The 72,089-nt window shown below is 36.7% G+C and overlaps 4 protein-coding genes across 7 annotated transcripts; 2 read left to right on the top strand and 2 right to left on the bottom strand.

Moving 5' to 3' along the window:
* The first annotated feature begins 19,609 nt into the window (after nt 1–19,609).
* On the top strand, nt 19,610–22,715 carry LOC111921594 (protein IQ-DOMAIN 31). Of its 4 annotated transcripts, none has more exons than XM_052768540.1 (9): nt 19,629–19,718; nt 19,795–19,843; nt 19,931–20,334; nt 20,434–20,543; nt 20,617–20,886; nt 20,980–21,171; nt 21,257–21,331; nt 21,427–22,390; nt 22,487–22,715. In XM_052768540.1, the coding sequence occupies exons 4-9, from the start codon at nt 20,469–20,471 to the stop codon at nt 22,516–22,518; spliced, it is 1,608 nt and encodes a 535-aa protein (XP_052624500.1). In that variant the 5' UTR covers nt 19,629–19,718; nt 19,795–19,843; nt 19,931–20,334; nt 20,434–20,468; the 3' UTR covers nt 22,519–22,715. The 4 variants fall into 4 exon arrangements, with proteins under 4 accessions (XP_023772944.1, XP_052624500.1, XP_042755248.1 ...); XM_042899314.2 differs by having other exon boundaries at nt 19,637–19,718; nt 19,966–20,334; XM_023917176.3 differs by lacking the exon at nt 19,931–20,334 and having other exon boundaries at nt 19,610–19,718.
* A 2,432-nt stretch (nt 22,716–25,147) lies between these two features.
* LOC111921595 (protein ARV 2) lies at nt 25,148–27,678 on the bottom strand. The gene is made up of 10 exons (XM_023917180.3): nt 27,200–27,678; nt 26,624–26,723; nt 26,478–26,525; nt 26,308–26,397; nt 26,170–26,215; nt 25,999–26,072; nt 25,813–25,907; nt 25,648–25,714; nt 25,509–25,584; nt 25,148–25,421 (listed from the first exon to the last, which is right to left on the bottom strand). The coding sequence occupies exons 2-10, from the start codon at nt 26,708–26,710 to the stop codon at nt 25,294–25,296; spliced, it is 711 nt and encodes a 236-aa protein (XP_023772948.1). The 5' UTR covers nt 26,711–26,723; nt 27,200–27,678; the 3' UTR covers nt 25,148–25,293.
* Nucleotides 27,679–29,799: 2,121 nt separating this feature from the next.
* LOC111921596 (vacuolar protein sorting-associated protein 29) lies at nt 29,800–31,260 on the bottom strand. The gene is made up of 4 exons (XM_023917181.3): nt 31,103–31,260; nt 30,720–30,929; nt 30,413–30,550; nt 29,800–30,318 (listed from the first exon to the last, which is right to left on the bottom strand). The coding sequence occupies exons 2-4, from the start codon at nt 30,849–30,851 to the stop codon at nt 30,022–30,024; spliced, it is 567 nt and encodes a 188-aa protein (XP_023772949.1). The 5' UTR covers nt 30,852–30,929; nt 31,103–31,260; the 3' UTR covers nt 29,800–30,021.
* Nucleotides 31,261–50,406: 19,146 nt separating this feature from the next.
* LOC111921597 (uncharacterized protein At5g39865) lies at nt 50,407–52,641 on the top strand. The gene has a single exon (XM_023917182.3). The coding sequence runs from the start codon at nt 51,037–51,039 to the stop codon at nt 52,414–52,416; it is 1,380 nt and encodes a 459-aa protein (XP_023772950.1). The 5' UTR covers nt 50,407–51,036; the 3' UTR covers nt 52,417–52,641.
* The last annotated feature ends 19,448 nt before the right edge of the window (nt 52,642–72,089 follow it).

The raw sequence follows: 72,089 nt of genomic DNA, 5'->3' as shown, positions 1-72,089 counted from the left end.
TGACTTAACGTATTCATCTAATGACTAACTCCCATCACTCAGAATCCCACAAGGCATAGAGCAAGCAACATTCAGACAAAGGAAAAATCTAACCATAACATAATCCAATCAAACTGTTATATCCTCTACACAGGAATCTATACTAGCATGCAATATAAGCTCACATAATCAGGCATAACCTAAACAGGCTATCCTACCACTGTCTAACCAATGCTAGCATATAGCTCAATAAGCACATATAACAGGCACATAAGGCATCCTCCTAGATCCTTATCCCTAATCTAGCATGCTTATCACGTAATCATATCATAACATAAACTTGTATGGGTAATTTGGGAGAACTTACTTGAGCTCGACTGATTGCATGCACCACACCCTTTTCTCTTTTCAAAGTTCTTTTTCTTTTTCTAAAACCCTTATCTTTCCTCAAAATCCTTTTACAAATATGGTTTTTCTTCTGAAAAATTTTATACCACTTCCTCAGTTTGAGTTCAGACACACCGAGAGTGTGCCCGAATCCCTCAAACCAAGGCTCTGATACCAACTAGTAAGATCCCATATTTTGTCCAAAAATTTCTTTTATAAACATTACTAATTCATAGCGTTAAGTCATTCAAACATACAAAAAGGGTTTATATGACAAATCATAGTTTCATTTCCAAAACATTTGTTTAATTATTAGAGTAAACATCACAGGCTAACTTGCCATGGTGTGTGCACTGCAACCCTCCCAAGCTCTTCTTCTGAAAACTGGATACCTGAAACCAAAACTGAAAACCGTAAATACGAAGCTTAGTGAGTTCCCCAACCTACCGTATACCATACATATCTATTGATCCATACATGTCATACATAACACTGAACGCATAACCACATACTGGGCTCCCGGCCGCTATCAGACCCCGTCCGTCACCAGGCCCCGCCTGGCTTTGAGCCCCGCTTGGCGTACATATATGTTTTCCTTAGGCCTCGCCCGCTAACATATACTAGCATACAATCATATCACAACACATAACTAACATACTCTACTAGATTATTGTACTAAGGCCTCGCCTATCTTAGGCCTCACCCCTGTTCTACTACTGATGAATCATGGAACCTCGTCCAGGCTCCTATTGACAGCGAGATACAGACCCAACCCACATTCACTCTTTTCCTTACTTGGGCCTCGCCCCTGCTCTACTGCTAATGAGGTATGGAACACCGTCCACACTCTGCTATTGGTGAGATACGGGACCTCATTCGCACTTACCTCCCTACCAGGCACATACATGTATCACACAGACAACAAGTATAACTATCATACAAACCATTCTTTGGGCACCCGACTGCTAACAGTGGACCTTAGTCCCGAATGTCATACTAGCGTACTATGCCTAGGGCTAACCCCGGGTCTTTCTACTCATAACTATATGGGCCGACATTGTAGTCGTAGACCCATTCATACAAAGGAAAACTCACCTGTACTGCTGAACTTTGCTGATAACCCTCTGGCTGCTGTCCGACAACTCTCTGAACCGTTGCTCCACTAGCTCCCCGAGCTACTAATATCAAAATAACACTTAGTTCCAAACTGAACTCTTGAAGTCAAACTAAGTCAACTCTGGCCAACGTATCCTGGTCCAAGTCAACCTTCCGAGTCACGACTCAACTCACCGAGTCACCTCAAGACTCATCGAGTTCAATGATCTCTGAGTCCCATCCTGTCCAACTCACTGAATCACCACTCAACTTACTGATCTGCGTCTTAACCATAAAAGGTTGAGGTTCTGCGACCAGACTCGCCGAGTCAAAGGCAATCTTCAACAAACTCGCCGAGTTGTTCTTCCAACTCGGCGAGTCCATGCCCATGTTCATAAAACTCGCCGAGTACACCCATGTGACTCGCTGAGTCTCTTCATCTCTCAATCCATACAGTGGCTTTTCGAGTCATGCAGGGGCTCCAATCCATAGATCCACTCATCTACAGTCTATCCCTCACGTAAAGTGACAAACTTTACGTGAAACCAAGGAGCTATAGGCCCAAAACACTCTAGGGCTAGGGTTAATGACAAAGGGGCTTCACCAACAATTTATTGACATAAACTTTATGACCTTCTGGACCATCACAAGTCTAGATCTGAGGTAGCAACCTCAGATCTAGGCCTCTAACTTGACATGGATCTTAATCATGCCCAAAATCCCCCAAATCTCAAACATAAGATAGATCTAATTGCAATAAAGCCAAAGCAACAGCTTATTACCTCCAATATATGCTCCAACTAAAGTAGACCCTGGATCTACACCACTCCTTTGCAGCAAGCCTCTTGATCTTCAAGCCCATTTCCACCAAAATCACTTATCTAGGCTCCAAATTGCTTCCAAGGACTCTCACTCACGATTTAGGGTTTCTAGATCTCAAAAGGGGAGTAAAGAGGCTGGGGAAAGGGTGTAATGTTCTTTAAATAGGGCACAACCACCGGGCTTAGGGTTTTTCTCGTCCAGACCAGACTCGCCGAGTCCACTAGCCGACTCGCCGAGTCGGTCACTTACTCTATACCCCGGATCCCGCTCCGACTCGTCGAGTTCCTCCCTGTACTCGACGAGTTGACTCATGAGTTAGAGCTTTTCTTTTCTTTTCTTGGTCTTTCAGATTATTGGTGTTACACTAGTGCTCTGCCTTTGACCTTCCTGCAGGCTAGACATCTCTTAACATACCAAGCTACGTCCCGCTTAATGCAGGGCCACCAGTAATCGGGTCGAAAATCTTTGTACATCTTCTTCTCCTCTGGGTGAATGGAGAACCGAGACTTGTGGGCTTCATCCATCAATACATGTCGTACTCTGCCCCAGTCTAACCACTGACGCTGCCTCATATTCAAAATCGACTGATCCATGAGTTACCTCAAACTCTTGTGGTCCGTGTAAATAGTACACCAGACCCCATAGAGGTAATGCCGCCAAACCTTGAGGGCGAACACTACAACCCCCAACTCCAAATCATGCGTCGAGTAGTTAGCCTCGTGAGGCTTCAACTGTCTCGAGGCATAAGCTATCACATGCCCCCGCTGCATCAACACTCTCCCAAACCTGTGATCGAAGCGTCACAGTAGACTACCAAGTCATCTACTCCCTCTGGCAGGGTAAGAATCGATGCCTCGCACAACAGCTGCCTGAGCGTCTCAAAGGCTGTATGCTGCTCAGGACTCCAGCGAAACACCACCGGCTTCTTGGTCAGTCGGGTCAAGGGTACTGCTATCTTGGAGAAATCCTGGATGAATCTCCTGTAGTACCATGCCAATCCCAGGAAACTCCGAATCTCTGATGGAGTCCTCGGAACCTCCCACTGCATCACGACATCTATATTGGCCGGGTAAACTAATATACCCTTCTGGTTGACGAGGTGACCCAAAAACTGCACCTCGCGCAACCAGAACTCGCACTTGGAGAACTTTGCGAAAAGTCTCTCCCTCCTCAAGGTATCAAGCACCTCTCTCAGATGTTCCTCATGCTGCTCCTCAGTCTTGGAATAAACCAAGATATCTTCAATGAATACTATCACATACCGATCCAGCATCGGCCTGCACACGCGATTCATGAGGTCCTTGAACACGACTGGAGCATTGGTGAGCCCAAACGGCATCACCACAAACTCATAGTGACCATAGCGGGTCCTAAAAGCAGTCTTCTGCACATCATCATCTCTGACCCACATCTAGTGGTATTCGGACCGTATATCAATCTTGGAGAAGCAAGATGCTCCCTGAAGCTAGTCGAACAAATCATCTATCCTCGGGAGTAGGTAACGGTTCTTCACCATCACCTTGTTCAACTCTCGATAGTCTATGCACATACAGTGCGACCCGTCCTTTTTCTTCACAAATAGGATCGGGGCTCCCCATGGTTAATTGCTTGGCCTGATCCTGATAAAACCCTTGTCTAACAGCTCTTGCAACTGCGTAGATAACTCCTGCATCTCGGGAGGAACAAACCGATATGGTGCCTTGGCTATCGGAGCCGCACCGGGGACCAGGTCAATCCAAAACTCAACCTGTCTCTCAGGAGGTATCCTAGGCAAATCCCCTGGAAATACGTACGGGTACTCTCATACTTAGGGGTGTGTGCGGTGCGGTTTCGAGTCAAAACCGCAAACCGGACCGCATATGCGGTTTGAATATTTTAGAAACCGCACCACAGATGTTCAAAACCGCGTGATGCGGTGCGGTTTGATGCGGGCGGTTTGTGTGGTTTAGTTGTGGTTTGATGAGTTGTTCAACATTAAATCTATCAAAAAACCAAAAACCTGACCGGGTTAAAAAAATTGATTGCTTTCATTTTATGAAAACAAATACAATTTTCGAGTTAAATTGTTTTTAATAAATTGTAATTCATGCTACTATAGTTTTGTAAGTATCACTGTTATTGCTTTATATTGCCGTTATAGTTGCTATATACTTGTAAACCATGAGATCTTTATCTAATAGTAATTTAATGTTACGTTATAGATATTTGGTTATTGTAAGAAATATATTTATATATATCGTTTCTAAATCGTGATTTGAAGTTATATCAAAGTAAAGAATATATATATATATATATATATATATATATATATATATATATATATATATATATATATATATATATATATATAACATGCGGTGCGGTGTGGTTTGAACCACATTTTTATAAATACAAACCGCAAACCACACCACATAGTGCGGTTTGATAAAATGATGAACCGCAAACCGCACCCGAAATTTTAAACCGTATTATACGGTGCGGTTTGGTACGGTGCGAGTGGTTTGTGCGTTTTTTTTGCACAACCCTACTCATACTACTGGCACAACGTCAACCGTCGTCTTACCCTTATCCCGGGTATCCATGACATATGCAACATACCCCGCACAACCTTGCTGAAAATAACGTCTCGCCCTTGCTGCTGAACAAAAAACCGGTCTGCACTGTGGCCTCTCGCCCTGAATCACTAACTTTCCCTCACTAGGAGCGCAAACCCTCACCAGCTGTAGCTCACAATCAATCACTGCTCCATTGGAACTTAGCCAATCCGTACCCACTATAACCTTATTCCCACGTAGGGGAATAGGAACCAAGTTTACTAGGAACTGCTCATTAAATAACCGCAGTGTACATCCTCTATGAACTCTCGCAGCCCTGACCGTCCTATCATCTGCTATCTCAATGTCGAGTGGACAATCCAGCTCCCCCGGAGCTCTGCTAAATCGCTTGCTAAGTGCAAGCGACACAAATGATCGGCTAGCCCCCGAATCAAACAATACCATGGCTGAAATGTTGTTCACAAGGAACGACCCTATAAACAACACGTAAACATGAGTAATAATCAAGAGTAATAGAGAGAAAAAAATGGAGAAAAGACGTACCGGCAACCACATCAGGAGTCGCTCGCGCCTCCTCTGCTGTAAACTGGAAAGCTCTACTCTTCGCCACCGGCGCCTCAGCACGACCCTGTCGGTCGTCTGTAATCCTTAATGTGGTAGGAGCGGGTACCACCACCTCTCCTGCAGGTGCTAAACTTGCACACTAGGACTTCTTGTGTCCCCTCTGATTGCAATGGAATCAAATCAGATCAGATGATGTGGTGGTAGTGGTAGTAGCTGTACAATCCCTACTCATATGCCCAATCTGATCGCACTTGAAGCAGTAGGAACTCCCCGCCTTGCACGCCCCATCATGCAACCTGCTACACTTGCCACACTGACTGTGGCTCTACTGTCCTCTCGACATATGATCAGACACCTTGGGCTTTTTGCCCAAACCTGTCGCCAGACGTCACCTCTGGCTTTCTTTTCCTCTCAATCTCTAGATCAATCTCCCTCTCACGAGCCCTCGCAATCATGTCCTCCAGCATCTTGCAACTGGAGCGGCTCACAAACTGGCGGATATCACTCCGTAACATCTCATGATATCGGGCCTTCTTCATCTCCTCATCCGCCACATACTGCGGAACGAGAAGCGCCCTCTCCCTGAACTTAGCGGTAATCTCTGCTACAGTCTCTTCGTCTGCTGGAGGTCCTGAAACTCCCTAGCAAGCTGCTGCACCTCAATAATAGGTGCGAACCTGGCTCTGAACCTGGTCGTGAAATCACTCCAGGTCATAACATCCAACACAATATCATCTCCAATAGCTCTCCCGACCTCCTCCCACTAATCTCGAGCCCTGTCCTTCAGAAGAAAGGATGCTAATCTGACCTTGTCCCCCTCGGGACATCTGCTGGTGCGGAACGCGTTGGCGACATCCGCCAATCACCTGCTACTCGGAATGGGGTCCCGAGCCCCATGGTAGTCGGGAGCTCTACAAGCTTTGAACTCCCTGAACGTCAATGTGTGCAATCCCATCATGGCCGCTAACTCAGTACGGAATGCGCCCAACTTCTCATCCAGAAGCTCTAGGATACCCTCCTTGACCGATCCAAAAATCACAAGAGTCTGCTCAAGTATGATACGCGTGACCTCTGAAGAGATGAACTCTCCGGTATGCTCATCCAAATGCTTGGATCTCAAGCCTGAACCTGATCCCTCTTCGGCACCTGAACTGTCGATTGCTGATCTAGGGCGTAAAACCACCATTCTGAAACACACAATGACAATCGTCAGAAACACTGATATAACTAGAGGGATCACGTCTACCACAAGTTTCCTGGTCTTGTCTCAACCTTCCTCGATTCGAGTACGAATCCTCTGCTTTTAGTAGTACGGGCCCATACTACCTTCCACATCTATCCGTACTTTCCTGAAGAACTACCTTGACTCCACCAAGTCCTTTCTACTGCTACTGATCTTTGCTACGCTCTTCCTAGGCTTGCCCTAGGGTAATCACCAACCCACTATCCGCCATCAGCTGCGTAAGAATTCCCTGCTTTCTTCCCCTAACTAGCTTGAAAATACTATTACATATCACTCAGACTAGATAATTCTTCGAATGAGAGATCCTACCCTACAACGGTTGGACTCAAACAAGAGCTGTGAAATAGGGCTAGACCTAACCTTTTGGAATTATTTAGTCCTTGCAATATGTAACTTAACATATTTGTTTACTAGCTAGTGAAAGACAACTAGAACTCCTAAAAGCACAAAGCAAGCAGCATTCAGACATCGAGCGCACATAATCAAGCATATACTACTTAAGCTATCCTCCTGGCTAATCTGTACTAGCATGTAGTTCTCATAAAGCTTAAATACATATAGCAGGCACATAAGGCATCCTCCTAGATCCTTAGCCCTAATCTAGCATGCTGTTCTACTAAAACTAATAATCATACATAAACTGGTATGGGTAGATTGGGAGTACTTACTTGAGCTCGGATGATTGCATGCACCACATCCTTTTCTCTTTTTCAAACTCTTTCCTATTTTTAAGTTTCTTTTTCAAAAATTCTTTTCGAAAATGATTTCCTTTTTGAAATCCTTATACCATTTCCTTAGTTTGAGTGCAGACACACCCGAAAGCATGCCCGAATCCCTCAAACCAAGGCTCTGATACCAACTTCAAACATCCCAAAAATATAACCCAAAAATTTCGTTTTTAAAACATTAATAAAACCATCAACCATCCAAAATCATAAGTAAAATCATAAACATGTATCTTAAAACATCATAGTATTAGTCTCAAATCAAAATCTCATATCAAATCATCAGAGTGAACTCCTAGGCGGTGACTGTGGTGTGTGCCATGCGATCAACTCGAGCCCTTCCCTTTGCTAGTGGAAGTACCTATAACCAAAACTGAAAACTGTAAGCACGAGGCTTAGTGATCTCCCACAAACTACCACATACCATACAATAACACAATTAACACATATTGGGCCTTGCCCACTGCATCGGGCCCCGCAAGGCATCGGAGCAAAGTCCGACATAATCAGGGCCCCGCCCACCACATCGGACCCCGCTCGACATCGGACCAAATTCTAGAATAACTTGGGCCCCGCCCGGCATCAGACCGAAGTCCAAAATAACTGAACATAACATAACATGAACATATAGCATAATCACATACTGCATCGGGCTTGCCTGACATCGGACCGAAGCCCGGATGATATAACACATATTACAGACATGCATGAATCATGAAGACATCAAGCATACATACTACTGCATCGGGCCCCGCCCGACATCAGACCGAAGCCCGGAACTACTATCATCTAAACGGGCCGACATTGTTGCCGTAGACTCGTTCCTACTGGAAGGAAACTCACCTTGTAAGGCTGACTGCTGGAATGCTGAGCGGGAAATGTCTGACTGCTGCTCCGGTAACTCCCCGGCTATAATTCCTATGAAGACACTTAGTCAAACACTGATACTAATCTTAGGGTAACGTGACTATTTTAGCCCTGGCAAAAGTCCTCATCCTGGTCAAAGTCAACTTCCAGTTGACCTGACTAGCCGAGTTGGGCCGCCAACTCGTCGATTCTCTATCCTTTCTTCTATTCCCCAACCCGACTATACTCGTCAATCTTAGCAAAGACTCGACAAGTTCTCCTTCCATAACACAACGAGTCAACCTTCATCTGACTCGCCGAGTTGTATGAACAACTCGTCGAGTCTGATCTGGCGGGTAAGAAGATTGCCTTGGACTCGCCGAGTGTGTTCTTTCACTCGTCGAGTCCCATGATTTCCAGATTATGGCTATGACTTAATACGTCGAAACACTCTTTGGGACCTTTCTAAACCTATGCTAACACTCAACTGGGCTTCTTTGAACCACAACATGTTGGGGACTCAAGCCTCGGACTCACCGAGTTACAAGAATAACTCATCGAGTCGCCCATTGTCCAAGTTTATAACTCGATTTCTGATGTACAACTCTCGTCCAAAAGGTATATATGGGCTTCTAAGGTCGATCTAACACGTAAAGTTATGAACTTTACGTGCATGAATGGAAGTATAAGCTTTAAGGACCCAAAAAGAGGTCCAAGGAGGTGCATGGGCTAATATGGTCATAAGGCTTGCATCTTTATGCCATGAACTCGGTTCTAGAGTCTAGATCTAAAAGTGAATCGACTCGGGACGTCCAAATCTTAAGGATCAAGATTATTTACCCCCAAAACTCCATAAAGGGGCAAAGGAGAAAATCTATAAAATCACAAGTCAAGTTTTGAGCTTGGTTACCTGAAAGTGAGAAGAAACTGATGTTGCTTCTAGATCTAGTCCTTCTCCCTTGATCCTTCTTCCTTCCAACTCTTATACTAGATACACGATGCACCAAAAACCCTCCAAGTCACTAAGAAAGCTCAAGTTTGCAAAAAGAGAATTAGGGTTTCGAAAGCAACGCTCTGGAGGTGATGGAGGGTGGACCTGAAGCTCATAATGTTGTTTAAATTGGGCACAAACCCTTTAATTAGGGTTTCATCTAGACTGGCCTACTCGTCGAGTAGATTACTTAAACCCGCGTCCCAACCTCGTATATACTCGACGAGTTAGGGCTGCCACTCATCGAGTCAATAATACAAAGGTATAAATGAAGATCAAATACGTACCAGAAATGGGACATTACATTAAATTAGAAGAATATGTATTGGAGAAACACTATTTTACCATAGTAAAAGGAAGGGTATCTAGATCCTATCGCCTCCTAATCTATTGCCAAATGGTCGATGATATTACCATATTCAATCACATATTTTAGGGTAATTATCTTGATATTTGGAGCTTAAATGATATAACTAAAGATAAAAGACACTTAAAATGTGTAAATTGGATGACTACAGATAAATTTGTGGCCAAAACAAAAAGAAAAGACATTACGCAAGGCCCAAGAAGTGTGATCGCCAAACTAGAGGGAGCGAGACAGTTGGGACGAGTTCCGGTTAAGCCCAGGTGGCATGAGGACTTTGTGATGAGCAAGTAATAAGTTAGGATATTCTGCTATTTGAATGTTAGTAGGCTAAGACTTAGTTATTTGAATTTGGTTTTGGATTGTGTTTGTTAGCTTTTGGTATTTAATGGATGGCACGTACATAGTTGGATTGACTTAGTTATCCTTTTCTTCTTTTTGTTTCTATTGGAGTTAGCACTCACTCAAAGAGTGCAAGTATACCTAGCTTGGCTGTATCAGTTGGTGCTTTCATTACCGTCGGTTTATAAAGGGGTATGTGACTATAGCCTCGTCGTTGACTTATTTATTGCAAAAGACGAGTTCAAGTGGAGTTACGGTGAGAATCAAGCATTTGAACACTTGAAGCAACAATTGGCGAGTGCACCCCTGTTATGCTTGCCATATTTTGAAGAGCAATTTTTAATCAAGGCTGATGCGTCAGGAGAAGGAATTGGAGTTGTATTGTTGCATAGGGGAGGCTGATAAGTTTTTTTAGTCGAAAATTAGGGTCACTCATGAAGGTAGCATCCACCTACAAAAAGGAGTTGTATGTTATTTTTGAAGCCGTCTACAAATGGTGACAATACTTGATTGTAAAACGATTCTTAATTCGCACCAACCATAAAAGTATCAAGCAGTTTATGCAAAAAGTAATTCAAACACAGAAACAACAACAATATGTTTGTAAGCTCATGGGTTTTGATTTTGAGATTGAATATAAACCCAGAGTCAGCAACAAGGTTGCACATGCGTTGTCTCGGGTGCACGAGGAAGACGAAATGATGGATACGCCATTCATGGCAATCAGCTGAACCATTATCAGGTTCTTATAATAGCTAAAAAGAGAAAATGATGCATTGCAAGAATTGCGTGATATTAATGATCACTTAGTTCGAGATAAGACAATGATGTGTGCAAATAGTTACCTACTAGTTTTAAAATTATAATCTAACTAATTTAACTAACTAAAATGCACCTAGGCAGTGTACCTAGTCAAATTATAGAATAGTTTGGGTAAGTCCGGTGTCGATCACAGAGAACGGTTTTAATTAATTAATTTACCTAGTATTAAATTAACCTAAAGTTCTAGAAAAGTAATGGGTTTTATCTAATTTTGCAAGTTTAGATAAACTTAAATTCTTAAACACAGTTCAATCAAGTAATTAGAACACTTCTGTTAGTTTGAATCCACTTTCCCTCAATGTTTTAGCTATTAATTATGACAATTCTTGTTGGTTACCAATTAATGTATAATTAGCAATTCAATTCCAAATTAACTAATGTTGAATTAATTCATGTAGATATATGCATAGTCACACATAATCTAACATATAATCAATTATTAGATAGGATTGGAGCTATGTAAGATTGAGTTGACAAACACAATTATGTTCATAATACGAGTTCTCCAGCACAGCCAAATTCAATACTTCAATTACTTATCTAAGATTGGTTTAATCTGAGCTCTAATAATCTAATGTTCACAAAATTACTAGGTAATCAAATTCATGCAAATTAATGGTCACTAACTACACAGAATAAGATTTTAAAGCAATCTAGTATCAAATTAAGCATGCTAGGTGTAATCAATCAAACACAAGACATTAACTGTCACAACTAGCATTTTGGCTAGGAAATTTTTTCTACACGTAATCAACTCTTATATAATTTGTAACTTTAAGTTGATGTTATGCACTATGCTCATTCAAAAACAACTATTTGAATCAAAACTCACTCGTGAAGTTCAAAACTTAATTCAATACATCTCATATACTCAATTGTGGGTTTGAAACCCTAAGGTCTCGATTCAAACTCGATTTGGATATGGATCCTTTTGTTTGGCCTAATGGGCCAGTAAACTCTCAATTTGGTTATTTAGGCCAAGGAAACCCATTTGGGCTTTATTTGGACCCACATACATTAAACCATAGCATTTTGGGCCATAATGGGCCTAAAATAAATCACTCCATTTTCGTGGGCCTTTATGGGCCGAAAACAACCTTCTTGAACTTAAATGGGCCGAAAACCCATTATGTTCACCCTTTTGGGTCGTAAACCATAGGAGGTCCCAATGGACCTAAAACTTTCATATTGGGCCTTATAATTTCGAGTATTATCAAAACTAGCCCAAACACTTCTTTTCTTTTATTTATTTCGTTCTCATTCTTGACATATATATATATATATATATATATATATATATATATATATATATATATATATAATTTATTTCAACTAAAAACCTTGACACCTCATAATTGTATGGTGGTTATCCATACAATTAACATCACATACATCTAGGTTAAATCCCCAAATCCTCCATGTAATATCCAAGATTAACTCTCTCTCCCCTCTTCTTCTAGTCTCGACCGAGAAACCCCAACACCACCCACACTTCTCTCATTTCTCAAACACAATTTTCCTCCAAGAACTTCAAGAGAATCCTTCCCTTCCATCTTCAAAATTCGTGTGTGCTAAAGAGTGTGTCCAAGAACACTTCATCCAAAAATCACTATTCTTGGTAAGCTACTTTCTAACAAGGGTATTTAATTTCATTTTATCATGTATCCTTCACTCAAAAACACTCTATTTCACGATCCATGCTCATAAAATCTCCTAGAATTCGAAGATCTCTTCCAAGAGGTGAGCTAAGCCGAAAACTCCTCCAAACTCTTCACCAAAAACCGAATACAACACACCAAAGTGAGTTCATAACCCATGTTTTTGGTTTTTACTTTGTTTTGGGGGGAGAATACAAGTTGCTTTGTGTATATCTATGTGTTTAAGCGTGATTATGTGTGTTTTTACCATGTTAAATGTTGTGTTTATGTGTTGGAATTCCATAGATTTCGATAGATCTACAAAAATATGGTGATATTGGTAAACAAAAAACACTCCATGCAACTTAGTATGAAGATGAAAGGATTAAAACATTCTAAGGATGTTTGAAACTAAGAAAAATCGTGTAAAGGGGCCAAAAATGGACAAAATAAACAAAAAGTGATGATCTTTTTTTAACTCACAGTTTTTAAGAGGACTAAAAGAGTCAATTTTAAATAAAAATGGGTCTTTATGATATTCATGGTTTTAAAAGGGCCAAAAGTGTAAGTTTTCACAAAATGGGCCTCAAATTGGGCCTTCACGGTTTTTATGGGCTAAACTTGTAAATTTTTGGCTTTTATGATTTAAATTATCATTTTAGACAAATTTGAACCAAAAATGTAAATTTTCGGTTAAAGGGGTTGAAAATGTAAATTTATTTAAACTTGGGCCAAAAGGATAAATTTATACACAATTGGGCCGAGAATGTGACTTTTCATAAAATTGAGGCCAAAAGTGTTATTTCTAACAAAAAGGGGCTAGAAAAGCTATTTCGTTTAAAACAAGCCCAAAAATGTAAAATTTCGGTCTTAAAGGACCTAAAGCGTCATTGTTACCAAAAATGTGCCTTAATTTTAAATTTCGGTTTTAAGGACCAAAAATGTCTTTTTACAAAAAGTGGGCCTTTTATGTCATTTTGGTAAACAATTAAGCTTAAACAACCAACGTAACAACAAACAGATTAATTACGTCATCTACACTTTTAATTTGGCCTAGAATACACATTACATGTTTATTGGGCCTTAGTGGTCCATCGACATGCTTGGTGGGTCTGGAATATCCATTTACATGCTTATTGGGCCTGGAATATACATTACACGTTTATTGGGCCTTAGTGGTCCATTTACATGCTTGTTGGGCCTAGAATATCCATTTACATGCTTATTGGGCCTAGAATATACATTACATGTTTATTGGGCCTTTGTAACCCATATACATGCTTGTAGGGTCTGGAACACACCTTACATGTTTATTGGGCCTTCATGGTCCATCTACATGCTTGTTGACTTCACACATTCACGTACATACTCGTTGGGCCTTGAAAACTAAATACATACATGGAAACAATATATACCGTGCAATTCAATATTCGCGTAAATTCAGTTAAGGCTTTTGTGAGACATTTCGTTTGACACCTATATAGTGTACAACCGTAGCCTGTAGCTATAATCAAAGTCTCCTGGAGGGAGAGCGAGAGTGTGTGAATAGATTTATACGGGGTTGACACCCTACACCTGTGCTGTTCGCTGCAGTTAGACTAGGCCAGTCTATGGTGACAAACCTTACCTTAAACAAGTCGGCGTCTGAAAAACGTCATGACAGGCGGATCAGTCATTATCAAGTACATTATCAAGTATTGTTATAGCGACTCACAAAGAAATTAACTCCACTGTAAATTTACGGAATGCATAAACAATTCTACAATTACGATATTAAACAAACACCAACTTACGGTCTTGGGTATTAATACTACAACACTTTTGCAAGCAGAAAATATCGGATTTTCTGGGAAAACTTGTACTATACATCACCTTTTACTTACACAGAAAACATGAGATTTTCTGGAATACTTCCCTTATACATCTTAGACATACACATGCTTTAATACAAGATTTGATACAAAGCATTCAAACCATTTACTTCTTTTACATAAAATATCGAATTTTCTGGTGTTTACAAAGTGATACAAACTTTTCATACAAATACACTTATGAACTCACCAACATTATATGTTGACCGTTTTCAAAATAACTTGTATTATCAGGAAACCGTTAAGCAGGTGGAGATCAAAGTTATGTAGAAATTTGTTGCATTTTGTTGCTATTATAAACATTGATATTTTGGGATGTAACTCATGTAAACAATTACAATGATGTAAACTTTGTATTGTTGTATTATTTCTCGTGTGATGATGATACATGCTTTGTTTCAATTATATTTACTGTGATGATATTACAAGATGAAGTCACACAAGCCCCCGGACGTTTCCGTTGTTTTCTCCGGTTCGGGGGGGTGTGACATTAACCAACAAGAAAGTCTAAGTTATTATAAACAAACCATGAGTTCCAGCTTCATCTAGCTAACATAAGTAGCTAGATTTAGCTACTCATACTAACAATTGAACTAAAACAAGTCATAATCAAAAGCATAGTAAAGTAGAGGTGGCAAAAATTGACACGACACGAAACCCGACACGAAATAAACGGGTTTGGGTAAGATATTTCAACCCGTTTAAATAAACGGGTTGACACAACACGACACAAAAATTAAATGGGTAAGGTTAGGGTTGAGAATTTCAACTCGAATATGACTCGAAAATGACCCGTTTATTTATATGCAAGTTTTCTGAATTATTTAAATAAATTAGAAAGATACAAAACCAAAAGCATAAGTAAAAGAAAACCTTCGAATTGAATTGTTTTGTAATGTTGAAATGACTTAGCCGTCTAGATCAAGATTTCATTTCAGTTTTTCCATTCTCTCCCAAACTACCCAATCTCTTTCACCACTCTCACATCCTCACGACCTTGTCATCCGCCTCCTCAACTCCCACTCTTTTAATTTTGTCATCAAAACTTGCTATGACTTCATCTATTCTGCCTCAAAACAATTAGTTTTTCATTTCCGCCTACCAAACTCTAACTCTTTCAACATGCTCAATCTTTTAACCTCACATGACACGACATATTTCAAGGTATAGCCCTAACCCGAAACCCGACGCGAAAATAAACGGGTTAACACGATACTACACGTTAATTAAATGGGCCGGGTTAGGGTCAAACACTTTCAACCCGTTTAGTGTTTCGACACAACATAACACGATTGCCACCTCTATAGTAAAGTACCAATCTAGAGAGTTAATTACGTTATTCTCCTTCTTCCTTGGTATTAAAACCAAATTCTTAGCCTTCTCCACCTCTGAAAACAATTTCTGAACTTTTCTCCAGCCAGCCAACCTCCCAAATTCGTAGGGATCAAGGATATATATAATTTTCGAAATAACCCTACTCACATCGTGAGCATAGGAGTCTCACGTCGTGAGTCCAATAATTATCCGTTTCCAACACAGACTTTTGCTTCATGATGTCTTCCTTAACACTTTCAGTCATTTTTCTTCAAAATGTCTTCTTTTGGCTGCAAAACATGTTTTAACCTTATAAGTACTATTTATTTATGCAAATATCCAAAATATTAATCAAAATGTAAATAAATATTGTCTAAAAATATGTATAAATATGACAATATCAAATACCCCACAATTATTCTTTGCTTTCGCTCAAGCAAATCTAATTAGTTTTAAATTCAAACCTTCATTACAAGCATCACGTAGAACAATCCATTTTGAACTCAGCCATTATACCAAGACCTCGACATATTTATGTCTAAAATCCCCTAATAACTTCCCAATCCTAAATACTCACATTCCTTATGAAACTTCACCCCTTAGCGTATATGATACTCATTTTTGCAACCCTCTGAATCAATCATCATAACTCTTTCTTAACCTCAAGGTGTTTTTGGTTAAGCTACCCAAGCATACATAATCTAGAAATTACAACTTTAGATACCAAAATGGAGCGTTTTTTAATTCTTCACTTCTTTGATAATTGATCTTTGATTTCTTTGAATTCAACACATTTTTGTTTGTTTTTTGGTATCTTCAACTTTTTGATTGTTTGGAATTTTGATCTTTTGATCTTCATACTTGATATCCAAAATTCTTCAACTTAGCGGTAATTTCTCTCTCTTTTTTTCACATGTACCTCACTTATTTTTTCACTCAAATCCTACATGCTTAAGCAAGGGAGCTTAACTTCAACCTTTATTGGCTAAAGGTATTAGTCTATGTGCAATGACTACATAAGCTTTCCAGAATAGATTTCAGGTACATGCTGCAAAACATATTATTCCATATAAACTACCAGATTACCTTTTCATAACTAATGAGTTTTCACTAGAAATGGAAAGCCACAAATGTTTTTTAGTCTGAAGTCTTTTAAAAAACAAACACATGCGAGATGGAAAATATTGCGCGTGTACTGCGTAGTGAAATAAAAAGTGGTCGAAGAGGTTTTTTACAAAAAACAAACAACCTCTAAGTCTAATAAATAACAATAAATTATTTATTAATATATTACAAGATTAATATATTAAATATAAATATTATTATTTAACTAATAATTAATTAGAAATTAATTGGAATTAATTTTGGGATTAATTGGATTAATTAAAAATGCAAGGACTTAAGCTGTAATTGTTCAATAGTTGACCAATAGAAGGATTCTCGATCATTCCTAGGGTGACGGAATTTAGGAGCCTCCTAAGGTTTCTAGAATGTCCCATGTGCATAATAAGGAAACTAGATAAAGCCATATTTGAAATAATATTATTTTATTTCAAATTAGGATTTCTAGGGCTCCTTGGACTCCTTATTTTGACCCCATGCATACGAAGAGTTAGAAGAGTTGGTATGCTTCCATCTCCTCTCTCCTCTCAAACTTCCATTGCTAGGGTTTGGGTACAAACCATCAGAAACATCAAAATTTTGGTGTTGGCTTTCCAAGCAAATCGAAGAAAAGGATTCTTGATTATTTACAATAATAATCAAAGAGGTATGTAAACCATAATCCTTTATTTTGATTATAGTAGGCTTGCCTTAGAGTTTATGATGTTCAATTGTTTATTGCTTTCAATAAAGAAAACTTAGATCCAAAGTAGGTTGTATGTGAAATTAATGGTTAAGTTGTTTTCGCCACATGTATTAATTATAACCTATAAAACCTATCGAAGTTATCTAAAACAACATACAAACCTGGAGTTTTCCTAACTTTAAGAATATCAAAACAAAATGGACCAAACATTTTCAAAACACTAGATATACAAGCTAAAAGCCATAAAAATGAAACTTTATTACTTATTGAGCAATATGAGATGACAAGTAGACTTATACCCTCTAGATGTAGCTTCCTTTTCACCAAAACTATCTGCTTCTTCCTCAAGTTTTACTCCAAAGGCACCAAGAACACTTGAATAGATGAAAGGAAGCTATGGTTATCTACGACAGGGTTTTTGGGTGTCGGTGGTTGATAAGCGAGAAACGCATGGATTTAGTGCCTTTAAATAGTGTTGAAAACCTTAGACCTAGGTTTTTGGGTTGTTGGCGGCGAAGCATCGCAACCAACATAAGGTCGTGCGACTTAACGCGTAACCACACGCCGCGACCAACACCTGCACATGTCTTGAATTCGCTTCCCTCCAAAGCCATATTTCTTATTTCAATAAAATTAATAAATAAACATACCCAGAAAATAGGCGTTACAAAGCTCAACAAAACCATCTTACTTAAAATTAGGGGAATAAAATTTGACAAGTCAGTATACATCGTTGATATCATAACAACATTTAATAAAACTTCATAAAGTCAAATGATATATATTAACTAAATATATAAAATGGGCCAAAATGCCCAATACTAAATCATCTCAATCCTCAATGTTCAAACAATTTACAAAATCAAATGAAAACAATCCAAGTAGTAGGTACACAACCTAAGTAAAGATACATAATCCAAGTAATAAGCACTGAACCTATATAATATGTACACACCCAAAGTAATGACACACAATCCAAGTAATAAGCACTCAAGCCATATAATAGGTATACAGCCTGAGTATTAGGTAATATGTACTCAACCTAACTAATAAGTACTCAACTCATGTAATAGGTACATGACCTAAATAAGGATATGCAATCCAAATAATAGGTATTGAACCCATATAATATGTACACAATGTAAATAAATGGTACTCAACATAAGTCAAAAATGTCTGGATCACATTATCTTTCAAAGCTCATTCAAAGTAATGAATTCACAAAAAAATGATTTAAAATCCATAAACATCTTAAAACGTCTAAATTTATCCAAAAGAAACCAAAATTGAAAACTCACTCTAAAAATATACTTAAACCAATTTAAAGGACTTCCTATAATCATCGAAACATTTGAATAAAAGATGACTATACATTGTACTTATAATATCCAAGAAAGGTATATGTACAATATTGCAAGCAAGAAGGAAAAAATATTAATCAAGTTTTTAGAGGGTGTTTAAGATTTCATTTAAAAACAATTTATTAGCTTATTGACTTTTTGAAAAGTCAATAAGTTAAAAAAATGTTCATTAATGTCCATGTTTGAGCAAAAATGATCAATAAAAACTTGTTGTAAGGGAAAATGGAAATAGTTTGAGCAAAAATGATCAATAAAGAAAAAAGCTACATTTTTCACTTGTTGTAAGGGATTACATTGGCCATGTAATTAACCCATGCTCCGTTACGCGGTCACGTAATGCCGAATACATATGATTTCATGCTTTTTGTCCAATTAAGGTATTATACTTTGATTCTATGGACCCAAATTCTTCATTAAGCACTTCCAATCCTACCAACTATATTGTGTAATGTCACAACTAGTTAATTAGTAATTAAACTCAAAAAATATGATAAACTATTATAGTTTTTCTATAACACCTAAAGGAACTCATAATTTCGATCAATATTATATAAAATAATATGTCATAATCTTTCTAACTTTATCTGTCATCATATAACTATACATAAGCCCAAATAAACCCATAATTAATATCCTTATCCCCAATTATGAAACCATTTGTTTTAAGTTTAATATAAAAGTTGACACAATGACATGCAAATCAATTAAAAATGTAATAAAAGGTCACATTTGTTTTAACCACATCCAACCCTAAAATAGAAGTAGTAAAAGTGAAAAAAAGAAAAAGAAAAAGGATAAGATAGTATTAAAATAAAACCCGGTCCGGTTTATTCGTGTCACCTTTAGTAAAAAAGACTGTGACTCTGAGAGTGAAGCTGAATAAAGATTATAGATATACAAATACAACATTATACCCACTACTCTATAGTGAGAGAAAGTGATGGAAAAAGCAGATGGGTCCATGTTCCTCAACCGCATGACATCCAATTGAAGGTACCCTCTACATTTCAATCTCCTTCAAAGTTATTCAATTCTGATTACTCGATCTCTTTCTCTCCTTCTGTTACAGTTGCTTTGCAGGAGTGGCAACCTAGGGTTCCAACTCGATTGCTTTTCAGGTGCATTTCCAGATCTGAACAACCTTCTTTTCAAACCCTAGCTCGTACTGTACTTCTTTTGCTGATTAACTTATGGTTTTGATTCAGATCTCGGAATTGGTTGACATTTCTTGAATTTGTAGTTGATTGATGGTTCTGTCGTTTATGTTCTTCGCGATTGGTTTTTACCGTCTGTGTCTAAATTGGTGAACTTGGTCTGCATGTTACCTTACCATTGAATGAAAATTGAGTAACCTTTTAAGCCTGTTTTCTTTTTCATAGCTCAGACTTGTTTAGTTGCTCTTTTTGCTAGATCTAATTGACCGATTGTAACTGGAAATGCGTAGATTTTTTTTTTCTTTTTTCTTTTTCGGCAGTGTGATATGTATAGGAGAAGCAACTAGTTAAATTTCATCTTGTTGACGTGACGATATTGTGTTATTTCAAACACTAATGAAATTGGATTCAAACAGTGGCCCTTTGGGATGATTAAATTCAAATTTCAAGTCAATGTATGTAGGAATGATGTTATTCACATTTCACAGTTTTGGTTGTGTTTTATGTTTCATTTCCTGAAGCTTCATTGAGAATTTGTTTTCGGGATAATGCAGAGAATTTAGAGCTGTAACATTTCCATTAGTCAACAATGGGGAAGTCTCCTGGAAAGTGGATCAAGACTGTGTTTTTTGGGAAAAAGTCGTCTAAATCTAATCTCTCAAAAGTAAGAAAAATGTTATTTTTAATTCATCACTTGTCTCTTATTATTTGATCCTGATGTCATCTAATTCTTGCAGGATGCTACTTCAGAAATAAAAGTATCCATCACTGGTAAAACACCATCAAACAATTTTGGTGGTGATTCAATGATCATCTCAAGTCCAGTGCGCCCTGTAATTGATTCAAGTGATCATACAGAACTTGAAAAGAGCTCAAGTGCTAACTTAATAACTGATACACCTGAAAATCTAACAAGTCATATGGACTTAACTGCTATAACTGGTGAGGAGTTGATCAAACTAGAACAAGCTGCCACAAAGGCACAAGCTGCTTTCAGGGGCTATTTGGTAATATTCTTGAGATATTTCTGCTACACATCTTGTCTCATTACTATCATACATTCATACCTACATTGAGATATGAATTAACAATATGTGAAGGCTCGAAGGGCATTTTGGGCACTCAAGGGTATCATAAGGCTTCAAGCCCTAGTTCGTGGTCATTTAGTTAGAAGACAAGCTGTTGCTACTTTGAAATGTATGCGTGCAATTGTTGAGTTCCAAGCATTGGCTCGTGGTCGAAAAGTCAGACTTGGTCAACCCCTTCAAAAACACCCTTCAAGAGAATTTCTGGTAAAATTATCTTTATCCTTTATTATTTCTATCTACAATTTTGTCTTCCTATTCTTAATTTCTTTTCTCATTTTTCTTTCATCAGAATAAGAAACCATCCGAGTTGCTTCAAACATCCATCAAACAAGAAAAACTGTCAACAAATGTGTTTGCCACTAAGGTATACTCAAATATATATATACATTATCTTATAATTCAGGAGTAAAATGACTTTTTTCAAATATTTGTCTTTGTTTTGACTTTTAATTTTTTTAGCTTGTTGCTTCATCGAACACTACAATGCCATTAAGCTTCCAGTATGAACCAAGTGAACCAAATTCAGTCAAAAACTGGCTTGAAAGATGGTCAAAATCCCACTTTTGGGACCCACTGCCACAACCGAAAAAGTCAACCGAATCAAAACCTAAAAGAAAGCAGACTAAATTGCAAAGTGAAGAAACGGAAACAGGGAAGCCAAAAAGAAGTGTCCGGAAAGTTCCTGATAACAATTTATCAAATTCATCTGAAAATGAAAAATCCAGAAGAACAGTGAGAAAATTCTCAAACCACCAATCAGAAGCAGTTCAAGAACAATCTATTAATGAACTTGAAAAAGTCAAACGCAATTTAAGAAAAATATCCTTATCCACTTCTGAAAAATCAGAAACCGAGACTGAAAAGACAGAAATACCCCTACAATCCCCAATTCATGAAACAAAGTCAAAAACAAACGGTTCATATGTGGAAAGTGTTGTTAAAGATCCTGAAGCGGTTATGGTTATAGAAAATAAAGCGGTTGATGATGTGGAAGTGATACAAATTGAACAGCCACCTCCTCCCATTCCCATGGAGCCATTGTCATCCATGGAAGCTAATAATGAAGAACCTGCAAATGTGGAGGTGGTAAATGGGAAAGAAGAGAATAATGGTGTGAGTGTGAATGGGAAGGAAAGTCAGAAAACAAGGAGGAGAAAATCTTTACCTGCAAAACAAGAATATAATCATGAGAGTGTATCACAGACCACACCTACCTTACCCAGTTACATGGCGGCTACTGAGTCAGCAAAGGCCAAGCTTAGAGCACAAGCGGCGGCAGAGGCGGCTGAGAATGGCGGTAGGCGGCAGTCTTTACCCTCCTCCGGTGGGAAACCGAGTCTGCCTTCACCACGTATTCAGAAGCCTGTAGTGAATGGGAAAGGAGGGAGTAAACCTAGCAAATCACAGATATCACCTAGAGATGGTGAGAATACTTTTTATTTATTAATTAATTATATTTGAGTATTTGTTTTGGTGATTTAATTAGTTTATGGTATTTGTTTTTTTTTTTTTTTTTTAGAGAAAGTCATGCAGGCGGGGTGGAAGAGATGAGACAATGTGATGGTTTGGTTGGTTGGTTGGTTGGTTCTTATTGTGCGAACTTTTGTGTTGTGCTAAATTGTTATATTAGGAGGGCATTAAGAGAATAACTGATGTTTGTTTTTGGGGGTGTTAATGTTATTGTTATTGTTATTGTTATAGTTGATGTTTGAATGTATAGTTATGAACTAAAAGATGATTTGGAGGTGTGTTTTACTGTCTGGGATTGTTTGAGAATATATATATATATATATATATATATATATATATATATATATATATATATATATATATATATATATATATATATATATATATATATAACTTCCTTTCACATTTCAGAACATATCTCTGGTTTTTCTCTTGCTAAAGCCTTTGTCAACATATCAGAACCATTATCAGCAACACAGACATTTATCTTCAACAGCATTTCTAATTTCTAGTCCATTGATGCATTTCGATATGATTTGTTCTTTTATGAAATGCACAATCCTTAGCAAGGTGAATCACACCTTGATTATCATAAAGAACCATGTGGTGTTGTGGCTTTTAGCAAAGTTCTCGCAATTTTTTTTTCAAAAATTATTGTGCATAATGTCATAACTAAACGAATGGCTATAGAATACATAGTGCATAGGTATTAGGTAATCCAATTAAACCAATGTATTATCTATAATAATGCTCATGAAACACCTTATGCCTTAAGCCTTTAATTAATGAGTATGCCAGCATTTATCGTATCTATATATTCCATAGAAAATTTTCCATCTCGAACCATCTTGTTAAAATAAAAACTAGAAACTTATCATCGATAAGAAATCTCCATGCGAAATCTTCAACGACTTGTCAATGCCATCTACTACTCATAACTTAGAGACTAACTTTCACAACCATATTTCATAAGTTGATACCTCAAAACAAGCTATGAACTCAACTACCATGTTTGAAGAAGTTTATCATACTTCCATGATATAGCTTCTCTAACCAACATGTATGATGTGGAGTGTCTGTTGTCTTGGTATCCAAGAAAGCTTGATTCTGAGAAACCAAGTACATTCAAAATATCTTATTTGCTGCTTTCTAGTGTTGCATACATAAATTATTATATAATTGCAATTTTGGGATAATAGATGCTTGAGTATATACATAACTCCCTATTATTGAAGCATGTGAGATCTTTTATATCTAATTTTTTAAAGATCCATGTGGGGAATTGTTTTAGATTGAATATGTCTCCTTTAGCGGCGATTGTCTACCTCCTCATCTACTATGTTTCATGTTATATCTACTCATATCTTTATCGACGTAGCTTTTGTAACTGTTAAAAGATAACTTACGAGCATTATCTTATTATCTTTATTCCTAATACAAAAGAGGTGTCCCCAAGATCATTCTTTTCAAAATTCTTTGTAATAAACTTACTGGTTCAGTCCATTTAGCCTATATTGTTACTCACGAATGACACAATACACCAAAAAAATGTATGTACTCCCACTTAACTTATGATATACACAATCATCAACAACATTTACCTCAAAATGATACGAGGTGATAATCATATGAAACTTGCGATACCATTCATGGGAAGCTTGTTTGAGACTATAAGTCGATTTGTTTAACATGACAACCATAGACTCTGGATCTCATAAGGCAAAGTCTTATGGTTTAACCATGTAAATTGTTTTGTCAATATATACTTTATATATTTGAACTTTCTAAGTGTGTTAGGGGTGTTTGAGATTTGTTATTTAAGATGCTTATTAGTTTTTGCCATTTAGTATTGGTAATAAACATTTTTTTAGTGTTTGGATTGCAAAAAATAAAGTTTAATTATTGCGGTTTGATAACACTTTTGAATAAGTTGATTTGTTTTAAACTAGAGGTATAAACCGAATAACATTTTGAGCCTTGATGGACAACAGAAGATATAAATGGGAGAATTTAACTTGAAAGATCTTTAATTGGAATATCAAGCGATGGGTAATTATTTATAGAAATCGGATCTACACCTAAACGTAATGGGAAAATAGAGAATGATGTGATGAGGAATTTAAATTGGAAATGCTTAACCTAATCTGCCAAGGAAAAACACAGGATCAAGAAGGATAAATGAAATATGAGGGTACTTGTTTTATTGCCACCGTAGTTCTTTTATTGGTACCCGTATTAATATATACTTGTATAAAATTACTATTATAAATAATGAAAAATATTGTTGTAGCTTATAATTCCCTTAAAATTATGCGCTCATATATTGGTAGTGTATGTAATTTATAAAAAGGTTAAAAGTTAAAACCCATAAAGATTCGATCTTGGTTCAGCTTCATGTTTATGCGTTTCATACCAAGAGAAACACCATGATGATGGTTGCGCTTTAATTTTCTGACCATATTCTCGACTAATAATTTTGTGTGCTTAAACTTTCTCACCAATTAATAGAAACATCGTTTTCCTAAAAATCCCTTTCTAATAATTTTGATTGCTATTATTCCATTTTCTGTTTATTTTCATGAGTGATAGATAGATACATTGACAAAGTGAAGTAAGCTCCGGATGTCTTTTCCTTCGGTTTATTGTTACTTTGTCATGTAAAGCTTAAGACCATAACAACACCACCAACAAACTCACAAACACAGATAGATAAACTCCCAATAGGCAAAAACTACTTCCAAGATTAGATTAATTTTTCTCTACAAAGTCATGTCCTCATAAAATACCAATTGTCTAAAACACCCCTTAGTAAACAAAATAAATATCAGAATCACTTATGGAAAGCATGTTACAGTTTTAGAGTGAGATGAGTCTTGTGATTAGGTCAGGAAGGTGAATGTTGAGTGCTAAACTCACCAAAAACTTGACAAAATGTGCACAGAAGCAAACACCAAAGCATTTAGCCTTTGTCGATTCACTCATCACTGCAGTTTTGCATAAAATTACTTCTTTTTATAATAAGGTGATGCATAAAAAGCTTTTTTAACACCAATTAATGCAACACTTGTTACCTTTTAAAGCCAACGTGTTGGAAGACATGACAAATATATCAATTATGATGATCACTAAAGAAGGAAACTCCCACACCTAAACAAAGTCAAAGTCAAAGTCAAAATCAGTGATTTGTATAAATTTGTCAAGAAAACATACCATCATTGCTATAAGGAAGAACTTTAAGTAGCTTGAGGCAAGGATTGCAACCCATGTGTTTTTGTATCTGTGTAAGATAAAAGTTTAAATGAATCTTAAATTTGAATAAAGAATATATAATAAAACACAGAAAAAAGAAATACTAAAATGGCAAAATCTACTTACCCAGAGACTTCAGTGGACATAGTTAATAAAAATCTTGTTCCAAAGAGTAATATACTGATAAACAAAAGATTTCCAACAAGGACATCTAGCAAGATCTATAAATCACAATGCAAATGTTTTTTTTAGTTTGAATATTTGATATAATATAGAAATTTAAGCATGAACATATTATATAGATGTATATACCTTTCCACATTCCCAGACCAATGAAGGATCTGAACCCGATCCCTCTTCATTTGTACTTAAAATGGAGATTCTGTCTTATAAGAATATATATAAATTAAGAGTAACAATACTATATACATGATCATCAAATTGCATGATAAAAGAGTAGTCCAAGTTTAAAAAAATGGATACAAACATCCAAGAGAAGAAACCCAAAACTCAACTTCCACATCAGCCCCTGAAATCAAATCATGTATTAAAAATGATAAATAAGGATTTCAAACAAAAACAAGAAATTGCATTGTGTAGAAATTAGAAAACCATATGCACCTCAAAGTTGATAGCTTCATGATCAAACATGTTGTAGAACAGATGTCTATATGCTTTAGCCTTGTGTAGAATCAAATCAATTAGAAGAATCTAGAAAAAGTCAAAGTGCAATTTAGACCAAACTAATTGAGAAAAATATCAAGAAAGAATAGAATTTTTTTTTTTTTTACCATGATCTCACATTCAATGTACTCGTCTGCAACTGCTTTACAGTTTTGCTGTCATCACAATTATAACGAATCTTTTATATGTAAATAAATTAGCTTTGAAATGAGCAGGAAAAGAGAGTTATGAATTAAAATATAATCCAGCTTACACATTTCATGAGGCGAATATTTCCTGGTGAATATTGCACGTATAGAGTTTTAATATGATGTCCACACTGAACACATCGGAAATTCATGTCTTCTGATCAACTGCACAGATTAACAATTGATTTCAAGTGTTTGGTTAATGATTTACAACTATGTTACTTTTGGGTTAAGTATATTATATTAGAAGTTAAGATAAGTATGTTGTTGTTTTGATTGAATGACCATAACCATATATATGATGCTAAAATGAGAGATTATTACACACTCATTTTGGTTAAATGCTAGATTTACATCTTTGAAAGAAACAAAATTTTAATGCTAAAAAGGAGATAGATATACTGAGGTGTACAAGATAATAGAAATTGGAAAGCTCAAATCTGGAAAACTGGAAGAAAAAAAAAAACACATCTCAGTGAAAAAATAAAATCTAAAAATAGAGAGAAAACGGATTTGAGAATACAATTATTCTGTAATCTGTTGTCAACTTGTAATCAATGAACAATGAACAAGTCACAATTCACAAATTCACATAGTATAACTGAAAATATAAAATACCATTGCAGTGTAATCGATCTTACCTTCAGTGATAGTCTGGTAGATAATCACTAATCAGATGAGTAGATGACAATAATCGATCTTTCCTTCTGTCCTTCAGAGACCAGATGATCGTGACAACTGAATTGGGAAATTAGCGTGCGTGAGGGGCTAAGGGCTAGCTGTCGCCGAGAATGAGTTATCAGAAATTCAGAATGCTGTTATGGAGATTGGGGAACAGGAGAAGTCGAGAATGGAGGAGCCTAGAATAGTAATCGTTAATCAGATATGAGAGATTCACTGATTCAGAGTCCGAGAAATCGAGATTGGAGAAGAAGAAGAAACGTCGCAACTTGTAGAAGAAAAAGAACAAAATAGGGGTGCGTGAGGTTAGCAATCAGGATTCACCGATGGTAAGCCGGCCCCTGTTCGATGTTCCGGTGTTCATCGGTCGGTCGATCTATTTTTTTCCTCGTACCTTTGCTTTATGTCCGCGAGACAGATTGCGACCAGCGTAAACGTAAAAGGAGCAATAGTCAAGGGCCAAGGGCCTTGGGCTTCCTTACTTAATTCACATTCATAGCCATGGCCCATGGGGTTATTTAAAATTTTATTTAAATTACTTTCTCTCTCTGTGCATATATTCATGTAAACAGTTTCATTAAACAAGTTGTATGCATTGTTGTTATTATACAAACTTTGACTTTGTACCATCATCCATGTACGTCAAATTTGATTTTGGAAAGTAAAAAGTTTGACTTAAAAAACTCAAACTATAGTATAACTCTTTTTTGGTAGGTTGTTGGGTGTCATACAACACTCACATTTTATTACCCCCCACAAAACTGATGGTGTCATATGGTACCACACATTACCATATTTTTATTTTTTTTAATCGAGTAAAATGTAATAAATTAAAAATAATAAAAGGAAGATATTTCATTAATTAAACGAAATACATACTAATTAAAAAAAAACATAATTGAAACATAGTATAATAATATGTGACGTTTAATCATCGTCGCTCGGCACGGCATCAAAATCCTCGTCCGAATCACCTTCAAATAATTCTGATTCGGTGTCTGTATCGTCAAACAAGTCGTCTTCAATAAAATCGTCAACAACGAGATTCGTTCGAGCATTGAATATGTTTTCTATCAAATCCACACGAAGGTTGTGGTTCCTAAGCAGGTCATATACTTCCGCTCTATTTGTCATGTACGTTTCTGAACCAATACTAACTCCTTCGATGAAGAAGAAGAAGAAGACATTTTGAAATAATTTTTTTGAAAAATCTAGAGAAAGTTTTGCGTTGTTTGGTGATTTTAAAATGAGAAGTTAAGTTTTATTTATAGGAAAATGTAAAAAAAAAACAAAAAAAAAACCAACAGCTACTTTCAAACGGTCAAAAGGGGTGAAGGATGCAGCAAAAGCATACCACAATTAACCCTTACCGTATTTTTTTTTGGTCATTGATGCTGTGTTTACCGCATACCGCATCTTACCACGGTATGCGGTGGGCTACACACCGTGTGGTCTCAGGAGTAATTTCTTACTAGGTCAGAACAGTCAGATTTAAACTATTTGATATTATAATTAAAAACCTCTGATTTAGTACTATAGTCTTTAATATGTTTTTATTGAAGTTGTGTCTCATTCAATCAAACTTTCATTCAACTAGAGAAAAAGCATGAATGACTACCACACAACCACAACCTTTGCCTGGCGAAGGAGATGACATGCTTTCAAATCCAATACTTTCTTAAGAGTTACACTTTTCAATATAGACTTAGTCCCTCTCTTTCTTTCTTTTTTCCAATTAAATGTTGGTTAAAAGATATTTGAGAAATTGATGACACACTCTGGTAGAAAAAAAATGGAAGAAAAAAGTAATTGGGCATAAAACACTTAACAACCTAAGAGTGAAATCCAAAGTATATTTGCAATAATAGGGAAGAAATTGAAAGTATGTTCCATTTTAGTGTAGATGATCATCTGTAATGATACAAAACAACCATTTAATCTTGAATTATTGTTTAGTGGAAAAAGATTGATAGATGTTATAATGCCAAAAAGTGCCAACTCATGAATTATTTAAATAAAAGATATTTATATAACATATATTCAGATTAATTCACCATATTCAATCACAACATATCTAATAATTTAAAGAGTAAATTACAGAATTGTCCTTGTGGTATAGTAAGAATTACAATCTTAGTCCAAGTTTGCATTTTGTTACATGGATAATCCATTTCATTTTGTTGAGAGTTTAGTTTTTTTTTTTATCTAACACTGTTAGAAATCAAATGTTAAAGCCATGTGAAATGACAAATTTACCTTTATTTTATTATATATTAATAAAATATAACGCAATAAAAATGGTAAAGTCAGCATTTCACATGAATTATTTTACTGTCTACTTTGCTTTCTTCGGGTGTTAGATAGACAACAAGGATTGCCCATGTATCGAAATTCAAACCTGGACTAAAATTATAATTTCTACTATACCACAAAGACCATTTCTGTAGTTTACTCTGATTTCAGAAATAATTATAAAGAAGGATATACCATAACTGAACATCATAATCTGCATACAAATTTACAAATTTAAACATTTATAAGTAATCACTTAAGCAAAACATAAAAACGAAACCATATCAATAAAAACAGTAAAAAGATATGAAAAAAGGCCAATAAATTTCCTTACATGACAAAACAAACAAGAAATAGATCACATACACCAAAAGGAAAAACAAGGTTTGAAAACCTTAAAAGACAAGAAAGAGCCTAATAAAGTTAGCATATCAAAAGGAACAAAAGATGAACAATCTTAGTATTATTATTATTATTATTATTATTATTATCATATAGTAGCTGTGGATGTTTTCTTGAAATCAATCTTGTCAACCTTCACTTCTCCATCGATGAGTTCATAAACATAAACAACAACACGTAAGCCATCAATGTCCATAAGAACAAAACTTGGGTTCACATCATAAGTGATGCTGCTGTATGCACCAGTGGCTGAACCAGGGTTAATAACCACACCAGCCTCATGTTTATAAGCCTTGAACTGATGAGTATGACCACTAACCAAAATGTCCACATCTAATTGTCTTTGAAGCATGGCTAATGAATCCAAATCCCCCCATGGAACAACCTAATTTCATTTCAGAGTATGTATAATCACACCTCATTAACTACTTACCCATCTAAATCATATTAACATAATGAGTTAATGTGTAATGACTAACCTGATGACCATGACATAATCCAAGCTTGAATTGGCCAATGGTGAGTGTTTTGGTCTCTGGGTAACGAGCATCTTCATCATATTCACCTCGAGTGATGTGTAAACTTGGGCATAGGCTTTTCAAATAATCATGAACTTCCTGTTCGTCCATGGAGACATAAACCAGAAAGAAATGTACATTGGTCAAAGAACAAATCACATTTGGATGATTCCTTAAACTAAACTAATATACTCGGGAAAACAATCACATCTTGATAAACCATTAATTGTTTGTAGAAAAGTAGTGTATAAGCGAATTATTGACTTACTTTGATACATAGATTACCGGTGCAAATGATGTGTTGAATCTTGCCAGGAACAAGCATAGATTTGAACTTGGCAGGTAGATCAGGTGCTCTATGTGGAATATGTAAATCCCCAATTGCCAATACCAACACCATCTTCCCAACTCCCAAAAGCAGCTACACACGCAGCTCGATTTCTCGCAAGGTCCTAACGATCATGTATTTCAGCAAACCCTAAACGAAAAGGATTAGGAAAGCAACTCGATTCAATGAGGATCAATAATAAAAATGTAAATCAGCTGGATCACTGATGATCTTAGGTTTTAGTAAACCCTAATACAAACATAGACAGTAATCAAGTGACTGAAATTAGTTAAAGTAAAGTAGAGATTAACACATCCAATTACCTCAAGAATTCGATGAGAGTCGAAAATTCAACGGAACTGAGTCAAAATTTACAGATTTTTTGGTTAATTTTGGATATCAAAACCGATCGTAGATGAAGAGGGGCGTCGTCGTTAACTAGGCGTGTGCAACATTATGATTCTTCGAGTTTGAAAGAAAAGTTACAAAAATGACTTTTACTTTTGTGGGTTTGGCATTTCACCCCCACTATCTTTGAAACTTTAATTAAATTCTCTCTTCAACAACTATGGTTTTATTTATGCCAAATTCATAAAAACTGTTCAATTTGACTATATATTTATTTCAATTATTTATTTATATTGATATGTGATAAAAAAATATTTATTGACTTTTTTATTAATCTATCTAAGTCAACCTTAATGAATCTCATCGATTATTTGACAGGTTCTTGAGGCCAATAAGATTGATTATAATGAAGATGCATACATTGATCTAGAAATGAATATGCATCTCGTGTGTTGACCTTATTGATGAAAGAAAACATTTGTTGTTGTCTTCTCAAGACGTTAATCACAATCAATAAAATAATGTGAGAAATTAAAGAGTGAATAGAAAAAAGAAAAGTAAAAAATGACATTCTGATTTATGGTATCCCAATTTGAGTAATTATTTTTTTAATTTGAATCGGTTTTAATGTTTTTATAGTATATTATAAACCATTAGAACACTTGAAATTAGGGATGTTATTTGGGTCGGAACCGACCCGAACCCGAATAAACCAAAAACCGAATAAGGGTAATTGTATGAACCGAAAACCGAACCAAATAAGCAATACGGGTTCGGTTCGATTCGGGTATTATTCGGTTCGGTTCGGTTCTGACCCGAATAACCCAAATAACATGTAGAAGATGATTAAGGAACCAAATAACCCGAATAAACCGAATAACATTTACAAATAACATTTACATTGTGATTATAAATATTGTATTTTGTATGACTTGAATGAAGTTTGATCATAGTAGAAACTAGAAAACAACGATGATGAGACGATTATTTTTTCCAGACGCAAGGGCTGACTTTTTTTTCTTATCGTGAATGGACTTTGAAGTTTGAACTTTGAACCGGTGATGATCGATCAATGAGTCCAGGTTATCGTAAGTTGCAAGGGCAGTAGACGCAACTGTCGATCAAAGAGTAATGTCGCAAGGATGAGAAAACCTCAATCGATCAAAGAGTAATGTCGTCGACTCGTCGATTTGGTGTAATACGGATGATCGAATTCGATTGCGTTAATTTTTTAGTGTATTACGTGGGTTTTGTTTGATAACCATCGATAGAAAAGAAGATCGAATACGCAATCATGTTAGGAAAAAAAATGTGACTTTTCATATTCGGTTCGGTCCTTTTGGATCGAATAAGCCCTTATTCGGGTAACCCGAACCGAATAACCCGAAAACCGAATAAGCCTTATATAGATACCCGAAAACCGAATCGAATTGCTTATTCGGGTCTAATTCGGTTCGGTTCGGGTTTTCGGGCCAAATTCTCATCCCTACTTGAAATCACCAAAGATTGATTAAAAGTTTATAAAACACAATCACTTTTTTAAAAGTTTATAAAACACAATCACTTTAAAATTACTAAAATTTCAAATTAACCTAAAAGTTTATAAAACACAATCACTTTAAAATTATACGCGCCACGTTAATCTAACTGCATCTTGGTACTATCATGGGCTTTGATCTACACCTTTTTTTTTATAGTTGGAAATTAACATGCTTCACAAAATCAAGCTAAAAGTCTTAGATTTTTTGTTTAAATTTTTTTGAAGCTTCTTTTCACCAAATTAAGCTAAAACAAAGATCATCAAACTTTCTAGTAACGATAGCATATTGTTTGTCATAATCATAACTTGAGATGGTAAAATAATTGTTTTGACTTTGTACAAAAGTTTTATACTAGCACAAATGCTTTTTGCTATTGAAGTTGATGAGAGGACATTTGAACCATGCCTTTCTAGAGTCGAGAGTGGTTTAGACTATAATAAAACCTCACTCATGACTCATGAGAGGCCTAACTTTAGGTTGGATGGTATACTTGTGGGGTGGGTGAAAGGAAGCAGGAACTGCAACCAGGAATATTACATCCTGGGTGTGGTTTACCGTTTAGGATATGCGGTTCAGATGTAAGTGATATCCTTTTCATGTTCTCTTTCATCTCTTGATTGGACAACAACTTAAAGGGTTTTTTTTTGTAGTTTTTAAATATTTATTAAATTATATATATACTAAAAAATTATAAAAAATATATTAAAATTATGATTTTTAATTACCTACAAAACGAGTATAATATTTATATAAAATATATTTTAAAAAATAATAAATAAATGAAAGATAGTGAAAACGATAATTTTCTAACTTTTGGTGAGTGAAATGTGAGTAAATGAAAAACTTATATGACATAGAAAAATAAAAGGTGCACCTTTGGGTCTTAGGATATGAATAAAGTGATGGTTGGCCACAAGAGCAACACCTTGGGGTCTAGCAAAGTCATTCTTGGTTTACTTTTACCCTAAATATCTTTTGTAACTTGACTAAAATCGCAAGTTTCCAAGTTTGCAATGGCTGAAACGGACAATGAGGAGGTGCCCTAACGCGCACAAAGAAGCCACACCCGGTTGCGCCAGAGAATGCCCCAGGGCATGTCGCGCCTAGTAGGCCAAGCCCGACGGAACCTAGCGCCTCTAAGAGCATGGCACTCGCGAAGAAAGGCTCGCCCCCCCCCCCCCCCCCAGGGGCGTCTTCCACTCTGTTGAAAATATAACGGTCTCAGGCGACAATGTAGATGCTCAGAGCATTACCGCTTGAACCAATCGTTGGCTCTTAAAGATTAGGGAGCACGATCCACCAATCAGCGTCCCCGATCTTGTCGGGTTTGACGCCTTTGTCCCGTACGGACTAGCAGAAGGGTCTAGTATAAAAGGCTACTCCATGTGCCTTGGGAAGTAAGTGATTCTCTCTCAATTTACCCACAATACAACTCCAAGTCTATCCACTGACTTGACCGTCGGAGCGTTTTCTCGGGAGCCCCTCCCGGAAAACGGCTGACGATCCTCTCTCGTTGTGACCTCGCAGGTTCATTGGAGTCATAGACATTACATAACATCACAGGATTGGAACCAGGTCACATCATTTGGCGTCATCTGTAGTGTGACGAAAAACAAATCAAAAGCACACCCTTCATCTGTGAAAAATGGCGTCCGACGATACCAGGGGTACCGGTGGAACGCTAACCAGCCCTATCAGGCCTATGATGTCACTGGAACAAACAACCACCCCGATTCTCACAATAATCGAAAGTGAAACGTCACAAGAAGGCGGCTCGACGATAACTATTGCACCAGCTACCGGGCCACAACAACCGGTCGACGGAGGACAAACTTCCTCCGCCGCCATGTAAACACAAAGCACTTCGATACAAGCATCCCAACTAACGGTGATATCAAGCAGTACGACGCTACCAACAATGGAAGACGTTAACGCCACACCGAGTTTCTTCCAGCAACAACCGCCAGACCAGATAACAAGCACACAACTGGTGGTTTTCCAGACCCCACTTGTAACAACCCAAAATCTCAATAATTTTTTTCATTTTTAATTAAGAAATTCATTTCCATAAACTATAAAATTCCAATCACAATTGTTTTCAAAATCCATAAAATCAGATAAATTATTCATAAAATCAGAGTATCCCCAAACAAAACGCCAGAGAATGCATGTTGCGCCATCACGCCGAGCCCTTGCCCTTAGATCATGAAGTACTTGAAACAACCAACAAACTGTAAGCTAATGCTTAGTGAGTCCCCAGAGCATACCCCACATAATCATAAAATCCATATCAATCATATAAGGTACATAAGACATGCTGTGACATCCCCAATTTCACGGCCAGAAAATACCGGTTTGTTTATGCTTTATTTTAAAATCAGAGTAATCGTTTAAAGAAAACGGTTGCGGAATTTGTTCCCAAAACAAGATTTGATAAAAACATATCAAAACGTTTCTCAAAGAGAATGTATATTCATTAAATAATAAAACCTCGGGATGTCATGTTCTGATACACACACATAAGCATAAACAGAACATACATTCATTTACTTTAGTGACTTACATCTCCTTTAATCTCTCAGTGCAAAGCAGTTTCGTATCGATACCTGTGATACAATTAAACTGAGTGGGTCAGGCTTGGGAGCCTAGTGAGTATATAGGGTTTTCAACCCACAATATTATATCATATATATATATATATATATATATATATATATATATATATATATATATATATATATATTCAATCATCAAACAATCAACCCAATTACCCATCCCCATTACCTCCATTTATCTTAAGGATCTACCCTAAGAATCATCTATCCTTTATTCCTAAGGATTAACCTAAGGTATAGGCACGAAGTCACATCGTTGCCAGGGTTTACTCAATAGGCGTTAATTCCATAGTCACCAAGGTTTATACAATAGGCGCTAACTCCATAGTCACCAAGATTTATACGATAGGCGCTAACTCCATAGTCACCAAGATTCATACGATAGGCGCTAACTCCATAGTCACCATGATTTATACGATAGGCGCTAACTCCATAGTCACCAAGATTCATACGATAGGCGCTAACTCCATAGTCACCATGATTTATACGATAGGCGCTAACTCCATAGTCACCAAGATTCATACGATAGGCGCTAACTCCATAGTCACCAAGATTTATATGATAGGCGCTAACTCCATAGTCACCAAGATTTATACGATAGACGCTAACTCCATAGGCACCAACTATCCTATCTACCCATGTTCTACCCAATATTTTCATAGACATAAATACTTACACAGTTTAAATCATTTAACACATGTATAAGACATCAATTCCATGCCCGTCTCAAATAGACAACAATATATAAACACATAGCACATATTTCATAACAAATACTTCATATTTATGTGTTAGAAAAAAGTAACCACACACTCACACAAAAAATATACTTAATACATTCAAACAATACTTGTATTAAAATCATGTTTATGAAAGGGAGTATACACTCACTTGATCAGAAGATGATCAGACAGCACTACAGCTCTAAGAGTAGTATTCTTCGGTGAAACTAGAAGATCTTCACACATCGGGCTTCTCGCAGGCAGAGCTTCGGCTCGGAAACTCTTTTCTTCTTGGGATCTTCGGGGCTTCGGGTCTTGGGGTTGATACCGGGGCTTCGGGATATTTCTTGCACGTAAATCGAGGTAAAACGGGAGAGAGAGAAGAGAAAATAGCAACCCTAAACGGTTGGCCCTTCAAATCTATTTATAGGGCTAAATTGGCCCTTGCCACATCGTGGCACCTTTTTCCACGTCGTGGGCTTGGTCGTCACTGCATGAGTCATCGTCCACTTGCTCTGTCAGGCTCCAGAATGCGTCAGAAGTCCTGCCACGTCGTGGCCACTGCTGCCACGTCATGGTCTCTGACACAACTTTGGGGTTTGCGCCTCGAACTTCAGAAATTCATAACTTTCGCATACGAACTCCGTTTTCGATGTTCTTTATATCAACGCAAAGGTGAGATTATGCTCTACAACTCTCGTTTAGACTCCATTGGCTAATTTTGAGTTTATTTTTAATATATTATAATTATATTACTTATATATTATTTTTAGTAGACCGGGATAGAAAAACTCCGTTATAAACTCATAACTCCTTCGTCTGACGTCCGTTTTCGTCCGTCTTTCCGTCGTTGCACTACTATCGATGAGATCTTCAATCTCTCATTTAGATTTTTTTGGATAAATATCGCTCTAATGTAAATTCACTATTTACGTCGCGCTGTGTTGTGCCGGTTCTGTCGCGAAACTTCGACAGGTCATAACTTCTTCGTTATAACTCGGATTTCGACGTTCTTTATATGTACGGAATACTTGTAACATATACTATAACTTAGTTAAGATTAATCCTTCTAAATAATCTTCCATCAAAAAGTCATTTTTGATGTTTATCGTCTCTAAACTGACTAGCCCTGATACACGGGCGTTACACATGCGTACAAACATATAAGGATTCCCTGGAAACCCTCCAGGGTCTTACTTCGGGTGCCTTGGGAACCCCCATATGGTATTAGCCAAATGCCTCGGGAACTCCCTGAGGTCTTGACTAAGGATGCCATGTATACCCTCCAAGGTTTTACACCTTAGTGCCTCGGGAACCCCCCGAGGTCTTTACTTAGGATGCCATGGAAACCCTCCAAGGTCTTACACCCAAGTGCCTCGGGAACCCCCTGAGGTCTTTCATGCAAATATCACAAAACAACTAACATACCACATACCATATAACAACTAGTATACTATATATTACTACATCAACTAGTGTACCACATATCAGAAAATAGGCCAGCCTTGGTGCTTTCGACCCATTAGTATGGTGAGGAGACTCACCTCTATCTTCTGGACTCGAAAGCTGCTCGCCTAACAGTCCAAAACCACCCGTGCTGAACAATAATGCCATTAACTCAAAATTAGGATTAATACAATCTAATTTAAGAGCCCAATTACCTAAGCCCAAATCCTTCCATAATGGCCCAAGAGTCTTTCCTTTGCTAATGGGCCTAAAGTCCATGTCCAAAGCTATTAATGGGCCACATGGCCCAATAAGGCTCAACTAAAACAACCATGGCCCAAAACAGATAATCGGGCCACTAACCCCAAAATATGACCAGGCCCAAAACTGATTAAGGCCCAAAGGGCTTATAAGCCTACACGAAACCCAAAACCCACTAGGGTGCGTACACCCAGCGTACCACTCCAATACGCTTAGCATATTAGCGCCTTAGTCAGTACGCGTTGCGTACAAGCTGCTACACGTTGCGTACAAGTCAGACATGCACAAATGACCATTAAGCTCTTAATGCTTGGAATATTTACGTCAAGCTTTAGATTTGAGTCCATTAAGACATCCTAAAGGGAATCTCATGATACCAATCTCCAACAAACAACCGGTGAAAGGAGGAAAAGGGTGATTCTATGAGTACCACAAAATTAAAACTCATGACACCATCAACTACTCAATGTTAAAAAGGGAAATGGAATAAAAACAGTTGAAGGGGAATCTCATCGAGGTGACACAAAGCCTTAGCGCTAAGTTTGACACTGAGAACGCCAAAGAGGCAGCTAGAGAGCGTGACTAACCTCACGAAATCCTGATGATACACTCCAAGCGTGGAAGTCAAGAGGAACATGATGATGTAGACAGTCTCGCCAGATCCATGCAAGGATTGACGTTTTCAACAGAAGACCCCCGTCCAAAGGGTTGGTGGGGTGACGACCCACTCATAATCTAAGGGCCCATCAAGGATGTAATGATCCATCGAGTATACATTGATACGGGTAGCTTGACAGACATTATTTACGAGCACTATTTCCACCTTCTCCCCGACAGATGGAAGGAGAACCTCAAGCCTACAGTGGGGAGACTAACAGGTTTCACAGGGCACAACCATTGGCCCTTAGGCACAATTCATTTGCCTTTCACATTGACCATCAATGACAGAGTAAAGAAGAAGACAACCCTGATAGACTTCGTCGTGATAAGGCACCCGAAAGAGCATAATATCATCCTCAGACAGACGACCCTGCTCAGGTTTGGGGTAGTCCCATCAACAATTCATGGGATTATAAAATTCAGCACCATAGAAGGGCCAGGAACAGTCCTTGCAGCACCACCAAGGGAGTTACAATGTTACGAGATCATGCAACAGAAAGAAATAATGCAAGAGAACAAGAATTTATGCATAGAGCCAGCAAGTGACAAGGAAATTATAAAATAAGGAATATTCAGACCAATCGATCAGCGTAGGTAGGAATCTCCCGTTAGCCACGAGACGGAGCTGATCAACCTCATGAAAAAAATACAAGCATGTATTTGCTTGGAATCTTACGGACATGGTAGGGGTAGATAGGAACGTTATAGAACATAAGCTCATGATCAAACCAGGTACCAAAGAAACCAAGCAGAAAAAAAGTTCAGGGGGGAGACAAGAACATGGCAATCAATCCCAAAGTTGCTAAACCAATCAAGGCAGGGATACTACGAGAAACAATTTTCCCAACTTGGATTGCCAACCCTGTCATGGTAAGGAAACATGATGGCTCATGACGCATGTGCATCGATTACTCTGATCTGAACAAGGCATGCTCCAAAGACTGCTACCCTCTACCAAAAATCGACCAAAAAGTCGAGTCTTTGCAAGGCTTCAAGTTAAAGTGCTTCCTAGACGCATGCAAGGGGTACCATCAGATCTTGATGAGCGGAGAAGACGAGGAGAAAATAGCTTTCTACATAGACCATGGGGCTTTCTGCTACACCAAAATATCGTTCGGTCAGAAAAACACAGGGGCAACCTATCAATGACTAATCGACTCCATTTTTGTCAAAGAGATTAGAAGAAATATCGAAGTTTACGTCGACGACATGGTCATAAAGATCCCTGACGACAAGAAGCTCTTGGATGATGTAGAGGAAACATTTAAAACACTGGAGAAAGTTAGGATGAAGCTAAATCCAGTAAAGTGTACTTTCGGTGTTGAGGAAGGCCAATTCCTAGGGTATTACATTACCAAGAAGGGAATCCAACCGAGCCCAACCAAAGTTAATGAATTCATGGAGGTACCATCCCCGAACACCTTGCGATATACCCAAGGACTAAACGGTAAGCTGATCGCGTTAAGCCGCTTCATCTCTAAATCAACAAAAAAGGCCCTTCCGCTCTTCCACACCCTCAAATGTTGCATTAAAAAGAACAACTTCCAATGGACAGCGGCAATAGAAGTAGCACTCCAGCAGATCAAAGAGACCCTACAAAGGTTACCCATGTTAGCCAATCCCGTCCCAGGCGAAACAATGCAGGTATACCTCTCAGCCTCGGACGAAGCCATCTCCTCGGTCCTGGTCGTAGAAAGGGAAGGCAGGCAAGTACTAGTTTATTTTTGTTAGCCGAGTGCTACAGCCCCCCGAAATCAATTATCTTATTCTCGAAAAGCTAGTGCTAGCACTCATCCATGCAGCACAGTGCTTGAGACGCTACTTCCAAGCACATCAGATAGAGGTGCTAACAAATTGTCCAATCAAACAAATACTGCTCAAGCTAGAGATATCCGGACGATTAGCGAAATGGGCAACATGACATCAACTACCGCCCACGTACCAGCATTAAAGGTCAAGCCCTAGCAGACTTTCTACTTAAATTCTAGGTGTGTGTGTGGGGGGGGGGGGGACCGCAACTCAGAAAAAAGGCTCATTAAGGACAAACCAACTCATGGATTACCAGAAATGGACCTTGTATACTGACAGAGCATCCAATAAATAAGGATCGAGGTCAGGCCTGATCTTGACAAGCTCGAAGGGGGAAGAGATCACTTATGACCTCCGCTTTGACTTCCACACTTCTAACAACAAATCCGAGTACGAGGCCTTGCTAACTGGCTTATAATTAGCAAAGCAAATGGGCGCATAAGCGATAGTAGCCTTAACAGATTCAAGAGTGGCCGCTAACCAGATCAACGGAGAATTTGAAGCGAAAGAGAAATGAATGGAGAAGTACGTGAAAGTACCATCAGACAGATCCCAAGAGGAGAAAACAAAAGAGCACACGCCCTCAGCAAATTAGCGTCAACATGCTTCGATCACTTATCCAAGAAGGTCCTTGTGGAAGTGCTTAAGGAGAGAAGTATAGATGAATGACGAGTGCACGCTCTAGCACCGGCCAGACACACATGGATGATACCGATAGTCGAATACCTGCAGCATGGCATCCTGCCAGAAGGTCATGAAGAAGCTAGAATAGTACAGATCGAAGCACCAATGTACGCAATCATGGACGAGGTATTGTATCAGAAAGGATTCATGTCACCATGGTTAAAATGTGTGGAGGAAGCCAAAGGCAAGGAGACGCTTCAAGAGACGTATGTCGGCTCGGCAGGTGCACACAAAGGAGCTAGGGCCCTGACAGGAAAATACTTCAAATGGGCATCTACTAGCCAACCATACACCAGGATGCGTTGGAAGTGACACGGAAGTGTGGTAGAGTGTCAGGCTTACTCTCCAATCCAAGGGAACCTCCAACGCCCTTGACGAGTATTTCTAGCTCGTGGCCTTTCTATCAGTGGGGAATAGACATTGTGGGGTCGTTCCCAAACATCCAAGGCAAGGTAAAGTACCTGGTAGTTGCAGTGTGATGATGTGCCCTAGTGAGCATGGAAGAGTCGCGTCCGGACACGACAGAGAACGCTCCAAGGCGTAGCGTGCCCGACCAGTTAAACCCAATGGCATCCAGCGCCCGCTAGCGCCCTTCAGAGTAGGGCGTTCCTGAAGAAAGGCTCGGCTCCGCATGGGTCACATTTCGCTCCAGGACAAATACAAAGGGTTGGAGACTAGGCAGATGCTCAGAGCAATATTGCCGCAACTAATCGTTAACTCTGACAGATTCAAGAGCACGATCCACCAATCAGCATCCCCGATGCATTGGGAAGTAGGTGATCCTCTCTCAGTTTACTCTTCACTCAACCTTAAAGAATACCCACTGACTTGACCGTAAGAGAGTTTTCGCGGGAGCTCCTCCCAAAGAACGGTTGGCGGCCTATTTTCTTATTGTGACCCTGTAGGTTCACCGGAGTCGTTCGACTCGGATAACATAGAGAAGGGAATGAGGTCACATCATTTGGCGCCATCCGTTGTGTGACGAAAAACAAACCAAAAGCACAAAAATCATCAAATAAATATGGTATCCGGGGATACAGGAGGAACCGTTGGAACGCCAAACAACCCTATCCCTTTTAATGTGTGTTTTGAGCTCAAAAGTGTGTTCTTGGTGTGTTGAAGGAGGAAGAAGTTGCATTAAGGAGCCTTGAAGTGGAAGCAAGCTTGTGAATCTAGGATCTTTGCCTTCTTGAGAAGCTCCATAAGGTATAAAGTCTATACCTTGATGTCTTGGCTGTTAGATCCCATTTTGGGTGTTTTATGTTGCTTTTCTTGTGCCAAAGGTCCCATCTTGTACATGGATTGTTATTGTCATTTTAAGTTGTCCTTCCAGAACCTAGGAAGGGTCATAAGACATAAAAATGAGATCCTAATTGCTAGAATTGTTTCATAGATCTTGTAGAAGGTCTTAATGGATTAAGAACTTGTGTTAAGCACTTTGTGGACTTGTAAAGTCATAAAGTTGGAAACTTTATGACTCTAAGGTTCATTTGGACCATAGATCTGAAGTATGGGCTTGAGTGATTAAGCCATTAAGCACTTAATGGAGTTTGGGGGTTGAGAGGATACGCCCCGCATACTCGGTCAACTACCCTGATAGTGGTCAATGCGAGGATTGGAGTACACTAAGCGTACCTCTGGAGTACGCCCCGCGTACTCGCATGGGTCACCCTTGTTGAGTTCACTCGGTTGACTTAGTGGGGTTAGCCAGTTGACTTTAACTTTGACAAAGTTTGACCTTGAGGGTATTTTGGAATTTTAATTGAACGGATCATTTGGTTGAAATAGGTATCATTTAGAGAGCTAAGATTCGGAGTCGGGCCTTATCAGTTTTGTTCAGTTTGTGAGGTGATTTCTCTTATTTGTACTTGCAGGTCGAAGGCATTAATGCCAGCCCATTGGATTGATATCCTATTATGTATGCTATTGTATTGTATTGATCTGTTAGATCGGTATCCTGGTACATAAGATGATGCTATGCTTAGTGATCTATAGATATGTTTGACTGGCTGTAGACTGTTATATGATTATTTGTTATATGTGCACACGTGTGGTCAGTGGATGAGGCTTCATTGCTTTGTGCGTAAGCCAACAGGCCAGGGCATACCAACCTGATGGTTGAGGGCCCAATGGTATTCCATCCCGAGGATGATTGGACCCATAATATTCCAACCCGATGGTTGATTGGACCCATAGTATGTCGGCATTCCAACCCGATGGTTGAGGGGTCTGGGGTATTCCAACCCGATGGTTGATTGGACCCATAGTATGTTGTAATTGTATATGTATTATTTGTTTGTGTGTTGGTACTTTGGGGGAACTCACTAAGCTTTGGGCTTATAGTTTTGGGTTATGTTTCAGGTACTCAGATGATCGCAGGAAGGCGAAGGCGTGATTGTGCACATCCTCGTGTTTTGATTTATGATTTTGGGAAAACTCTGATGTTAAATATTTTTTGAAAACTATATTGTAAACAATGATGATTTGTGGATTATTTTTAAAAGTTTAAATTTTTCATGAATTTTATGGATGTTACAATCCTTGTATCCCAAAAAATTTCCGCCAGTCGTTTACGATATGACATTGCCCATGGACCGCTTTTACCCTTTTATAAAATATGATTTCCCGATGTTTAACATCTCCAAGAACCAACAGAAAAACAACCCACAATCCCCTCTACTGTCAAAATGTTTTGGTACGTATGGGGTCTTTTCGAGGGTAATATTGAAACTCTCAAGTGAGATTGCATAGGTTGGTACAGTTCCCAATAGTTGATACCCACCAACAGTCAGTGGATGCAGACTCTCATACCTATATACCATTCATCTTCTTCTGAAAAGTAGCCGCTCTTCCAGTGACTATCGTATATAATCATTTTGAATGTCTTCAAATCCAAAACATTGAAAAACCAGTGAGCAATTGGTATATTGATTGGTATGTAAATCTACACAAAAAGTTAGAAATAATTAATCATTAAATAACATTATATTAGAATTTATTATTACTTAGGTAATGTAATCTCAACGCATTTATACCGTATCAAATTCTATCAAAGCTAGATAAACGGATCCGTTAGCCATATCACACCAGTCAAATACATCAGTGTTGAAAGCTGTCGACACAACTGTCCACCGAGCATCATCCGCTCTACGCTCTACCAACAATGAGATCCATAACATGATGTGCTCACAATCAAAAAATTGTGTTAAAGTAAGTATTGTTATTAGAAATGTAGCATATAATGAGCACTTAATTATATAACTTACATCGCATTCCAACCAACCTGTGTGACTATCCGCGTATAAGCACGTCCAAAATTCAATCGTCGCAATACCGGTTGAAAAACGATGAGCAAAATATCAACAAAACATCTTGTTATTTATATAGAGTGTGTGCGGTAGGCTCTAAAAGATTTTCCAACGGTGCTGGTTGTTGTCGTGCAACACATTTCCTCTTCATTTGTATCCATGGGGACTTATACCATATGGACATAACCTTTTGGTGTAAAGAACGCCAAAGAGGTGTTGCCGCCAACGTTTTGTATTCATCCCTTGGAATCTCTTTTAGATCAGATGATTGAATACATGGAGAAGGTTGCTCAAGGTCGCGATTCAGCGGTTGTTCGGGTGTGCCTGACCCATAATCATGCTCCTATATGTCATTATACTCTATGGTACCAGCATCTTGCATGATAAGTGCCTCTACGGTTCTATAGTTTTTAATTAAAAACAATGCAAAATTATGTCGGCTCTCAGCTTCTGTCCACCATTCAGCCCGACTCTCAGCTTCTGTCGGCTCCAACTTCTGTACAAGTCTGTTATCCTGCTAACAAAATTATAAAACTATAAATAAACATAAATTATACATATAAAAGAAAATCTTAACATATATAAGTAACCATACGTCATCGATTATTATAAACCGGTTGCAGTGAATCTTTTGTTAAGGCCTCCGTTTTGACTGTGCAACAACCCGAGCGACCACATTCTCTTGTCGTGTACCAAACAAACTGATCACATAAAAAGTTTCAAGAATCCATATCTGAAAAAATCATTTATTAGAATGTTAGCAAACAAAAAAATAATAATAAATTGTTAATCATCTAATTACCTTGGAAACGTATAAAAAGTCATTTAGGGTGTAGGTCATTTTTTGAGGTTGTTTCTCTTTCGGTTCCACTGGATGTATATGTTTGTCAACCCTATTAAATCCAGTAATTAACTATGAGTACAATTGATCTCAAATTACCATCCCGCACAGATATATGCGACATAAAAAATTCTCAATTAAATTTCAAAAAAATATTACTAAAGCTAATTAATAAACCTTAATTATAATCCATTCAACCCTTTCTCTAACATATATAAGAAACATATACGTACCACATCCTCCTTTGATAAGTCATTAAGCGAATGCTCAAATACATTCCTCACATCGTCTGGTTTAACATTGAAATTTCTCGGGATCCTAGGAAACACACAGGAACGAAAGGCGGCGTCGGAATGAGATGCAGGAAAATAAAGTCCAAAACGGAAGCCGGTAACAAGACAAAATTTTTTCTTCCTGAAAGACAGCTCATAACCCAATCTCAAAAACCATTTCTTCTGCTTCGCTTCGAAGGTCCGTGATAACTTTGTTGACAAAGACATAATGTAGAAGCAATGGATCCCCAACTACATTAGGAATGTCTAACCACGTACCAAAACAAGAATTTCGGAACACAGTAACGCATGTCGGTCTGTCTTTCAATGTTGAATGAATTTTCCCGCCGATTTTAGGTTTACAAGATAGTGTAATGGATGCATCAAAAACCTTACCATGCTGCACAAATAAAAAAGTTGTTATAATGAAAACTGAGGAATATTCCAGACCAGTTCAACCATTTTCGAACAAGTTCCGGACCTATTCATCGTGTTCCGAACCAGTTCGTCGTGTTCTAAAGTAGTTATTCCCGTTCTGAACGTACTAGAGGGTTTGAGAATGAAAATATATGTTCTGGAACAATTAAATTTTGATGTAAACTAATAATACCTAAACATCTAAATTAATTTTAGGTTGGTATTACTTCAATGACATGTTTAATTAAAAACTTCGGAACATTTTCAATTCATTCAGGATGTATTCTACAAATTCTAGAACAATAGTTCTCGGTGACTAATCATGTTATACAAACAAGCAAACTATGTTTTTAGACAGAAGAACGTCCCGTAAAATAATCAAGTCGTAGGGGTCGTATTTCATATCGGAGTTGCGTGTCGGAGATTTGAATCATAATCGCATGTCGGAATGTCGTTGTAAGATCCGGAATGAAGTCGAGGGTCCGAATGTTTTCATAACATATTTCGGATTTTGAAATTCAAATAATTCAGAGTACGTACGGAAACTCCGGAATAAGTATTCCGGAAGCAACGATATGGACCGACGCACTAGAAAATTAGTTGGAAATATCATCCGGAACAACCTATTCCGAAGAACGTGGATATTTTGAAAACTAAAAATTTATAACTTTTTAAAAACCCAAAAAAAAAATTTATTGAATTTCCCAATAAATAACATATATAATTACAAGCTTTAATGCAAGATTATTGATAAATCTTATTCTTATTAATTTAAAACTTTGGCTAAAATGAGTTTTGGGCCTGGAAAGAGAAACTTTCTTTCTGGAAATACAGGGAAAGCGATTGCACACGTGTTCGTCACGTGGGACGCCATCACCACCAGACAGCTACTTGCAGTGATTACGGGGGCATTTAGTAGGTTCTTTTCCTTTTCGAAAATACGAAAATATTTAATTATACATCAAATCAAATATTCAATTAGGTTTAATTTCAACTTTAACTGTAAGTAACTAATTTTTTTAAGTGTATCGTTTTTTTAATTATATATTATCAATAAATTTATATAAAAGTTTAACAAAGAAAGCAGTTTTCTAAAAAACTAAGATTTTGAAAACATGTAAAAAAAGTTGTGGGATAAAAAATTATGGAAATTTGTAAACATTTGGATCAATTTTCGTCGTAACAGCTTTAAACATCGACCAAAATTGTAAAACAAGAAAAAAAAAGTTAGACCAGAAGGAGCGAAACCCCTGACCTCCCTCATGGGAAACCAAAAGGCAGGCTATACATCCATATTCAATAACGACACAAATTAATTATAAAATATAAACAGTACAAAAACTTATTAGAAAAGTATAATAGTTACCGTAATGCAAATTGTTACTTATGATAACGGGAATATATTTTAACTTTTTAGAGTTTTATATGATTAAAGATCAAAGAAATTATATATATATATATATATATATATATATATATATATATATATATATATATATATATATATATATATATATATATTATAACGCATGAAAATCACGATTAAAAAATTAATTAAACTTTCATACTAAAAGATCAAAATTGTTAATCAATTATTTTAAATAAATTATTATTTAATTTATCTTTTTAATTATATAAAATTATAATCGTTGATTTAAATAAATACTTGAAGTTATATCACCTTATAATTTGTATTAATTTTATTTTATTTTTTAATCTAATGTTATTAATTTAATATAATTACCGTGAGAAAATTTGAAATTTAAAATTTAAAAGAGAGAATCAATTATTAATTTAATGTAATTATAGAGAGAAATTTGAAATTTGAAATTTGAAATAGATAACTATTAGGTTGACAAATGACATATACTAATAATAAGGATGTCAAATAGTATGATACTTGTCAATAGTAGAATAAATATATTCTTTTATTAAAATATTTTTTTATTTATAAAATAAGATTTATTTTCATGAATACGTATAATATGAAAAAAAAAATGATGTATAACGTAAAAAAGTATAAACTTAAGTGTTTTTTTTTTTTTTCAAAGTTAATATAATGATAACCTGAAAAACTTGTTAGCATCAATAAAAGGATAAAACAAACATTTTTTGGAAAATATGAGGTTAAAAATGGAAATAAAATTAAACTTAAGATAAAACCAACAAATTAAAACCTGAAAACATGAGGATTTTTATGACATTAACCTATGGACGAAACATGTATTGATTAAATTAAAATGTTTTTGAGATTGTTATTTTTTGGATTACGAGTGTTGCATTTGCAGCTACAAAAAGTGTTTGAGATTTTGTGTTCTCGTCTTATGTAAATTTATAATTTCAGAGCTACAAATTATTATTACCATTACTGTTTTAAACATTTTTATATAGCTGGTTTTTACGATAACAATTTGCAACCACAACAAATTTTGTCTAACATACTCGTTAACTTGTAATTATTTTTTCGAGAGAAAATCACAAAAAAGAAGATTAAAATGGAGGAAGTTTTCTATAACAAATAACCATTTTTCGTTTGTTTTATACATAAGATGGGTACATATTCCGTATTTACTGAAAAATTACATTGCGAAAATATTTTTTAAATGCCTATCATAAAAAAACTCTTAAAAAGCTAATAAAAATAAAGACGCCATATATCACGAAGTTGTTATGATATTTCATTAAATTTCTCGAAGTTTTTTTTGGTCAAACTTTAAAAAAGCAATTTCGTAGCAAAAATTGGTTTCACATCAGTCAAGTTTATTAAAATATTTTGAGTGGTGCAAACAAAATAAATTAAAAATGTGATCATTTTTGTTTTTCTTCTTTTTAATTTGGTTAGACCATTGTTCTTTTTTTTTTCTTCAGTTTACTTTATTAATTTATACATCATGGATACAATTTTGAACATGTAAAATACTTAAATAAGCAAAAGTTTTATATATCACGGATCCTTTTCAAAGGGTCGTCGGCCGTCGGAGGACTTTAGAAACCTGAGCCGCTCCTTATATTGTAAGTTCCACGCGCCGCAACCACTCGTGCTGCCCACCACCACTTCATTTACAAACAAAAAGAATGAATTCCAACTTGGTCCATCCATGTGACAATCAACCCCTTTTAAACACAATCATCATCTTAGTGCTCCAAACCACGATAATCAATCAACATTCAGGATCGAAACAGTGAAAGGTGTTTTTGGTATTTCAATAAAGACATTGTTTTCGATCACCTTTCACTACAAAGAAATTGGATAAAGAAAGGAGGACAAAATATAAAACTACAACATTGAAATAGTTTTAAAAAGAAAACCCCCACCATCAAGTGGTAGCCATTTGCTACAAAAGATTTTTAGGTGAACATAAACCAATAAAAGATTGGGCATTCCTGACCATCAAAGTGATTTATTGGTGACCCGTTAGTATCATATATTCAATTTTGAGGTGGCATGTTAGTCGTTCAAAATATATAAATAAAAATTGGTAAAAAAATTGAAAAAGATATCGGTGATTCAATATAGATAACAACTTAGTTGCGTGCATAAACAAAATGAAAACGTCAACAATACGATATGTGAGGTTGTATATTAAAGGAAAACCGTCAGTCAACATGTAATGATGTGTTATAAAAGCGATAGAGTATTTATGTTTTTAATATCAAACCAATCTTGTTAGGAAGTGAATAAATAAAAGGGTGCGATTCTACGTTGCAAATTGATTTACGCAATTTATAATATTTTAAATATTATACAAATGAGATATAAAATAAAATATTTAATATATAACTACAACAAAAAGATAAGAAAGACATGATTTACTTTGATTTAAATACTTTAAAATAAAACTATTACATGTCTTATGTGGAGGGTCACATATTCATACACATACACTTCGATTATTCTAGCTTTTGTTTTATTGTTAACTTAGTCCCAACTGAATACAAACACCGCACCCAACGATGAAGTAACCTGTCACTACGGTGGTGCAGTGAACACCACACCGTCTGGTGTGTGGTGGTGTAGCGAAGTTTCATGTGGAAGAAAAAAGCAATGTGACTCTTTTACTTTTTTCATGTTTCACATTATTCTTCCATACAACATCCTATTGATGTATATTTTGAGAGGAGTGAAACGTGACCATTTCATAGGACTGAAGGATGAGAGGATGATGGTGAAAATGAAATAATGATAGGTGGTCAACAAAAAAATTAGAGGTAATGAGTTTATACTCTTAGCCTTAGACCTATTCCTTATGTTATTTTTGACTTATTTGAAGGTACTTGTTTTTTAACATGCAAGAGGTTATCTATGACACTGATTTCTGTTGGAGACTTGACTGTAAACATATATCTCGTGTCTCATTTTAATGGGACTTCCGTAACATATTGCTAAAAACAAAATTGTCACGCGCCTTAATATGATTTGCCTTTCTAAAAGTATTCATTTAAAGCTTGTGAGTTGCTATAAATAACTTTAATCACTCAAAGAGAGGTAAAACTTCAAACATCATACAATCTATATGTCAACGTAATCGGTGTAAATGAAAAACATAGGCCTAATCGTGAGGGCACGCGCTTAGAAGATGCAAGTAGGGGTGTAGAAGAAAACGATCATTTCATACCCTTTAAGATCGTCCCTTTTAGCGGGTGAGTGGGTACTTGTAAAAGAAATAAGAAAGGAAAGAGTCATTTTTATGGAATAATTCCCGCTTTACACGTTTCCTCTATCTCACACACTTTAAGGTGTTTTACTGTGTGTGTTTTTTTATTTTTAAATATTTTTTTTATCAATATATATTTTTTTATTGATATGCTCCCCACGACTTAGAAGGCTAAAGCCGGTGTTGGAGTGTTGTTATCACCACTCATTCTCCCACCAGTTCTTGATGATTATTTCATCTTCACAATCGCCAATTTCTTTTCTTCATCTTTACATTTGAATATCTTTTCACTCTCATCTGTAATTTGGAGTGTGAATTATTATCCTATAATATATACACGAGGGTTTCGTGAGATTTGAATGAAATCTACGATTTAGTTTACTCGATAAACACAATTATAATTGATCGATCACTTTTTTTTTATCTCTTTAATGCAGATCAATATGGTGATCCGGTTTGATTAGAATCTTCTGGGTTTGAGTATTTTTTACATTTTCTTCATTCGAATTGGGGAATGTTCTTTCCTTAATCTTCTATCCACCTATCATCAACGACCACATCCACACACAGAAAGATTTTGTTCAATTTCATTACTTTAATCGTTATATACAGAATTCCAGAGTGTTCTTATCTGCGTTTGATTCTGTTTTCAATCTTTTTGGTGGGATTTTGGTAAAAATGGGTTGCGCGACATCGAAGCAACGACCGGTGTGCCGGAACTGTAAAGGGCCATGTGCTCCGATTACCCGAAGCTATTCAATGCACGTCCACCACCCGCCTCAGAGTGATGGCGACAGCTACCATGTCGTTGCTCTTAAATCCACCACTCTCGGATACCTTCAGCTCGATCCATCGTACTCCAATGAGGCTCGCAGTGCGAAAAATCCAGGCGTCGTTCAGATTCATCAAGATCCTCTCCGACAAAATGAGATACATGATAAGGAAAGTAACGAATTTGCAGTCGGCGTGATTGACGCCAAGACATGGTCGAAGATGATCGAAGAAAAAATCCCCAAAATCATCCCCAGAACACCCATCAGAACGCCTCCCGGCGAGCCGGAATCGATCAATGCGTGGGAATTGATGGAAGGTTTGGATGATACAAGCCCACTCCGACCAAAATCCGCCGCGAATCACATCCGTAGCTTCTCCTTTCATGTTAATCCCAATTCCTTTACATCCTTCGGTGAATCTACAACAGAATTCCCAGAACAAGATCGACAAACTGAAATCTCCGGCAAACCACTATGTCTACCAATACCAGAGAACAACTCCTCAGATTCGAATTCCCTTTTCGATTCAAACGACACATCGGTGGCATCGGATTTTGATACTGAGGTAATTTCTTCATTCAGAAAATCACTAGAGTTGCTACCTCCGGCGAACCCATTTCACCTAAAGCCATCGATCGACGAGAAGGATCCGCCGTCCTCAGACGGCTACGGTGATGATGATTCGTTGGACATAACGAATTCCAAGAAATCTTTACAAAACGGCTTTTTCGGTGATGGTAAAAACATCAGTCCTCCACGTGTCCAAGAAAAGTTAGTTTTGTACTTCACTAGCTTACGAGGAGTTAGGAAGACGTACGAGGATTGCTGCCATGTCAGACACATCTTAAAGGCAACCGGAGTTCGTGTTGACGAGCGTGATGTATCGATGCATTCGGGTTTCAAGGAGGAATTGAAAGAATTATTAGGTGGTTTTATTGGTGGTGGATTGCCTAAAGTCTTCATCGGAAATAAATGTATTGGTGGTGCTGCTGAAATCCGGCGATTACATGAAGATGGGCAACTTGAGAAGGCGTTGGAAAGTTGTGAAATGATGGATGGCGGTGGCTATGTCGGTGGTGGTGGAGTTGGTGGCTGTGAGGCTTGCGGTGATATTAGATTTTTACCATGTGAGACGTGTTCTGGTAGCTGTAAGATTTATTATGACGATGATTCTGATAATGATGAAGTAGATGATGAAGAAAAAGAAGAAAATGATTATGGGTTTCAAAGATGCCCCGATTGCAATGAAAATGGACTAATTAGATGTCCAGTTTGTTGTGATTAACTTTCACAGTGACAATTTTTCATGAATTTTTGATTGTATAGTGGGCATTTTTTTTTTTTTTTCCATGAAGAATTATATTGAAAACAAGATTTATAAATTTTCATTTTGTATTGATTTTTTTTTTCTTTTTTACATTTTTAATGTAAGAGAGGTGAGTTTTACTTGTTATTGTCGAGTTTGAAACTCTATTAAGAATTTCCGTGTTCTTGACTTGTGCAAAATAAATGATGGGTTAAATGTTTTTTTTGATATATGAAATGGCAGCTTACTTGTACTAGATAATTTTTTTCTTTATACATAGTAATACATAGTAATTTGTGTTGTATACTAAGCACTTCCAAATTTCATATATCAAATATATATCACTGAAATAGGAAACAATTATTTTATTTTCGGATCTTTCAATGTATATCTAATCTGCTTTGAATTCATAGAAGCCAACCAAAATACAATATCACTTTTCATCAACATTGATTTTACATTTTTCATGATCTCTATAAATAGTGATGATTCCACTTATGAAGTTACGTTCCATCATTCAAAGCGGGATGCTTGTGTATTTTTTATATTTAAAATTTGGTATAGTGTATAATAATACTATTGAATCAGCATATTCAGGTTTATTTTAAAATTTGACGAAGCACATTTTTAAGATTTTTAGAAATAGACAGTAATAATATATATATATATATATATATATATATATATATATATATATATATATATATATATATATATATATATATATATATATTAAATAAGAGAAGTCGTTGGGTTAATTGATATTTCTATAAGTTGAAAACCTACTAGTCTTTTTGTAGGATTAGTATGTAATAATCCGAAATTAGTAGTTATTACCAACCCTAAAAAGTGAAGTGGTTGGTATCCATGACTACAGTGTTTATAATTTATTAATGTTGAAATAGATAAAGTTCAATGATTAGAAATGCAGAAAAACAGGCACTTAAATTATAAAATTTCAAGATGAACAAGTAATAGGTGGGAACAGGCTGTGTCTAAGCTTTTTTATTTTATACGAAAAGGGGTAGCTTGAAAACAGTCGATATTAAATTCCAGCTTCTTTCATTCTACTCGGAGTTGAGAATTTCATTCCGATTGGATTGAGAATTTTGGATATAATTATTAGTCACTCTTGTTGGAGTTGAGAATTTATTTTGGTTGCAGTTGAGAACTTCGGACATAAGAGAAAACAACTTTGATTAATTTCATAAATTATTTTTAGATATAATAAAATATTTTAGGTTTTCTAAAAATAACTAAGAAATTCTTAAGTTGCACATGTCAAACTGGAACAACATATGTAGCAGATATCAAATCATAAAGTTCTAAAGAATGTTAGACATGATTTGTTGGCAACGTAAAACATCAAACTTTTATAACCAGATGTGAATCACGTTTGTAATTGTATATAGTTAATAATTATATATATTTTTTCTTTTATTATTTATTTTTATATACATACATAATTTAAGACGACATTTTGTTAAAACATGACGTCAAATACAAGCATTAAAGTCATGATCAACTTTTTAGAACCTTTTAAAATAATCTAAATGAGCTCATTTAAAAAAGAAAACCAAAATTTTCTTTTACCAATTAATTTGTGAAAAAAAATGATCTTTAGTCTATATTTACAGTGAAAAAAAATTATTTACTGTTACCTTATTCAGCTCCCGATAATTTATATATATCTGGTGCGACCCGTCCTTCTTCTTCACAAACAGAATCGGAGCTCCCCAGGGTGAACCACTCGGTCTAATGAATCCTTTGTCTAACAGCTCCTACAGCTGTGTAGACAACTCCTGCATCTCATGAGGAGCCAACCGATACGGTGCCTTGGCTATCAGAGCCGAACCATGGACTATGTTGATCCTGAACTCCACCTGCCTCTCCGGAGGTATCCCAGGCAACTCCTCGGGGAATACATATGCACACTCTCGCACCACGGGTACATCGCCCACCGTCACCTGACCCGCCTCCCAGGTATCCATAACATTGACGACATATCCTGCACAACCCTGCTGGAGGTAGCGCCTAGCCCTCGTTGCCGAACATAAAGCTGGTCCTTGATGTGGCCTCTCGCCCTGAACCACCAGCTCTCCCCCACTTGGGGTCCTGATCCGCACCAACTACTGCGCGCAGTCATTTACTGCCCCATTGGGGCTTAGCCAATCCATACGAATAATAACTTTGTTCCCCCGCAATGGTATGGGAACCAGATCTACCAGGTAACACTCCTTGAACATCCCCAAAACACAATCTCGGTAGACCTCTGATGCTCGCACTGAACGGTCGTCCGCAATCTCGACCTCAAGGGGGCAATCCAACAAGCCTGAAGACTCAGGAAACCTCTTGTTAAGCGCAAGAGAGACAAACGATCGGGTAGCACCCGAATCAAACAATACCTGAACTGGGATACCGTTCACATGGAACGATCCTAAACAGAACACATACATATAACATATCAAAATCATGACAAAATAACGTAAAATATCTGAGAGGAGAAATCATACCCGTCACCACATCGGGTGCAGCGTGTGCCTCCTCTGCTGTCAGCTGAAATGCTCGGCTCCGCACCACTGGAGCCTCCGTCTTGACCTTCCGGCCATCCGTAACCCGCGCAGTCGCCGGAGTTAGCACCACTGCTGCTGTCAATTTGGGGCAATTAAAATCGTTGATGATGATCCTTGTGACTCTGTTTCTTGTTCTCGAGAAGTCATCAAAATTGTTGTTTGATTTCTTAATTGGTGAATTGTTTGGTGAGCTTCTGTTTGGTGAATGGTGATCACTGTGATCGTGATCGTCATATCTGACGAGGGGTAAGAGAGAGTTGAGAGTCTATCGATTAGACTTGTAGGGTAATAAGTTATGAGTCGATTACTATAGACCATTAGACTTTATTGGACTGAAAAAGCCCATGCAAACCCTAAATATAATGGAAACTTGGCTGAAACTCGATGGAAACTTGGAGGAAACTGCAAAGAAACGTTTCTTGTTTGCCAAAAACGTCACATAAACATTTCCATGGCATTTCCGTTTCCATGGAGTATCGGATACAGGAACGGCGACCAAACTGAAATTTCCGTGCATCATAGGTGCTCCACCAACTCTTAAGAGGATCACAACGGATAAACATGCCAAAACACATCATACCAACAAAATTTTATGTTGAAGTAGATCTTGTCTCCTAAAACAATAATATATATATATATATATATATATATATATATATATATATATATATATATATATATATATATATATATTATTTTTACGGTAGACTTTAATAAACGTCGACAACAAGTATTTTATACATTTTACTCTCTAATATAGTTTCTCGAGTTTTCTCATCTTAACTTGGACTTCAGAATATAATCTTGTTCTCATTCCATATTAAAGCTAACCATGATTTTCATTTTGTAATCGCAGGTCTTAGAGATACTTGTTCTTAGCACGGAAGGACCCCATTGCTACTTGCTCTCCGATCCCGGTTGCATCAAATAATATTGCAGTTTTTTTGTGATAAACTATTGTGATTTTTATTGTGTGATTTTATTGTATCTAAAAATATAAGAATATTAGTTATTTTGAAAATAAATAATTGATTTCTAAATAAATACTAAAAGAAATAAGATACTTATTTAAGAAGCGCACAAGGAAGAGGGTTGGTTGTCCTAATGCTTCGGTCAATGCAGCTAAAGACTAATGTCGGTTGACCAGCAAAAATTCCATTTTAATGTTTTACTAATCACATGAACGCGTTTTCCGGATGTAATTCAGCGAGGAGAGAGAATCATGACGAAATCAAAGAAATCGGTTAGTTTATAAAAAAATGTTAATCCAAACTAATCCCTTTTAATTGTTCTCCATAAGTTTTTATTAGAATTAATTAAAATTTTGGTAACATTTGGATTTCTTTTATCTCTCAAAGGTAAATTAAATACACTCCTATGAGTTCAATGTCAAACACAATTTCTTACAAGTAGTTTCGATTTCTTTGATTCTTTTCATTACGGAAAGATAGAACTCTTTGTCAATTCAAAGTCAATATAAATAAATGCACAACATCTACTCAAAATCCACGCTCTAAGTTCATTTAAAGGCTAAAAAAACAGGCAAGTTATTAATCGGTAGAAACAACCGCTTAGTTACAACCTCCAACAACTTGAGAAAATAGAGTATACTCATAAATACAAAAAGCACCATGTACAAAAGAACGTACTCAATACATAGAATACTTATAACATATGATGCATCCGGAGATTTATATAGCAACAATGCCAATTGGAGCAGGAGTAGGGAAGAGGTGAGTTTGAATCAAATTTGAGCAGCAGTGACATGGATATGATGCGTTCTTAGCTCGGAATCAAGGAGGTAGGGGCGGAACACGAAGACTAAAGTTAGGGGTCGGAACCAAAACTTCAAATACAAAAACCGACGAACAAATCAATTCGATTTGTTCAATGTTCAAACAACAAATTATTTTGATTTTACTGAAAATATTTTACAAAAAATATTGTTATACTTCAATGAAAATAAAAGTTAACTAAAAAATCAACAAATACCATATACATTTAAAAAACAAAGTCATCTTAGTTTCTATATGCATTTTTGTAAGATTTGTTTAACAAATTAACAAACAATAAAAAAGTAATAAAGCATTGTTGCAACTTTTATTACCAAAATAGTACTTTATTTTTTCAAGTTCCAATACTCATATCACATTCATTAGAAAGAGAAAGTTAAAAGAGATTTGAAAGAAAGAGAGAAAGACTTACAACCAAAAGTTTGTTGATGAGAAGAAGTCAACATAAGTTCGTCGGAGAGGGAGCATCTTGTTAAGGTTGTTGGCCAGAGTTGCTGTCGTAAAACGGAGGAGTGATAGAGATTGCACAAAGGTCATGAAGGTAGAGATGTGAGAGTGAGTGTTGAGAACTCCGGCAACCACGACGGTGGTGATCATATGTTCTGGTGAGAATTTTTTGCTTTTGGCAATAAAATTCTTTGGTTTAGGGTTTATAGTTTCTCAAATATTGAGCTAATTAAGTGTACAATTCTGTAGTTGTAACATCTTGTTTCGAGAAGTTTCTTATTTCAGGATTGTGGACAATAAATGGATCAAGTAAAGCCATTGGGCTTCAAGGCAATAGGGTTAGGTCCTATAGGATGTGGATAATATTGGTTATGTGATCTAAGCTTCTGGTTTGTGTTTTGGAGTCAAAGGGTAAAATGGGTAAAGTGATGTTTCTGACTTCTTTCATGAATTAAGGATTTTAGTACGACATGTTTTAAGTCAAAAGTAAATATAGGGTTGTGAGGCTCGTTAATACCTTTTCGTGGATATAAAGATCGCCGAAAACGGGGTTGAAACGAAGAAGTTATGACTGTTGGAAGTTGAGTTGAAGGATGTGATTTTTGCACTACACAGGACGTACTCTAAGTACGCAGGGGATAGTGGCTATTGAAAGACACATTTATGGTGAGATACGTAGGGTGTAGCTGTTGGATTAGTGTCTAAGTCCATAACTATTTTGGTATATACTTGACCCGATGGTGCATGGTCCTTTTGGGTTGCCTTCACCAAAGCAACTTGATAGGATGAATTATGGAGAGAAAAGATTAAATATGATTTATTAATATATTATGGGAATAATATATTAAAGGAGAAATCATATTGTTTAATTAATATTAGTCAAGAATTAATTAGTAATTAGTTTTGTGACTAAAAGAGATTAATTGAACTTAAGGGACTGGAATTGTAATTATAAGATAATTGCAATTTGGGCCATGGATTGCCTTGAACCAAGAGGTGGACGAATTCTTATGGGAAGCCCATAAGGAAATCGTCCAAGGGCTTGATTAAAGGAGTCTATGGGTTGCTTAGGGCTTAAGCAACCAAATTAGGGTTTCCTTGTTAGATAACCCTAATAGCCTCACTATATATAGAACCCTTAAGGCTCAAAAACGTAAAAAAAGCAACCTTCTAGGGTTTTCACATGGTTTTGGCAGCCTCCATCCTCTCTCCTCTTCATCCTCTTGCTTATGGTGTTTGTGAACCATTAGAGGAGTGACACTTGTGACTCTAAGCCTTCCAAAGTCAATTCAAGGAGGAATTGGGATTGTTATTGCTACATAACAATCAAGCATGTACAATAGAGAAACCTAGATCCAAGCATTAGGGTTTGTATGAGCACATAGGATGTCTTATGACCAAAACTCATCAGTGGTATCAGAGCCTAGCTTGGTTTCAATTGTATTGATGCATTGTATAACTGGAAAATTCGTTTTTTTGGGTTTCTGGAGGCTGGACTCGCCGAGTCCATGGCTGAACTCGCCGAGTCCATGCAGAGTCGCCGAGTCCAAGCCTGACTCGCCGAGTCAACTCGTCAGATGGAGGGTATTTCGGGATTTCTTGCTGTTTTTGCTTATGGATAGTTACCTTATCATGTTAGATCAATATTAATCTGATTATATGATATATTTGACTATAATTTTGATCTAATTGAAGATATTTATCAATTAATAAGATAATTGTTTCCTTATGTGATAATTGATTAATTATTTTGAGTAAATTGATAAATTGTTTTGCAAGAAATCATTAAATAAATCAAATATGGATAATTATGTGATTAATTGTTAATTTAGATTATTTGTTATTTGATCCTTGTTTTTATGAAAAGATTCATATTTTGCCCTTTAGGTTTTATAGTTTAAATTTGAACCCAAAAGTTTTGTTGTTTTGAAAATTTAAATAGTTGAAACCCTAATGTTTTGAAAAAGGTTTCAAAACTTGCCCTCAAGTTCTGGAATTTAAATTTTGATTAAATGGTTTAATTTTGATGTATATTTAAATTCTAAACCCTAATGTGTTGAAATGTTTCAAAGCTTGCCCTCAAGTTTTGGAATTTAAAAGTTGATTAAAAGTTTAATTAGGAATGTTAAATTCTAAAACTCTAGTATTGTTTTGAAAAAGTTCAAATCACACCCTTATGGTTTTATTAATTAATTAAGGTGTATAATTAAAAGAAATTTAATAAATCCATAAAAGTTTAGGTTTACAATTTAATTGAATTAAAAGTATAATTGTTAAATTAGACCACCTAGTATTTTAAAAGTATAAAATACACCATATACTTTATATATAACATTAAAGGTATAACATTATATATATATGTATGAGTAAAAGTCAGTCTTACCGTTAGTAGGCCTCATTCACGAAGCTGGTCTATAAGGGGTGTTTAAGGAAATTGCCTATAAAATGGCGATTGAATGGGTATCCACTCTTACCCACCGCACTCTTGACTAGTGGAGGGTCGTTAGCCGAATGGGTAGGATAGGACAAAACCTTCCATTATAAGTATAATGAAGTATAAAAGTAACTAAATGTTTTCATAAAATTCCCAATCTTAGTTACTTAGGCAAAAGTGAATTGATGCAATTCCATGAAATTACACTTTGTGCCCTTGTGAAGACGTTAGTGGAGCGTGTGTGGTTTACCGGCACACTAAATGGTTCTAAGCAAAGGTAGCAAAGGGTGACTCAATGTTTGTCATAGTTCGGTGGAGCGTGTGTGGTTTACCAGCACATTGAATAGGTGACCGTAACATGTGAGGGCACCATATAAGTTTGCATGGTTATTCGCACCCGCTTTGTGATCCTCGGCATCCCAGTCACAAACTAGAGGGGCATATCGAGATTTAAACATGCCATTGAAAGTTCAATGAATCTCAAAGGATCTAGGAGTTTTCATATATTTAAAACTTAAATTTCTTTCTCGTTTTTCATGGTGGAAATTAGTGAATCGTCATTCACTTACATTCAAATATTCTGCAATTAGGGTTACGACATCCCTCTCCCGAGTTGTAGAATATTGTGTTGGGTCCTAGCCTTAGTATCTCATTTGGGTGATTTACTAAGGACTCAATCAATCAACTAACTTGAATTTGTTTTTCTCCCGTTTTGTAGATGTCAAAGTTCGACAAGTATGGTCTTCTCAAATCCCGTGGAACAAGCATTCCACATGAAGATGATATTCCACGATTCGATCGAGGAACAAGAAATCATGCTTCACTTCCCCCTACTCCTCCAATTATTCTCCCTAACCCACAAGTTCAAAGGCTTGAAAAGTTCAAGATCACTCAAGCCCTTTTGGCAAGTAAACATAAAGAAGGAAAGTCAGTGTGTGCACACGTCCTAGGGATGAAGTCGCACATTGATAGACTGAGAATGTAGGGATCCATTGTCTGTGAGGAAATAGCTGTTGATTGGGTTCTTCAGTCACTTCCCAACTCGTATAGTGAGTTCGTAAGAGAGTACTATATGATGAACAACGACGTGACCCTTATAGATCTCACCTATATGCTTATTGCTGCTGAATCAGTAATGGTTTGGCGCAATAGAAAAGCAAAGTTGATTGGTGAATCTGCCTTCAAGACCTCTATGGATATAGACAATGGCAATGAAAGACATGCAATGATCGAAAAGTTTGATCATAAGAGAAAGGCGATGTCTGAAGTAGTTCCATGTGTTGTTTCAAAAGAGTCAATTTGCTTTTATTGCCAAGAGAAGGGGCATTGGAGACGCCTCCTAGGACACCGCAGTTGAATGGTGTGGCAGAAAGGCGTAATCGAACCTTATTGGATATGGTTTGCTCTATGATGAGTCGTGCTTCACTACCTATCTCTTTTTGGGGGTATGCCTTAGAGACTGCCGCCCATATCCTTAACCGAGTCCCTACTAAGAAGGTTGCCAAAACAGCTCACGAGATGTGGACAGGGAAAGCTCCCTCGTTGGCACATATCAAGGTTTGGGGTTGCGAGGCTTTCATAAGACGAGATACTCACGACAAGCTCGAACCTCGAAGTAAGCGATGTATTTTCATCGGCTACCCGCAGACATCCTTTGGATATCCCTTCTATAGACCGAAGGACAATGTTGTCTTTGTTGCGAGGATAGGAGTTTTCCGAGAGCGAGAACTCATAAGCCAAGGAGACAGTGGGAGGCAAATCGAACTTGAAGAGATTCAAGAGTCGATAGATGAAGGAACCTCTACCGCTGGCACTCAACCCGAGGAGTAAACTCCGATTGAACCGATTGACGAGTCCTTACCTCTTAGACGTTCCGATAGAGTTAGAGTTCATCCCTAGTTTTATGGTTTTCATATTACTACCGAAGGGGACACATATATTAGTGATGGTACACTAGTAAATCTTGATGAACCTAATAGCTATAAGGAAGCCATGGCAGGCCCAGAGTCTGCAAAGTGGAAAGAGGCAATGGATAGCGAGATCCAATCCATGTATGATAACCAAGTTTGGAATTTGGTTGATTATGTGCCCGGACGTAAGACCGTTGGGTGCAAGTGGATCTTCAAGAAGAAGACCGACGTGGATGGAAACGTGCACACATATAAAGCGCGATTGGTTGCGAAGGGCTTTACTCAAACTCCCGGAGTTGACTATGATGAGACCTTCTCGCCAGTTGCGAAGATTAAATCTATTAGAGTGATGCTAGCTATTGTCGCATTTCATGATTATAAGATTTGGCAAATGGATGTCAAGACCGCTTTCCTTAACGGAAAGTTGGCTGAGGATGTTTACATGGCTCAGCCAGAGGGGTTTGTGGATCCGAAGCATCCGAATAGAGTGTGTAAGCTTGACAAGTCCATTTATGGACTTAAGCAAGCGTCTCGCAGATGGAATCTTTGCTTCGATGAGAAAGTCAAAGAGTTTGGATTTGTATGAAGCGAAGACGAATCTTGTGTATATGTCAAAGCCAGTGGGAGTATAGTAAGCTTTCTCGTTCTATATGTCGATGACTTATTACTCATAGGAAACGACATCCTGACTTTGCAGGAGGTCAAGTCCTGGCTCGGGAAGTGCTTCGCTATGAAGGACCTCGGAGAGGCTTCTTATATTTTGGGAATAAGGATAGTAAGAGAAAGAAGTAAGAGACTAATTGGACTTAGTCAGAATACTTACTTAGAGAAGGTGCTAAAACGTTTTAGTATGGAAAACTCAAAGAAGGGAGAATTACCGATACAAAGTAATGCCAAATTGAGTAAGACTCAAAGTCCGAGTACCGAAGCTGAGATAGCAGAAATGAGCCGAGTACCATACGCTTCCGCAGTTGGCTCAATCATGTACGCTATGACTTGTACTCGCCCTGATGTAGCCTTCGCTTTGAGCATGGTTAGCAGATATCAAGGGAATCCTGGCAGAGCACATTGGATTGCGGTGAAGAACATCCTTAAGTACCTTCGGAGGACGAAGGAATGGTTCTTAGTCCTCAGAGGGAGTGATGACTTGAAGGTGCGAGGGTATAGTGACGCCAGTTTTCAGACCGATAGGGATAACTACCGTTCGCAGTCGGGCTGGGTCTTTACCCTAAATGGAGGAGCAGTGACATGGAAGAGTTCCAAGCAGGAAACCGTAGCTGATTCAACGTGTGAATCAGAGTACATTGCAGCGAGCGAAGCGTCGAAGGAGGCAATATGGCTAAAGAACTTCATCGGTGATCTTGGAGTTGTACCTGCCATAAAGGAGCCCATGGAGATTTTCTGTGATAACGAAGGAGCGGTTGCCTTGACTAAGGAACTGAGGGATCATGGTAGATCAAGACATATCGACAGAAAATATCACTTCATCAGACATCGTGTAGAAGAAGGACAACTCATAGTGAAGAGGATATCATCAGAAGATAACCCAGCGGATCCGCTTACGAAGGGACTGAGTAGGGTTAAGCACTTGCAGCATGCTAGGAGTATTGGGCTGAAGGATGATATTAGCATAGATTAGATAGTATTAGAAACGTGTAATAGATAAATGTAATTAACATTTGATGATTAAATAAAGGAGTTTTATTTATGAGTAATGTTACTATCTTATGTTAATTGTTTAACTATTGTTTCACTTTGCATGTTTTGACTTCCAGAATAATTGAGTTTATTAGGAATAATCGAATTGTTCAAATTGACCACAATCGTTCATATGTTGGAAGTAGATATGAATGAAGATTGTCATGAATTGGTGTGTAGAATGTCTAAATGGTGTTAGACATAGCAAAAGGTTGCTACAACGTTCATGAGTGCTTATGAACTAGTTTTGGGCATTGGAACAAACCCGCGCTTGCTGGAATCACCTTATGGAATATGATATAAAAGGGTGATCGCAAGACGATAATATCATATAGTCTTAAAACCTAGATATATGGTTTGTTATTTGTTAATTGATTGTACATTGATAATGCGAAAAACGCATCAGTAACTCGGTGTTATAAAACGCATTGTTGTGTATAGTTGGTTAATGAATAAGTAAATGCATATAAGTCGAAGTTTATCTGTAACTTTCATCTAAGAAGGTAAAAGTGATATCTCGGCCGCTCGATGATTTGATTTGACTTATGTGCCGGGCCCGGTCAGAACTGAATTGATGTGTTCGATTAAGTTCTATGTCAAATGAATCAGAGATCGAGAAACCTAAATGCTTGACTAACCATTCCATAGGATTGTCAGCATGATATCTAACAGAGGACTGTACGTTCCCTTATCTAAAGGACAAGATTGATTAGATCAGAGTTTGACAGCATCTTTGAGAGCTACGATTGCAAACCGAATTGTACCTATGCATATAGTTACTAGACTTATCCAAGTGGGAGACTTTGGAATAGTGTCTAAGGCTGCAACTATATTAGGCAAGTATTTGACCCGGTTGTGCATGGTCCTTTTGGGTTGCCTTCACCATAGCAACTTGATCGGATGATTTATTAAGAGAGAGTAAATATTATTAATATATTATGAGAATAATATAAAGAATAATATATTGTTATTTGATTAATGTAAGTCATAGAATTAATTAGAATTAATTTGGTGACTTAAAGAAGTTAATTAAATAAAGGGGTATAAACTGTCAATTGTTTGATAGTTAAGCTTTAGACTGTAAATCCTTATAGATATACAAGGGACGAATTCTAGAAGCTAAAGGATAGCTAAATTCGTCCAAGGCTTATCTATGGAAAGGATTTGGATAGCCTTAAGAGAAGATTATCCAATTAGGGTTTAGGTTGTAACCCTTAAGGAGTCTACAAGTATAAATAGACCCCATGGCTAAGGGAAATCGACACCTCTCCTAAAGTAAGAGAACCCTGGCCAATTTCCTCCCCTCTCCTCTCTCCTAAATCATCCTTCTTGCTATTGGTGTTTGTAAGCCATTAGAGGAGTGACATTTGTGACTCTAGAAGCTCCAAGACCACAAGATCGACAAGGAACTCAAAGGTATGGTTCTAGATCTGTTTCAATGTTGTTATTTAACCTAATTAGCCATTAGAAGTCTTGGATTCAAAGCATGTTTAATTAGAAAGCCTAGATCCAAGCATTAGGGTTTTGCATGCGCACATAGGAAAGTTCTTATGGCTAAAACCCATCAACATGAACTTAAGAAATTCAATTAGCATTTCTGAAAGTTAAGATGTTTATGAATACATGTCGAAGCTAGTGGGAGCATAAGTGTTATGTTTTATAATAATCATCATGATAGTGGGAGCATAAATGTTATGATTGTATGATTATTAAGGAAAGTATTGCAAGGTTAGCAATATTAATTATAGAAAACAATAGTCATACTTTGCAAAGTTGTAAGAGTTGAAAGGTTGTTTTGCTATAATTAAGGGAGAGAATATTATGCTTCATTTCAAATCTAAAGGATTAGGTTGAGAAATGTTAATGAACTTAGTCAAAGGTACATAGTGTGTTCTTAAAATTTTGATTATGATTACGTCATTCCTCTTCACAATTCGAATTTTGAGAACATAGCAAATAAAACATTATGCGTTGTGTCCCATACGCTTTGGGTATAGGATCGATTGCAAATGCTTTAATGTTTGACTATTCTAAAATTTTTCAAATGTCTAGCGCATTTAGAGGGAAAAAGGACTAGAATCGGTTTTGACTAAAATAATTAAACAAATATCAAAGGACAATCCAAAGTTCGACGAGGATTGGTCGCTTGTGAGTAGTTGGAAGCATGGTATTGGATGGACCATATCGACATTATTATGAATAGAAAATATTCTATTAAGAATGAGTTGTCATATGGAAATTATGGAAATGTTTCCATACCGGATGGACCATATTGACATCATTACGAATAGATAAGATTCTATTAAGAATGAGTTGTCATATGGAAAATATGGAAGCGTGTCCATATTGGGAATTGAATATTGAAAATCTATGTCTAGATTAGAAACTTTTATGCAAAAGGATGTTCAAAGGAATGTACTTTGAGTGAGAGACATCATATCTAAGTAATTGTCTTGTAACAATCTCCGATAAAGGACTTTGTAATATCATTGGCAATACTCTTTGTGACTTTGGTGCAGTGACATTACGAAAGGATAGTTGCATAGAATGTTAGAATCTAGCATATTCTATAAGTAACAAGAATTTGATATTCTTTAACTTATGAAAAACGGATTTGGAGTTGTGAAATGAGAAGGATTGGAAATGTGTTCAATGTGATCTATTTCACAAAGTAAGAACCATAGGTAAACATTGTGTGCATGCTAGGAGCATGGGACAAGTGTTGGAATTCAAGTAAGAAGTTGATTACCCGAAATGACAAATAATGAGTAATCAATATGGTGATAAATAAAAGGTGTTTTATTTATACTCAAATGTTTGAGGCCATATGGGATTAGTATTATTCTTGTGTTTCACATTTGCATGTTTTGACTTCCAGAATAATTGAGTGTATTAAGAATAATCGAATTATTTGAACGGGCCACAGTTGTTCATATGTTGGAAGTAGATATGAATGAAGACTGTCGTGAATTGGTGTGTGGATTGTCTAAAGAGCATTAGACATAAGCAAATGTTTGCTGCAACGTTCATGAGTGCTTATGAATATGATTTGAGCATTGGATTAAACCCACGCTCACTTGGATCACTCCATGAATTGTATCATGAGTGATTGGTGAGACGATAACATCTTATATTCTTGAAACCGAGATGTGTGAGTTGTATCTTGCGAATCGGTTGCACATTGATAATATGTAAACGCACCAGTAACTTGGTGTTATAAAACATATTGTTGTGTGTAATTCGGTGAGTGAGTGCAAGCAAACATTGTATCAAAGTTTATCCATTCCTTTTATTCAAAGTAGGATAAAAGCGATATCTTTGGGCCCCTCGATGGTTTAGTGATGACAAACGTAAATGCTCGGCTGGGCTAGGGCTAATTTGATTTGTTCAATTAGTCTGTCGTCATAAATCAGAAATCAAGATGTAGTACAAAGAGAATGATTTGAAATCATATCTCATATGATATCTAGAATGGAGGATATATGAGCCCTTATCTAAGGACATGCGTATCTGATATGATCAGAGTTGACAACGGCTTTGGAAAGCTACGATTGCAGATCGGGATCCGAATTCATTTGCAGAATAGTTGTTAGACTTATCCAAGTGGGAGACTATTAGATTAGTGTCTAAGTCCATAACTATTTTGGTATGTACTTGACCCGATGGTGCATGGTCCTTTTGGGTTGCCTTCACCAAAGCAACTTGATAGGATGAGTTATGGAGAGAAAGGATTAAATATGATTTATTAATATATTATGGGAATAATATATTAAAGGAGAAATCATATTGTTTAATTAATATTAGTCAAGAATTAATTAGTAATTAGTTTTGTGACTAAAAGAGATTAATTGAACTTAAGGGACTGGAATTGTAATTATAAGATAATTGCAATTTGGGCCATGGATTGCCTTGAATCAAGAGGTGGACGAATTCTTATGGGAAGCCCATAAGGAAATCGTCCAAGGGCTTGATTAAAGGAGTCTATGGGTTGCTTAGGGCTTAAGCAACCAAATTAGGGTTTCCTTGTTAGATAACCCTAATAGCCTCACTATATATAGAACCCTTAAGGCTCAGAAACGTAAAAAAAGCAACCTTCTAGGGTTTTCACATGGTTTTGGCAGCCTCCATCCTCTCTCTTCTTCATCCTCTTGCTTATGGTGTTTGTGAACCATTAGAGGAGTGACACTTGTGACTCTAAGCCTTCCAAAGTCAATTCAAGGAGGAATTGGGATTGTTATTGCTACATAACAATCAAGCATGTACAATAGAGAAACCTAGATCCAAGCATTAGGGTTTGTATGAGCACATAGGATGTCTTATGACCAAAAGCCATCAGTAGCTTATGATACACATGACGTAACTTCGCATAGTAAAAACCCTAATTTCGGGGTTTTAAGCCATATTTAAGGACTCTAACCCCTTCAGGTCCTTCTTATCATCAACCTCCACCCTCTTGAGCACCCAACTCAAAATCCTAGCCATCTTGTGAGAATTTTGAAGCATTTGAGTGATTCCTTGTGTGTTTTGTAAAGAAGGAGGTCATTGAAGGTGTGCTTGGGGAGTCCGAAACTTGTAGATCCAAACTCTACTCTTCTTTAACATCCTCCATGATGTATAAAGCTTGAACCTTAATGATTCATTTGATAGATCTAGCTTGTTATGGGTTTTATGAGCTTTTTGTCCCTTGATCTCGGGTCTAGTGAGTATGAGCTACTCCAGACCTCATGAGTGGCACATTCTATCATTTCTGAGCTTGTTGATATGTGCATCTTCATTCATATACTTTGCACATTATCTTAATATTTTTAGCTACAATTGTGCTTATTCTAGGACAAAAGGTACTTATTATGTTTAAAATTTATTTTGTAGCAACAAAGACATTCTTGGGATGAAAAGCAAGCAAATGCGGAGCTAGAAGCAAGAAAGAGTAGGCCAAGTCAATCGAAGTCAAAAGTGTTGGATTAGTGTCTAAGTCCATAACTATTTTGGTATGTAATTGACCTTTTGGTATGTAATTGACCCGATTGTGCATGGTCCTTTTGGGTTGCCTTCACCAAAGCAACTTGATAGGATGAATTATGGAGAGAGAGGATTAATTATGATTTATTAATATATTATGAGAATAATATATTAAAGGAGAAATCATATTGTTTAATTAATATTAGTCTATAATTAATAAGAATTAGTTTTGTGACTACAACAGATTAATTAAATAAAGGGGACTAGAACTGTCAATTGTGTGATAGTTGAATATTGAACTAATGGACTCCATAGAGGATGGAGTGGACGAATTCTATGGGGAAACCCATTAGAAATCGTCCAAGGCCTTTAAGGAGGGAGTCCATGGGTTGCTTAGGGCCTAAGCAGTCAAATTAGGGTTTCCTTGTTAGATAACCCCAATAGCCTCACTATTTAAGGATCCTTAGAGCACTAAAAACGTGGAAAAAGAGTTTCCTTAGGGTTTCTACACGTTTTTGGGTGCCTCCTCTCTTATCATTCTTCCTCCTCTTGCTCTTGGTGTTTGTGAGCCATTAGAGGAGTGACACTTGTGACTCTAAGCTTTCTAAAGCCAATTCAAATGAGGATTTGAGATTGTTATTGCTACATAACAATCAAGGTAAGATCTATACCCCAATCTTATGTTAATATGATTAATTGTATTCTAGATCTAGGGTATATAGCTTTGGATATTCAATTGCATGTTCATTAGACAAACTAGATCCAAAAGCTTTTAGGGTTTGCATGTACACCATAGGAATGATGTTTTGCTCAAAACCCATCAGTGGTATCAGAGCCATGGCTGTTTGTTTGATCTATTTGATGCTATTGTGAATTATCCTTGCTTAAAATTCGAAATTTAGGGTTTCTGGGGGCTGAACTCGCCGAGTCCATGCCTGACTCGATGAGTCAGCTGGTCAGAAAGAGGGAAAATCAGGATTTTGTGCAATTTTGGCTTAGGATTATTACCAAAAACGTTTTTGATGAATAAAATCCGATTTTTATTGATTTTGGGTGAATATCCTTAACAAAATAGAAGATAATTACCAATTAGTCAAATATTTGTTACCTTATATGATTAGATTTATTTATTTGAATTATTTGGTGAATTATCATGCAAGAATTTGGACTAGGTCAAATTAGATAACCACCCATTAATTTTTAATTGCCTTATTTGAATTTTGTGATCTAGAATATTCTTGACAAAGTTTGGAAAAGTTTCAAATTAATCCCTTTAGATTTTATAGTTTAAATTTGAACTTAAAAGTTTTGTTTTTGAAATTTAAATAAGTTAAACCCTAATGTTTTGAAATGTTTCAAAACTTGCCCTCAAGTTTTGGAATTTAAAAGTTGATTAAAAGTTTAATTTAGAAATGTTAAATTCTAAAACCCTAGTATTGTCTTGAAAAGTTCAAAGCACAACCTTATGGTTTTATTAATTAATTAAGGTGTATAATTAAAAGAGATTTAATAAATCCATAAAGTTTTGGTTTACGTTTAATTAAATTAAAAGTATAATTTATTAAATTAGACCACCTAGTATTTTAAAAGTGTAAAATACACCCTATACGATATATAACATTAAAATTCTACTATTATATATGTATGAGTAAACAGTCAGTGTTGCCGTTAGTAGGCCTCATTCACGAAGCTGGTCTATAAGGGGTGTTTAAGGAAATTGCCTATAAAATGGTGATTGAATGGGTATCCACTCTTACCCACCGCACTCTTGACTAGTGGAGGGTCGTTAGCCGAACGGGCAGGATAGGACAAAAACCTTCCATTATAAGTATAATGAAGTACAAAAGTAAATAAATGTTTTTACAAAATTCCCAATCTTAGTTACTTTTGGCAAAAGTGATATGATGCAATTCGATGAAATTACACTTTGTGCCCTTGTGAAGACGTTAGTGGAGCGTGTGTGGTTAACCGACACACTAAATGGTTCTAAGCAAAGGTAGCACAGGGTGACTCTTTGTTTGTCATAGTTCGGTGGAGCGTGTGTGGTTAACTGGCACATCGAATAGGTGATTGTAACATTGAGGGCACCATGTAAGTTTGCATGGTTATTCACACCCTGTTTTGTGATCCTCGGCATCCCAGTCACAAATCGAGGGGCATATCGAGATTTAAACATGCCATTGAAAAGTTCAATGAATCTCATAAGATCTAGGAATTTTCAATAGATTTAAAACTTAAATTTCTTTCTCGTTTTTCATGGTGGAAATTAGTGAATCGTTATTCACTTACCTTCAAATGTTCTGCAATTTGGGTTACGGCATCTCTGTCCTAATTTGTAGAGTATTGTGTTGGGTCCTAGCCTTAATATCTCATTTGGGTGATTTATTAAGGACTCAATCAATCAACTAACTTGAATTTTTCTCCCGTTTTGTAGATGTCAAAGTATGACAACTATACTCTTCCCAAATCCCGTGGAACAAGCTTTTCACATAAAGATGATATTCCACGATTCAATTGAGGAACACGAAATCATGCTTCACTTCCTCCACCTCCTCCTATTGTTCTCCTTAACCCACAAGTTCAAAAGATTGAAAAGTTCAAACTCACTCAAGCCCTTTTGGCAAGTAAACATGAAGAAGGAAAGTCGGTGTGTGCACACGTCCTAGAGATGAAGTCACACATTGATTGGTTAAGAATGTTGGGATCTGTTGTCTGTGAGGAGCTGGTTGTTGACTGGGTTCTTCAGTCACTTCCTGACTTATATAGTGAGTTCGTAAGAGAGTACTATATGATGAACCACGACGTAACCCTCATCGATCTCATCTATATGCTTATTGCTGCTGAATCAGCAATGATTTGGCGCACTGGAAAAGCAAAGTTGATTGGTAGATCTTCCTTCCAGACCTCTATGGATATAGGAAATGGCAACGAAAGGCATGCCATGATCGAAAAGTTTGATCATAAGAGAAAGGCAAAGTCGGAAGTAGTTTAGTGTGCTGTTCCAAAATAGTCAATTTGCTTTTATTGCCAAGAGAAGGGGCATTGGAGACGAAGCTGCCCTATTTACCTAAGAGATCTAAGAGATGGGAGAGTCAAAACGTATGACTCTACATTAGGTAAAATCCATTAACTAACTCTTTTAAGTTCCTATTCTAGATTCTTAATACATGATGTGATAAGATTACATTTCGATGTTTTGTAGGATGACGAAAAGAGAGGAAGGTTAAGGGAAGAAGTGAGCGGAATCTAATCGTGAAGAAATGGATTTCGATCGCATTACTTGAAGATTAGAATCTTGAGCTACTACTTGGAGTTAGAATAAAATTGCTAAGAAATATGTATTAACCTAGTTTTTCAATTGAATTGCATTGTAAGCACAAATTTTTCCGCAATAAAATAAATTTTGATTTTACATTATTTTTTTATCCTTGCAATGGCGTGTATGAAAATTGATGTTTGTAAGTTTCTATTATTAGCAATAATGGATTTGATTCTTAATTATGCTATTTGTGGAAAGGTCAAGAATTTATCAAATAGGGAAAGTTTTTCATAACCCAAGTTTCAATTGGACAGAAAGTTGGAATCATACAACTTGGTTGTATGATGAATGAGAAATTTCATATTTGGATATTAAACTAATTTGTTGACAAAGTGTCAAGTGAAGGACTAGGAGATCGAGTACATAAGGTTGTGTGTTGATCAAGTACACCACAAGAGTAACAGAGATATTTGTCATGATTTATTAAGGTTAAGTAAATATGATTATACTTATGAAATTAAGTGTAATTCCGAGTTGATTGAAAGAGTTTAAATCAATAGCAGAACGAATAAGAAGAAT

The sequence above is a fragment of the Lactuca sativa genome, chromosome 2 (genome assembly GCF_002870075.4).
Source record: "Lactuca sativa cultivar Salinas chromosome 2, Lsat_Salinas_v11, whole genome shotgun sequence".
In the NCBI taxonomy this organism is placed as follows: domain Eukaryota; kingdom Viridiplantae; phylum Streptophyta; class Magnoliopsida; order Asterales; family Asteraceae; genus Lactuca; species Lactuca sativa.
This window is presented reverse-complemented; position numbering and strand designations above follow the sequence as displayed.

What these genes read in the sequence shown, in the direction of transcription:
- LOC111921594 (XM_023917176.3), top strand. Translation starts at nt 20,469, where the DNA reads ATGGGGAAGTCTCCTGGAAAGTGGATCAAGACTGTGTTTTTTGGGAAA. An exon ending in CTAAATCTAATCTCTCAAAA is followed by an intron (nt 20,544 to 20,616) that starts GTAAGAAAAATG and finishes TAATTCTTGCAG; the next exon opens with GATGCTACTTCAGAAATAAA. An exon ending in ACAGATATCACCTAGAGATG is followed by an intron (nt 22,391 to 22,486) that starts GTGAGAATACTT and finishes TTTTTTTTTTAG; the next exon opens with AGAAAGTCATGCAGGCGGGG.
- LOC111921595 (XM_023917180.3), bottom strand. Translation starts at nt 26,710, where the DNA reads ATGAATTTCCGATGTGTTCAGTGTGGACATCATATTAAAACTCTATAC. An exon ending in TGGTCTGGGAATGTGGAAAG is followed by an intron (nt 25,908 to 25,998) that starts GTATATACATCT and finishes TGTGATTTATAG; the next exon opens with ATCTTGCTAGATGTCCTTGT. An exon ending in TCTTCCTTATAGCAATGATG is followed by an intron (nt 25,585 to 25,647) that starts GTATGTTTTCTT and finishes GACTTTGTTTAG; the next exon opens with GTGTGGGAGTTTCCTTCTTT.
- LOC111921596 (XM_023917181.3), bottom strand. Translation starts at nt 30,851, where the DNA reads ATGGTGTTGGTATTGGCAATTGGGGATTTACATATTCCACATAGAGCA. An exon ending in CCGGTAATCTATGTATCAAA is followed by an intron (nt 30,551 to 30,719) that starts GTAAGTCAATAA and finishes ATGGACGAACAG; the next exon opens with GAAGTTCATGATTATTTGAA. An exon ending in GATTATGTCATGGTCATCAG is followed by an intron (nt 30,319 to 30,412) that starts GTTAGTCATTAC and finishes AAATGAAATTAG; the next exon opens with GTTGTTCCATGGGGGGATTT.
- LOC111921597 (XM_023917182.3), top strand. Translation starts at nt 51,037, where the DNA reads ATGGGTTGCGCGACATCGAAGCAACGACCGGTGTGCCGGAACTGTAAA.